At 45.1% G+C, this 72,089-nt stretch overlaps 1 protein-coding gene and 1 pseudogene across 1 annotated transcript; one reads left to right on the top strand and one right to left on the bottom strand.

Annotated features, from left to right (window-relative positions):
• Positions 1–29,498: 29,498 nt before the first annotated feature.
• On the top strand, positions 29,499–34,275 carry LOC127678821 (nucleolin-like; annotated as a pseudogene).
• A 249-nt stretch (positions 34,276–34,524) lies between these two features.
• On the bottom strand, positions 34,525–70,025 carry C1H10orf143 (chromosome 1 C10orf143 homolog). Its single transcript, XM_052196414.1, has 4 exons — positions 69,676–70,025; positions 43,726–43,887; positions 43,564–43,626; positions 34,525–35,073 (listed from the first exon to the last, which is right to left on the bottom strand). The coding sequence occupies exons 1-4, from the start codon at positions 69,742–69,744 to the stop codon at positions 35,044–35,046; spliced, it is 324 nt and encodes a 107-aa protein (XP_052052374.1). The 5' UTR covers positions 69,745–70,025; the 3' UTR covers positions 34,525–35,043.
• Between the last annotated feature and the right edge of the window lie 2,064 nt (positions 70,026–72,089).

Below are 72,089 nucleotides of genomic sequence, written 5' to 3'. Positions count from 1 at the left end.
CTGCAGTGCCGTTGCAGCCCCTCCGGCACCCAGGGGGTCTAGAAGGCATTCAGCAAGCTTCCGGGCTTAGATGTGGCCACGCCCCTTTGTCCTTTGCCATGGCATGTCTCTTTGGCATGACATCTCCCTTTGACCTTTGTCAGGCCATATGAGAGCCACCTGCCACTCCCTAGTAGAACATGAGGGGGTTCAGTATCACCGTTCAGCCCCTTTGCTGTCTGTTCCACTTAGCAAAATGGTTGAGACTAACTGACTTGCTCTCAGCTACAGTTTGGAAGACTGTATTACCACTTAGCCCAGACAGACAGTAGAAGCAAAGCAGCTCTTGCCAGTGGAGGAGAATTTAAGGCCAAACTGCAGTCCCAAGCATCAAAGCCAAGCAGGTGCCTCACTGCTATACTGACAGGCAGAGATGGCCCTTCAGAGCTGTTGCATGGCTGCACACTATGCTGTGTGGAGAAGGGTACTGGGTAGTCATCCCCTCCCAGAGTCTCAGAAGTGCCAGACAGGTAGATGCTGTCCGACCACTGAGCTGGCAGAATGACACACAGGGAGTTAGCTCAGTGTGGCCAAGGTAATGGTGTGCATAGAGGGGCTATCAGGAGGCCTGGAGAAACGGGTTCCATCTGTGTTTCCTGGCAATACGGGTGCCCCAAACCACAGCAACATATGATCCCAACAAAACCACAATGCAGATTGGAAAATGCAGGGGGAAAACTGTCCGTTTGTGCATGCATTACTATAATAACCATGTGGTGTATCCAGTTAACAGGAAACTACTCAGTCATAAAGAGAAATAAAGGACCAATTTGTATTACAACAGGAATGGCTCCTGTAGGCAATGGGCCAGAGAGCAGAAGTCTAGCTCCAGGTACAGTGAGAGATGCTGTCTCAAGGGAATAAACTGGGGAACTATAGAGCAAGGCACGCAGCAGCATCCTCTGGCCTCTATACACAGGCTTGTGCACCTACACACAGAAGTGTGTATTACACACATACACACACACACACACACACACACACACTATAGGACCACATGGGATAGCTCCTTGTGTACAAACTCAGTGCCTGTGATCTAACAGCAAGAGCTCATCTCAGTCTTGCACATGGCAGCAGATATAACTGTGAACATCTGCACACAAACACATGTGTACAGTGTGGATGGCATTGTGGTTAGGTTTTTAAAAACTATTCTTGAGCCATGTGTCAATCACATTGTTCTGAAATGTGGGTATGGGATGAACCTCAAGCTCTTGGATCGTTGGAAGATGGTATACAAGATCTTCTCCTTCCCTTTTCCCTTCCCCTCCCCTCCCCTCCCTCTCCTTCTTCTCCCTTTCCTTCCTTTCCCTTCTGTTCCTTTCCTCTTCTCCATCCTCTTTCTTCTTTTCCTTGTCCTTCAGCAGAGTGCTCAGGTGCCAACTCTGTGGCATTGGGTCAACCTTTCCATGACTGGAGGGGGAGTGTGGTGGCTTGAATGAGAATGTCACCTATGGGCTCATTCATATATTTGAATGCTTGGTCCCCAGTTGGTGGAACTGGTTGGCAAGGATTAGGTGTGAACTTGTTAGAAGAGTGTGTCACTGAACATGGGCTTTAAAGTTTCAAAAGCTCATGCTCTTCCCAGTTAGTTCTCTCCGCCTCGTGCTTGTGGATCCAATGTAAGCTCTCAGCTACTGTTTCAGCACCATGCCTGCCTGCCTGCCTGCCTGCTTCCTGCTTGCCTGCCTGCCTGCCTGCTGCCTGCCTGCCTGCTTCCTGCCTGCCTGCCTGCCTGCCTGCCTGACTGCTTCCTGCCTGCCTGCCTGCCTGCCTGCTGCCTGCTGCCTGCCTGCCTGCTTCCTGCCTGCCTGCCTGCCTGCCTGCTGCCTGCCTGCCTGCTGCCTGCCTGCCATGCCTGCCTGCCTGCCTGCCTGCCTGTTGCCGCACTACCCACTATGATGGTCATGGAATCATCGTGTAAAATTGTAAGCCCTATAAACTCTTCTATAAGTTGTCTTGGCTAGGTGTTTTGTCATAGCAATAGAAAAATAGCCAAGAGAGCATCATGGGAAATTAACGTGTGTGCCAAGCACTTTGAGTTCCAAGGTGTGAGAGTGGGGTGGGTGTCAGACCTCCAGGGTCTCAGCCTTGTTCCTGCCTGTCTCCTACACAGTGGCCTCTGAGGAAAACATGACAGCACCTGGGCAGAGTGCAATGAGAATCTAGCCTCTTGGATGAGAGGAGAGGTTTGGTGGCCTAAGGCCACTCTGAACATACTCTGTCTGGAGCTAGGCTCCTCCCTACTGCTTTTACTGTTGATCTGGAGTTTGGGATAAAAAAAACTCCTTCCTGGTATATTTAGGGCCACACCCAGCCCAGAATAAAGGTAGGACTCCCAAGTTCTCCTTCGGAGGGCCTCCTGAAACCAACAAACTGTTGTACAGACCAACCAAGGACATCAGTGAGGAGAGCTCCCAGAGCAGGGCCAGGCAGGCAAGAACTGGGCCATCTGGGGCTGATAATGAGGATGGTAGTGGTACCGTATCAGCTTTCTGACTGATATGACTGGCATGAGCCACCAGGACTCCTGAGATGGGACTGGGGCTGTCACTCAGAGCAGCTGCTCTGTTGGAGATCCTGAGCACATAAAGAAGCTAGGCATAGTCACTGAAATGTCTAAAGTGAGGAGATGGTGACAGTGGGGCTTCTTGGTCTTTTGGGTAGAGTAGAGGGTTGAGAGCAATGATGCTCAGAGGGAAGGTTCTGGTCCAGAGACACTTGTGCTTCTGCCCTATCAGCCAGCTGCTGCAAACAGCTAGACACCAAGAATCCAGAGTCTTCTCTCCCCATCTGTGGGCCAGCAAAAGTACTAACAATATGCCCCATTCAGTGATATTGAGACATGCTCATAGGAAGGATCCTGAGCCCACCTCAAAAACCAGACATAAAGCACTGAGCTAGAGCACACTTGGACCACAACTCAATTGAGGGGTTGGATTGTAGAAGCCACACAGCCAGCCGCAAGCCTGAGCCGTTTCCTGGAACATAATTACTTTATACTTATCAAAATAAGTGGTTCACTAGAAGGCTCTTATTTTATACCCAATTTCAGATTTTTCCTATTATGTGGTATGTTCTTAGATGAGAGTAGAAGCATTGCTTCAAAAGCAAAAATCCTGTGGACAAACTCTGCTTTACCCTTGGGCGCTTCAATTGTGCACCGCTCCCATGTTTGGGTCATGACCCTAGTCACCCTGAGTCCAAGGGGCAGGAGAGATGGGGCAGGGAGAAGGAGGTACCGAGTGTGGGTTGAGAGCTACTGTGTCCTACCATGTCCCGACATTGGCCCATGCCTCTGTCGCTTGGTTTCTGCTGACTTGATGGTTGGTGTTAAGTGTTCCCCACTCCTTTCCTTGGGAGCAATTGTACTTCCTTGAGGGGATCCATTCAAAGTCTCTTAAACTTGATGACAGCCATCTAGGAACTTGGAAGAGAAGGAGACTGTGGTCTGATAGGAGACCTGCCCTAGAAAGTTGGGCAGCATGGTGATAGGGGAACCTTCAGTGCAAGCAATCCATCCTCAGTTCCTTTCCCTCTGACCTGTCATCCATCTTCATGGGAGGGTTTTGGGAGGGACCACATGGATATCTAAGACACTCATGTGAGAGCCTCGGGGGCAGTTTTCAGAGCAAAACAGGAAAGAATTTAAAAACAGGGCTGTTCCATGGACCAGAATAATGAATCCAACCAAATTGTGAGGTATTGATTTAGCTTTACCTGAGAGGGTTCTAGGGTTCATGGTCCATGAGAGCATGTTTCCAGGTTAAAAATCTCCTATTGGGTATGACAATTTTAGCTGACTTTCCCTGGCTATGTCTAAATCTCTCCTTCAGACCACACTATGTGGCTGTCTGTTATGTGGCAAATGGGGTTAGAGGCACATCATCCGTGCTGTCCAAGCTGTCTAAGCTTTCCAGCTAGACTGACTGTCGTTTTGTATGCTGAGTCCCAGGGCCTGGGCAGCCACAGGAGGTGGGAGTAGCTAGATCTCAAAGCATTCTTAACAGGGAAGTTGCTCTTAAAACTATCTAAGATTGGTGCTAGGCTTGGAATCATCTGTAGATTTAATTTTTTTTATAATAAATTGACCTTCCCCTTTCAGAAAAAAAAAGCTGAGACCTGGAGCAAGAAAATGAGCTATCAAACACGTCATAGCAGTAGCAGCATTGGGAGCAAGCACCCCTGGGACCTTGTCCATACCAGAGACTGCTCTGAACATCTCTCCTATTGACCTACTTAATCCCACATGCACAAAAAAAAAATCCACATTTTATAAAAGGAGAAAGTGAGGTACACAAACAAAAGGCTGAGAAGTTCTCCCAAGGCCTCAGGGGCAGTCATATCATCTGAGCCCAACCCACTACACGGAAAGACTGTCTGCTGGCTCCTTCTGTACTTCTAAGTGGTTTATACTGATTTCTCCACCAGTGCTTCTCAGCAATATGGGGTTCTCACTGAGACCACCTGAGGTGCACCAGAAAAGCAGGGCTTTCTCGTGTGGCTCTGACCTTCAAGGGATACCATCAGGATGACCAGTGGCCTCCCAGGTAGAAATCTTGGAGTCATGGTGGTACTCATGAGAAAAGGTTTTAGCCTGCCTGCACACATATCCCTTGAAACCATGAAGACTCACCCATGAGAGTCTTTAGGTCCTTCATCACACATACCACATGTCTGTGTTTTATTGATTCTGTTACCTTGCTGAGCAAGGTTCCCCAGGACTGCATGATAATAATGTTTTCTAGCCAGGCTGATGATGACTCCCATAAGGGATATTAATATTTGCATAAATTGTTCTTAACTTGCACCTTCTTACAAAATAAACCACAATAAGCATGCCATAGTGTCCCATGGAACATCATTTGCACCATAATGTGCAGAAGCCCATTGAACATTGTGGTGGCTTGCAAATCACTAGGGAGTGCAACTGTTTGAAAGGATTACAAGGATTAGAAGGTGTGGCCTTGTTGGAGTAGGTGTGGCCTTGTCCTTGAAGAAAGTATGTCGTTGAGGGTGGAGCTTTGAGATTTCAAAAGCCAAAGTCATATGCTTGTTCTCTCTCTCTCTCTCTCTCTCTCTCTCTCTCTCTCTCTCTCTCTGTGTGTGTGTCTGTGTGTGTGTGTGTGTGTGTGTCTGCTTATGGATTAGCATGCAGCTCTCAGTTATGCTCCCTGATATGATGATAATAGACTAAGCCTCTGAAACTGTAAGCAAGCCACCAATTGAATGCTTTATTTCATAAGAATTGCCTTGGTCATGGAGTCTTTTCACAGCAATAGAACAATGACTAAGACAAAAGTTGGTACAAGAAAGTATAGTATTGCTATGACAGACCATGCTGCTTGCTGGCAAAATGTGGACTTTGGGGCTCTAGATTAGGAAGGTAGTTGAACACTTTAAATGGAGCTTAATGAGCCATATTAGTAGTAGCATGAAATAAAGTGATTCTGAGAGCAATGTAAATTATGATGTCTCAGCTCAAGAAGTTTCAGAGGAGCCGGGCAGTGGTGGCATATGCCTGTAATCCCAGCACTCTGGGAGGCAGAGGCAAGCAGATTTCTGAGTTCAAGGCCAGCCTGATCTACAGAGTGAGTACCAGGACAGCCAGGGCTATACAGAGAAACCCTGTCTCAAAAAACAAAAACAAAAACAAACAAAAAAAGAGGTTTCAGAGGAAACGCATGTTCGTAAGTGGCCTAGAGAAATGATTTGGCAAATAATGTAGATGCTTTTTACTCTTGTCCTAAAAATCTGCCTGAAGCTGAATTAAAAAGGGTTGGATTAATGGAGTTGGCAGAGAAGATTTCAAGACAGCCTAGTATTGGCTGTGTTACATGATTATTAATGGTGATTATTTGAGAAATCTAGAATGAAAAGATGTAAGCCAGACAAGGAAAAATAAAAAATGTGCAGTGTGAGGAGAACAAGAGATCCAGGAAGTGTAATAAAGTCCAGTGCCCAAGGAGATGAAAAGTCTAAAGCAAAGCTTGATGATCGAAAGAATAAAGGGATGAGCAACCTCAGGGCAGGGCCTCGCCCAGCCAAGTCTCCAACTTGGGAAAAGGAATTAAAGCAAAGCCTAGTCTGTGAAGGAAGCCATCAATAGTAGAAAGTTGGTGCAGATGTAACTGAACGAGGGGGCCAAGTTCCAGCCTCATCAAACAGCAGAACTTAGCAGCTTTGGGCCACGTGGTTCTGGCTCTAGAGTCAAGGATACAAGACAGAGGTTATGGAATCTCCCTCCACAGCTAAGAAAAGCAACTAAGGCCAGGCATGTATCAGCGGGGTCCCTACATAGAAGTTCAGAGAGCCACTGTATGAGACTGAAGGTGAAGCCCGCATTGTATTGGAGATCCCAAGGTGTTAGAGATGCCAAGCGGTGGGATGCCTGCCGGGGAAAGTTGCACACCACCTGTTAAAGCATCCCAAGAAAAAGAAGAAAGTTGCAGTTAACAAAGCTAAAAGGAAGATCTGAAGAGCATACTGACATCACACGTGGAGATGCAGTTTGGAGTTTTTCCAGCTGGTTTGGTCCAGTATTTTCTCATTTATGCTCCATTTCCTCCCTTTTGGAATGGCAATGCAGATTCTATGGCATTTTATGTTGGAGGTATGTGATCAGTTTTTTTTATTTCAATTTTATAGGAGGATACAGTTAAGAGATTGCCTTGAGTCCAATTGCATTTGGATTTTAAAGTGGTCCTGAGACCGTGATAGACTACAGTGACTTTTGCTGTTGGACTAAATGCATTTTGAATTATGATGTAGCTACAAGTCTATGGGGGCTGGGGAGTTAAATGTGGTGGTTTGAATTAGAATGGCCCCCATTGGCCCATATTTTTGAGTGCTTGATTACCAGGGAATGAAACTGTTTGAAAGGATTACAAGGATTAGGAGGTGTGGCCTTCTTGGAGCAGGTGTGGCCTTGTTGGAGGAAGTGTGTCACTCATTAAGCTTTTAGATTTCAAAACCCCATACCAGATCCCTCCCCCACCCCACCCCACTCTCTCTCTCTCTCTCTCTCTCTCTCTCTCTCTCTCTCTCTCTCTCTCTCTCTCTGTCTCTCTCTGTCTTCAGATCAGGATGTAGCTCTCAGCTATTTGTCAAGTACCATGGCTGCCTGCTGGCATGCTCCCTGCCATGATGATAATGGACTAGGCCTCTAAAACTGTAAGCCAGCCCCCAATTGAATGCTTTCTTTCCTAAGAGCTGCCTTAGTCATGTCGCAGCAATACAACAGTGATTAAGACAGACAATGGTTAACTTTGCTTTAACTTCCTGGTCAAGTCTTCAAGGAACAAAGTGTCTTTCTAGAATAGTCTCAGTCAGACAGGATTCATCCAGTTCTGCCTCTGCGGAAGCTGGGCCACAATGGAATGTAACCTTGTTTTTTTGCAGCTGGGTAAAGGAGCCTGATGCTCAAGAATGGAGCTGAGACACAGAATCAAATCTCCTCCAGGTTCTGCCTTGAGTCCGTATTATGGACATTTCACTGAATTCCAAATCAGTGCTTCAAGAAGACTTCCCTGCTTGGGAACTCTCGGCACTGTTGGGGCCGTCAAGTGCACATCCATATCTAAGCAGTTGCTTTATTAAGTGTGCTCTCAACAGCACTAGAAAATGAGAGTCGTGGCATCTGTGTTGGATCTGAGCACAAAGCCCATCAATACACAGCTGCAACTGGGAGGGGGCAAAGTTAATCCTATTACATAATCAAAATGCCGAAGCTTCCAAGAAGACTTCCCAGAAGACCTGCCTGCAGCTGGCAGCCACGCTACAGGACACAGAGCCAGCCAACTTAAGGACAGGGGTCAGCAGACTTGGTGTGTGTAGGGCATAGATAGGTCTTTGCAACAATAACACAGTTCTGTCCTATGGGGAGAGGACAGACACAGGTGCCTTAAGTAAATGCTAGTGGTCATCTCCCAGCAGGGACAGGCCAGACCGGTAGGCTCTTTCTATGTCTGAAACCACTAGTGTTTCATAACTAATTCAAGCCAATAAATCCTCCCCATGCCTTTGCTTCAGCCATGATCACGAACCCTTACCCCATGAGGACAGCTACTGTTTTGCTCTCAGGTCTAGCTTAGGGTGCTAGGCAATTTCCTCCACTGCTCTTGCTGATGTCTAGTTTCTCTGTGTGTCCTCCCTATCCCTATATTTTTCTTATCTGTGTTTCTGTTTGTTTAGCAGCATCACAAAGCATGTGGAACATGAGCTTACCTTCTACAGGGGCCCACACTGGCTAGTTATGGACTTAGCATCCTCACTGAGGGCATAGAGGCAATTGTCAGATGGCTGAGGCAAGCTGGAAACAGGTGGAAAGGCATTATATGGCTTCCTGGGACCAAAGGAAGGCTTTACACTGTCCTCCCTGGTCACTAAGCACCTCAGACCCATGGTGGTTTTGGGTGGGAGCAGCAGGAGAGCCCTTAGAACCCAGCAGGTGTAAGACGAATGGCTCCGGTTCTGGCTTAGCTCCAGGCAAGGCCTTTGCCCAGTCCTGCCAAGGGAATGGGCCTCAAGTGACATTAGCTCAGGGCTTCCAAGTTCCATTCCCTGGCCACAGTGTCACATATAACACCCAGCTTCTTACACTGTGGGTCTTAACCCACACAGGGGTCATGTAACTGAATGTGGAGGTTACAAAGCTTTGGCTGCTGCCAAAACTTTCAGGCAATGACAGAAACCAAATTCAGAACTAAGCATGGGATGAACCTGAGGTATTTCTGGCAGTACTCACCCATATAATATATTTTTGCTGCACATACACTGTGCTCTGCTGTTACAGAGCAGAACGATTTGATCAAAGGAGAACACGATTATTGTCTCCTGTCATCGCTCAGCATGTGGTATCAAGCCAGTTTGCATTTGAATTGTATGTTAGAATATTTGATTTTTAAGATAGACATTTGATTCACTGACTGGAGCTTGATAAAAGAATTAGAATTTTATTAAAAATAATTTTGGCTTGGGATTATAACAGGATTTCCTGATTTCCTTACACATGCCTTTGCTGTTTTCTACTAAGTATTTGTCATAGTTTTGTTTCTGTCACTGAGATAAAATATGCTGAAAAACAAAAAACAACAACCAAAAAAATGCCGGGGGTGGGGGGCTGGGGGGGGTGGGGAGTGGGGGTGGGGGTGGTGGTGGTGGCGCACGCCTGCAATCCCAGCACTCTGGGAGGCAGAGACAGGCAGATTTCTGAGTTCGAGGCCAGCCTGGTCTACAGAGTGAGTTCCAGGACAGCCAGGGCTATACAGAGAAGCCCTGTCTCGAAAAAAAAAAAAAAAAAACAAATCCAAAAAACAAAACAAAATAAAATAAAAACCCAGAAAAACAAACAAGCAAACAAAAAACCAACCTACAGGAGAGAGTTTATTTTAGCACACAACTCCAGGTTATAGTCCATCACTGTGGGGAAGGCAAGACAGTGTGCTTAAACGGCTGGTCCTGAAGGAAATGGGGACACCAGATGTGCTCATTGACACCAGACTCAATAAAGCTGTCTGGACCAAGGGAATAAGGAATGTTCCGTATCTCATCTGAGTACGTTTGTTCAGAAAACGTAATGAGGATGAGGATTCACCAAACAAACTCTACACATTGATAACTTATGTGCCTGTTACCACATTAAAAAATCTACAGATGGTCAATGTGGATGAGAACTAATCTGCTGAATGTCAAATAAAGTTGCAGCACTGCCAAACTGAAAATAAAATAAAATAAACAAACAGCAGGTCCCATCACAGCCATGGTAAAGAGCAGCGAGTGATGAATCTGTGCGTGCAGGCTAAAGCTCAGCTAGATTTCCAAACTCTTTCATGTGCGTGCATGAATGCCTGCATGGAGTGCAGGTTAAATGAGAAAGGACCAAGGAGGAGAGTCAAGGATGCAAGAGGACCTGGTCTCATCTGAGGCCAGTGTCCTCCTTCTTGGTTGTTCACTAGGACATTTAACTTGTGATGGGAGCAGTGTGTTTGGCTCTTTGTCACCATTACAAGGGACAGTCCCAGGGAGTGTTTTTTTTTTTTTTTTATTTGTGAAATGCATTTAAAAATGGTTGCCCCGGTGCCCTGGAATGGCAAGTGTTCCAAGTCTCTAGACTACTCTTCATCATTCCCCTAACACCCACCAAGGATCTGTTCAGATGATGCTACCTCTTAGCTTTGGCTCGGAGCTCTCTGAGGTGTCAGGAGAAGTAGAGCAGGTAATTTGGGCCCTATGCCAGGACCAGAAGAACCTCTACATAAAATGTATGAGGGAATGGGGGCCAGGGGGACAGCAGCATGAAGTCGTTAGAGTTAGGGATTGGGGGCTGGAGAGGTGGCTCAGCAGTTAAGAGCACTTGGTACTCTTTCAGGGGATCTAGGTCAGTCCCCAGAAACAACATTGTCGTTCACAACTATTTAAAACTCCCATTCCAGGGGATCTAGTGACCTCTTCTAGCCTCCTTTAACACCGGGCCCACACATGGTACACAAACATACATACAGGTGAAGTACTCATACACATAAAAGAAATCTTAAAAACAAAGTTGGGGGGTCATAGTTATACTTCAATTGATTCAGCTTTAAATTCTGAGATGGTGGAAATCTTGGTATGGCCTGGCAACAGCAGCCCCTAAACTGTGTGGTTTTTACTTGAATAAAGTAACTGGAATGTTCTACAAAGACTCCCACTACTATGCATTTCTCAGGGACATTTACCTAGCCAGTGAGAGTTCTGGGGGTACCACACACAAAGCCCAACATACACATTGGCTTTCAATGCCTCAGCAGGAGGCCCTGGTATGGGTGCTTCTCAATGCAGAGCTCCAGGCCTTCTGCTCCAGCTGCCTGTCCTGAGGAAGGGAATGCCTCCAGGACACCTACATCTTAGCAGACATGATGGTCTGAATGAGATGTCCTCCATAGTCTTGGGTATTTGAATGCCAGGTCCCCAGCTGATGGTGCTGTAGGGGAGCCTTAGGAGGTGTGGCCTCGCTGGAGGAAGTATGTCACTGGGGGAGGGCTCTGACAGTTTAAAGAGCTCAGTTTACCATTTCTGCTTCTTGCTTGCTGTTTAAGGTGTGAGCTCTCAGCTTCCGGCTTCAGCTGCCTGCTGCCTCCACTCTGCCCTCATGAACTTTAACTCTCAGAAAGCACAAGCCCGAATAAATTCTTTCTCCTATAAGTTGCCTTGGTCCTGTTGTTGTATCATATAAATAGGCAATTGAAAAGCAACTAATACAGGAGCAAGTGTGTCTTACATAGGTATCACACGCCAGGCACTGTCAGCATGAAGACCCAGGCTGCAGAGGGACTTCGGTTAGAGACTTCATTTGCCTCCCAGAGAGAGTGCCACAACCAGCCCTGCTTGGGCAAGGGTGGCCATTGGGTTTGTAGCATCACCTTTCACCCTCCAGAGCATCTCTTGGACAAGCTGAGTGACTATTCCTGGCATCCCTGCCTACTAGTGACAGTGGAGCTGAGGATGATGACAGGGTCTGCTTCAAGTAGCTCTACCTGGCCTGAGAAGGGACCACAGAAGGAAAATCAGGGACAGTGCTCTGGATCAGGTAACCAGTGCACAGGACAGGAGTCCATGCCATCGAGGGCCAATGTAGTGAAGGTGTAAACACTGATGTAAAGTCCTCACTCCAGTGGTACTGGCGTCCACTACAGGTACAGGTCTCACAGCCTGTCATGTAGCCCAGGCTGGCCTTGACTTCAGTGACTCTATCTCTGCCTCTCCTTTCAAATGCTGGGATTACAGGCATGTGCCACCATCCCTGATCTTGATTTTGCATGTGCGTGCATGTGTGTGTGTGTGTGTGTGTGTGTGTGTGTGTGTGTGTGTGCGCGCGTGTGTACGTGCATGCATGTTTTAGTTTGTTATGTTTTGGTTTGTTTAGTTTGTTTTAGGGAGTGTTTGTTTGTTTGAGAAAGGGTCTCTTGTTGACATCGAACTCACTGAGTCCCAGAGACCTGCCTGTCTCTGCCTTCCCAGTGCTGAGAAGTACAAGCACATACCACTACATGAGGACTCTAGGGGTTAAATTCAGATCTTCACATTGCACAGCAAGTACTTTACCAACCAGGCTGGCTTTCCTAGGTCTCTAGTATTAACTTTTAATTACATGTATTGTGACAACCCTCATGAATTGAAACTGGAGGAAAACTTTCGATTGTGTGGAAAATAAATGTTTTATTTTACAGTCCTGTAGGTCGGCATTCTAAGCTAGGTCTTGTCAGATACACATTAAGACATAAGCAAGGATATACTTCCAAGAAAACTACCTTTGCCTCCTCTGGCTACCTCTCTTCCTTGGCTTGTGGCCTCTTCCCCTGTCTGCAGGCTAGTGATGGCCAGTGGAAACCCTTTCATATCACAGTCCTCTGCCCGTCCTCACTCCTCTCTCTTAACATCACCATGAACCAAGATGATGTTTCATCCTAAAGTTGGACTGTTAGCAGCTTTAATTCTGTCTACAACCTTAAGTCCCTCTGCTATATAAGGTAGCATACAGGCCCAGGGATTAGGATGTGGCTAACTTGGGGGCGGGGCGCTTCCTGGCTATCTAGCTATCATCTTGTTATTGCTCTCTCGCTTAATTCCACTTTTATTAGACGATACCTTGTGCATTATCCCAGGCCCATACATTCATTTCCATTCTCTGTGTAGCCCAGCATGTGGGCTGTGCCTCAAAGAACCCCCTCCATGCATGCCCTTGGAGGGAAAGTGCAGCACACAGTGTGAGTGCCAGCTAGGTTGCGGTGGTCCTGTGTCACATCCCCTGTGCACAGTCACGGCACAGCCCCGTGCACAGTCATGGCATGGAAATACTTTTAAGATCTCTGAGCTAGCAGATTTCTGACCATCCAGGTCTTCCTTTCTCAGGCACATCCATATTTATTATTATGCCTTCCTGACAAATGGACTCTTTTGTCTTTATGACGCATTCTTCTTTATCTCCTTCAATGCCTGCGTCTTGAGGTGTGCACTGTCTGATATTCATGTAACCATTCCAAAACCCTGAGTCCAGCCACTTCTGTTCCATCGGTCTCAGTCTTCACAGAACACTTGGAGTCATAATCACAGGCAGCTCTCAAACTTTCAAGGTTTTACTTCTTTTTAAGGTGAAACACATACGGTACAGAATTTGCTTCCTGGGCCATTTGGGGGACAGGGGTTGGGTTGAGGCAGGGTCTCATGGAGCTCAGGTTGGCCCTGACTCACTCTAGAGTGAAGATTATCTTTAGCTCCTGATTCTCCTGCCTACACCTCCTGAGTGATGGGATTGCGTGTGTGAATCACCTCACACAGCCAGCTTCACCATTTCCAATTGCACAGTCCAGCAATTCCAACTCTGTTTACATGGCTGTGCAGGGAATCTCAAGAACAAGTTCATCTTATGGAGCTGAGATTCTACACACACCAGAAACAACCCCTGAGCTCGCTGTGGCCAATGCCCACAGCCCCAGCACTCAGAAGGCAGAGGTTGAGAGGGCTACTGCCAGTTCCAGTTCAGCTGGGACTGTGTAGCAAGGTTCTGGCTGAAAAAGTAACTCGAGACAAAATAACCTCGGATTTCTCCCTTCTCCCAGCCTTGGAAGCCAGGATCCTACTTTCTGCCTGCAGCACTCTAACTGCGGCAGCTGCCTTGGGAAAGTGGTATCATTTGGCACCAGTCCTTCCGTGGATCATCCCACTCAGTAGAACAGCCTCCAGCTTCACCTGCACTGTAGAATGTGTCAGGATCACCTTCCATACAAAGGCTCAACACTGCTCCATTTGTGGTGGTTTAAATGAGACATGCTCCCCTCCCTCATAAATTAACCATAGAACTACTTGGCATTTGCATATTTGGTCCTCAGTTGGTGGTGCTGTTTGGAGAGACTTGGGAGAGTCGATCTTGCTGGAGGAAGGAAGTATGTCACCATACTTTGAACATATATATATATATATATATATATATATATATATATATATATATATAAATTTACTTATTTACTTTACATACTGGTTGCAGCTTCCCCTCCTCTCCTTCCATTCCCCCCTTTCTTCCCCTCCCCTATTTCCCCTCCCTTTACTCTCAGAAAAGGGGAGGCCTCCCATGGATTGCAGTATGACTAGGCACATCTTCTGTTAAGGCTAGACAAGGTCGTCCAGCTAGGGGAAAGGGATCCAAAGGCAGGCAACAGAGTCAGAGACAGCCTCTGTTTCAGTTGTTAGGGGTCCCACATGAAGACCAAGCTGTGTATCTATTACATGTTTAGATGGCCTAGGTCCGTTCCATGCATGCTCTCTGATTGTCAGGTCAGTCTCTGTGAGCCCCTGTGGGGTGTCGATTCTGTGTCGATTCTGTGGGTTTTCGTGTGGTGGGTACCCTTGACCCTTCTGACTTTTTCAGGCCTTCCTCTCATTCTTCCACAAGATTCCCTGAGCCCTGCCTCATATTTGGCTGTGGGTCACTGCTCCTGGGTGAAGCCTCTCAGAGGAGAAGGCCTTGAGACTTTAAATCCTCAAACTACTACAGTTGTCTGTCACAGCTCCGTGCTTGTGTCTTCTTGTGTGAGTTCTCAGTTTCCAGCTTCTCTGCCACGCCTGCTGCTTGCTCTATGCCTCCCTGCCCATGGTGGCCTCTTCAGAAGCCAAGTAAATTCCTGATAGAAGCTGCCTTGGCCTGGGTGTTTGCTCACTGCTTCCTTTGCCTCTCCCCACCTCCCTTCCTTTCCAACCGCCATTTTCATGGTTGTGAGAGAGTTCTTGCCCCACTCCATCTGTTTCTTTTCTGTTGCTGTGATAAAACGGCTTGACCAAGGCAGCTTATAAGTGAAAGCATTTAGTTGGGTTTATGGGTTGTTCAGAGGGTTGGAGTTGGTGGTGATTGAGCAAAGTTAGGGCTCAGGAAGAGCTGCGAGCTCACATCTTGATACACAAGCAGGAGGCAGAGAAAGAGATCACACTGGGAACGGCACAAGCCTTTTGAAGCCTCAAAGCCTGCCCCTAGGCTTTTTTTTTTAGGGATCTTATTGGGTCTACTGTCATTCAAACCACCACACTCCTCCTTTTATTAACACATATTAATTATGTAAAAAAAATGGGTTTATTATTGGCCTGCCTTTTAATCAATTCTGTTAACCTCTGTCATTGAGTTGCTGGGTTTTGACCACTAACATTTAGCATAATTTTTAATATAGTTGAACAGACTGTGCTAATTTATTATTGTCTATTTCCTTCCTTCTTATGGTTTTCATGGTTTGCCATATTTTGGATTATTTTAATACTTGTAATTTTTCCATTTTATTAGTCCATTGTGTTTCAACCATTCCTCTTTCTATGACATTATACTGATGTCTGCTTAGGATTTAAAATATACACAATTATATTTCATATCAGTTAATGATAGTGATTTTATACCTGACTGTGTCCTGCCCATTTTCCGTGCCACAGTCTATGAATCTAATCTGTAATAAACCTCATAATGTTTTTTCAACATAGTCTTCTAAATTTCAAAGACATTAACAGCTCTCTAATTTTCACTCATCTTCCCTGCCCTGACTGCCTCCATTACTTCTTTAACTTGGAAATTCCAACAAGAAAAACACCCCTCCCAAGGGTTTCCCTTGGTGTTTTTTCATAAGTAGCAACACATTGGCTCAGCTTCTCACATCTCAATTTTGCTTCCAAACAAGAAGGATGCTATTTCAGATTTCAGGCATTGAAGTCAGCAGGTGTTCTTTCAGGATTTAAGGACTCTTAAATCCAACTCTTAAGTTCCACTGCCTTGTGGCTGCCACAGTCTTGATGAGAAGTCTATAGTCACTGTCCTTTTTAGCAGAATGGAGTGTGTCTGTTTCTCTGGCTGCTTTCAGGGGTCCCCCACTCTTCACTGCAAATACCTTAAGCACCAGCCTGCATCACAGTTCAGAATGCTTTTCCTTGGCTGAAGTGAGGCATGTATAGTTGAAGGTTAGTCAGAGCTTGGGGAGAGTTTGGTCTCCGTCCAGGATTTGTAGCTCTCATTGCAGTAGGAGCTGACCTGGCTGTGTCCACAGGCTTGCTTCTGATACGCCGACATCTTCTCAATTGTCAAAGGGCTGGGAGGACTTTGGGTAGGAATATGGATTGTGAGAGAGGAAAGACTTTGGAAAAGGTTAAAGAAGACAGAGCCAACTCTATGTGGAGAGTAGAAACAGCTGTGGTCAAACTTGTCCCATGAGGCTGCCAGGGAAGCTGTGGTAACACACACTCATTGGGTGGTTAATCATCCGAGCTAACTCACAGGGCTCAGAAGGTAGGACATCCATCTCGATCCAGGTAGAAGCTTTTGATTTGGTTTGCAGGTGGCCATTTTCCTGCTATGTCCTTGTAAGGTCACCCCTGGTTCTATTTTCTGTCATAACACCTTTTCTGAAAATAATGTTATCATTCATACTGAGTTGGGGCCCTCACCACCAATCTCATTTAACTTCCGAAGACCTCAGCTCAAAATGGCCATGACCTGGTTAATTTAGGATTAGGACTTTTACAGGAAATCTAGAGGGTCATAGGTCAACCCACAGACTACACACAGAAGAGCTGCCCCATGATTTAGGTGAAGTCAGATGGTAGCTCCTCAGGCTTGGTTGCTGGCTGACTGTCACCATATCACCCTTCATGAGCTGCTGAATAGCTGCATGGTTTCTGAATGTCCTGAGACTGTAGGTCTGTCTGTCTGTACTGAAAGTGAAAGGGAGAAGTCCATGTGGCCCCGTAGCAGTCTTTGTGGTTGCCTTTGCGCAGTGTCCCCGCTAGGATATATGAGCAGGACACTGACCTGTTCATGGCCAACACTGCTTTCTTTTCAGCAGGGTCTGCAGACTGGGCCTGGGCCTGAGCTGGAGCTTCAGTATTCCTACTCATGGCCTCCATCCTGCCTTGCTGAAATAAAATCCTCTATGGAGCAGTGTCCCACGTGCAACAGGACTTCTGAAGTGCAGACACAGGGTTGAGGGGAGGCCTGCAAGACGCCGAACTGGAACATTCTAGAAAGTTTGACTTCTATGTTAGTGTGTAGATGGTATCAAAGAGAAGCCCTGTCATCACCAGACCCAGAGGGAGAGTCATGAGTCCAGAGCCATGACCTCTGCACATGGGCAGACGGGTGAGCAGAGAGGCTTCATGACATTCCAGTTCGCCAGTGTGAGAGGTGATTTGGTGGCAGTTACATGCTAAGGGACATTTGATCTGAGCACTGCTTCCTCCCCCAACTGCATCACCCATGGCTCCCCTCACCACTCCATACCTCGCTGCACTCCCATGTTGTAAGGGGATTGGACTGCAGCATACATACACCCCTGGGAGAAATGGCTGACCCTTGGTCCTGCCGCCTCATCATCAAAAGAGGTGCCATTGGTAGGTGTGTACCCTCCTGGAAGAATAGAGAGACAGGTGAACCTCTTGGCATCAGGGAACTGTAGCTCAGCATGTAGCATAGGGTACAGTCACAACAGGAAGATGTGCAATTACAGGGACAAAAATACCCCAAGGAAATCAACACGGGACTTATTAATATAGGACCCATAGGTGACAACTGTCAGACAATCGGTCAACAAGGGTCCTCGTGTCTGCATGATCCCAGCTAACCCATCATGATCTTTATGAAGTGTCCTTCTGGGGGGTCCGGATCTTCAAATACGAGGGGAGACCCTTCCCTTTTATTAGCAGCTAAGCTCTTTATACTTTTACTATATTGCGGCAGGTTAGAAGTCTAAGCTTTATTGTCTTATGTTATTGGAAATCCAGATTCCGGCAGGCTTCTCCCTCAGGTCAAGCTTTGTCTGCGAATATATTCTCATTTTTCCATGTACAGAGACCGTCTGGAGAGGGGCAGGAAAGATTATGACTGTAATATACTTAAATCCAATTTATTTGCCTGGCCAGAAACTTCCACCCTCCGCGATTGCTTTCCTACCCAAGATGTTGCCTTTAATTCTCTCACGACAGGGAGAAACGTGTGTAGGCTGCTTCCAGGAGGTTCGGGTGCCTAGAGCACTGTGGATCTTGCTGTGGCTGGTGAGAGAGGTGGCAGGTGGGTGGCAGGTGGGTCTGCAAGTTTCCATTCAGAACTTTCCACTTGCTCCTGAGGAATAGATCTTTGGTCATACTTGTCTCCTGGAAGAGAAATAGGGTACCTGGGGCTCAGTTCTCTCCTCCAGAAAGACCTTTGCTTGCCTGGTCCCTGTAGTGGTCACTTCCTTGCTTCATTTAATCCAGGAATATCTTTCTCAGTAATCTGCCTGCCCCTGTGTGGTGGTGCCCTGGGCCAGAATAGCATTGGCTTTACATTTTGGGCTTTATAAGGCTGGGCTGACACTGACTCCAGGCCTTGCCTAGGGGTGCAGGCTCACAGCCCTGCTTTGGAGAGAATGATTTTGGAGATCATTTTCTTAATTGGCGTTTGTTCCTTTTAAATGATGGGCTGCAGAGGCAGCAGCAGGATTGATAGAGAAGTGTGGGCAGGGCTGCCTGGAGGGTATCCTCCTGATCCCCATCGTAGCCAAGGAGTGTATGGGGCCAGCCTTGGCCTTGGACTATTCAGCTAATGCATTTAGGGCTGTGACAGCCCTCACATTATTATCTGTGGGCCTCACCTACAGCAACTTCAGGGTAGCCGGCGGTGGTGGTGCACACGCCTTTGATCCCAACATTTGGGAGGCAGAGGCAGGTGGATTTCTGAGTTCAAGGCCAGGCCAGCCTGGCCTACAGAGTGAGTTCCAGGACAGCCAGGACTACACAGAGAAACCCTGTCTCAAAAAACAAACAAACAAACAAAAAGAAGTGGTGGGTTCAGGATAATATAGGGCACACACTCATTAAGTGCTGACTGTGTTCACTCTTCCTTGATATTTTAAGAAGGAGATAAAGAAGAAAGGGCAACTAGCCATGAATAAAGAAGTGGTGGGTTCTGAACCTGGTACAGAGGCACAGAGACCTCTGGGTTGGGTCCCAGATGCAAGGAAACAGAGTCATCGAGATGCTGTGTAATGTGACCAACTCAATTGCCTACATCCAGAGAAACTCTCCATTTCAGAAAAACTGGGACCGGTAACTGACTCTACAGAAGTCAAAAGTTAGCATGAACCTGGCATCACAGTGCTCTGGGTGCCTGAGCCCAAAGAAACTGAACTAAGCAGAGATGAAGAGACCCCAAGCAAGCAGTTGATCACATGAGGTTGGTTTGAGATGATGAAGGTTGAGAAGCTCTCCCCGGGGGGTCTCTGAGCTACAGGCTCTAGCACAGGTATGAGGTTAATCCTGCTCCGGTTGTAAGGCCTGAGGCTCAGTGAGCCAGTGTGGAGGTGAGTTTTTGCCAGAGAGACAGACATCCCAGCTTAGGCAGAGAGCAAAGGTTCCCTTCCCACCACTCTGTACTAATCAGGGCCTTAGCAATCTGGGTGGCGCCTGTCTTCATTGGAAGGTGGACCCACTTAGACTACTGATTCAAATATCTCTTCCAGAAACATTGCTATGCACTCTCATACCCTCACCTCAGAACATTTCCCAAGCTACCTGGACAGCACTTAGCCCAGTTTAGTTGAAAGAAACTATCATGAGCCATCTTGGTCCCTGGCTCTGTCTCCTTCTCTGTTTGCCACAAATGATAGGGATGGATCCCCATTCCTGGAAACCTTTGTCTTCCCCAGGATTTTAGAGATCTCTAAATAAAGATGGCGGGTAACCAGAGATGGCCTGTTGTCTAGGAGTCAAGGGTGCTATGTTTGGAGTCCTGAACTGCACACCATAGCACAAGATTGAGGATGCAAAGTTGCTTTGTCTGGGAAATGCCAGTCTCTTGCTTTTGATCTGTGAGGACCCAGGATAGAGCCCTCATCTCTTGGCATGCTCCCTTTCATGGGGTAACCATAAGAGTAACATCAGGAGATGTTCCTGCCTGGACAGGACAAGTTAGGTTTAGTGTTACTGCCTCAAGAGAACACAGTATGAGACAGCCTAAGTCCCGTGGCTCTAATCTCCAGTCCCTATTGGACTGAAGGACTCTGTCCTAGAGGGTCTGTAGATAAATAGTCCAGAAAGAGACCTAGGAATATGCTATTGAACATGCTAATCTTTTGTTGTTGTTGTTGTTTTTGGTTTTTGGTTTTTTGGATTTGGTTTTTTCAAGACAGGGCTTCTCTGTATACCCCTGGCTGTCCTAGAACTCTGTAGACCAGGCTGGCCTCGAACACAGAAATCTGCCTGCCTCTGCTTCCCAGAGTGCTGGGATTACAGGCATGCACCAGCACTGCCTGGCTGAACATGCTAATCTTGAACAAAGACAGAACAGGCCCATTCCCCAGCCTTGCATGGAAAGTTGGTTTGCCTAGAAAATAGGTTGGGACTATGTGGATCTTTCCAAGGGAAAGTTCCAAGCAAGGCTTCTCTTGCAGAAGAGCCTAGGAAGAGAGTCATTTTGATTTTGGTATTAATCCTTTCTTTAAGGTTGACTAGATATTCACTGGCTATCCCCTGCTCTGCCATACCCTGTGAGATGGTTTGGATGAGAATGTCCTCCAAGGCTCATGTATTTGAATACTTGGTCTCTAGTTGGTAGAACTGTTTGGGAAGGACTAGGGGGTGTGGCCTTGTTGGAGATACATCTCCGGGGACAGGTTTTGAGGTTTCAAAAGACTCTTGCCATTTTGATTTAGTTCTTTCTGCCTCTCGCTCACGGATTGGAATGTGAGCCCTCAGCTACTGCTCCAGCTGCCTGCCACCATGCCTTCACACTGCCATCAAGGACTCTCTCTGGTTATGTAAGCCCAACTGAACTCTTTCTTTTATAAGTTGCTTTGGTCATTGTGTTTTAGTACATCAGTAGAAAAGAAACTAATACATTTGCCTGTCTCTCAATGGCAAGGACCTGGCTCAGCAGACTAGAATGAAGTGAGCAGGGAGGTGGGCCCCAGGCCCAGTGGAGAGGGATAAAACAGCCATGGACTGGTTCTGAAACTATATTGGCCTTCTTATTCAGGGGCAGTCCTGGGCATGAGCTAGCCTGCAATGGGAAGCTTGGGTTGGGCCGAGGCTCCCACCCCTGCACCCCTGCAAACCTTGATGGGGTATATCACATTAGGATCATTGTCCTTCTACCCAAGGTTCCATGAGATTGGCTTTACTTTTATAGGCATCAGGCTGAGTTTCCTCCAAAGATAAACTACAAAGTGGTGAGCTTCTCACTTCTAACACTCTGGATCTGAATCTAAGCATCTTCTACAAATATCTGTTTCAAGGACGCTGACAGTGACCACTGATGTGTCCACTAAAAAGAAGTCAGTGGTCTCTTGGTAGGGCTTGAGAATAAGTCTCAGGCGGTAGCTCTGAACTTAAGCCTGAGCTCAGAATCAGTGCTTAGTAGGGCAGCAGATGGACCAGACAGCAGGATATTTCAAGGGCAGGGATTTCCCCATGCACGACAACACACACTTTGAATTCCAGCATTTGAAAGGCAGAGTGCTATGAGTTTGAGGTTAGTCTGGTTTGTATAACAGATTGTGGGGCTACATGGTGAAACTCTGTCTCAAAAAAGAAAAAGACACTATTTTAGCAGGGATTTTTGTTGATCTGTCTGTTTCATGTTGATGAATGGCAGCAGAGAATCTGTTTGCTAACATCTTCACCCAGTACTATCTATGTGTTTCCAAAATTGGGCACCTTAACAGTAAGGTGTTTAAATCCTGTAGATTCGATCTGAATTTTAACCTAAGAGGTTAACATATTTTGATTTAGAAAACAAACAAACAAACAAACAAAAACTAAGCTGAGAGCAATGCAAATATCTCTCAGTAAGATGCCAGGCACATGGACTACAGTGCATCTGTTCAGTGTAATCATACACGGCTCAGGATAACCCACTACCTCTAGGATAGAAGTGAGGAAAATACAGGACATTGTTTATCATTTTAACAAAACATCCATGCCCTCAATTCCATAGCCATAGATGTACACACACATATCATAGACATATAACACACATGAAATCATATGTGCATACTCATAAATGGACACAAACACAAATGATGCATATAAAGGCAGACATATGCATTATACATGTGTGTACACACACATGCACATACTCAGGTATGCACTCATGCACACATCTGTAGGCTGAGTACTACAGGTATACAGTGGGAAGATGCGGGCTGTTCCTCTCTGGGTGGTGTGGCTAGTGCCTTCAGGCTCTCAGTCGCATTATAGTCATCAATAAGACAGTGTCTTTGTTTGTTGCTGTGAATAGACGCCATGACCATGGCAACTCTTATAAAGGAAAATACTTGACTGGGACTGGCTTACAGTTCAGGTTTAGTCCATTATTGTCATGGCGGGAAGTCTGGCAGTGTGCAGGCAGCCATGGTGCTGGAGAAGGAGCTGAGAATTCTACATCTTGATCCACAGACAGCAGGAAAAGACTAAATCACAACTGGGTATGGTTCGAGCATCTGAGACCTCAAAGCCTTCCCCAAATGACCACTTCCCCCAACAAGGTCACAGCATTTCAACAAGATTGCACTTCCTAATAGTCCTGCTCTCTATTGGCCTATGGGGGGCCATTTTCTTTCAAGCCACCATAGCCAACCAGCATGTGTATGTTATCATTTGGAAGGAAAGAGAATTTTACAAATGCTAAGTGTATTGGCACAGTACAGACATAGCTAAATTACCTGGTTTTAAAAAATGCATTAGACAACAAAACCCCCTGCTAATTTGATTACGTTCACATTCCTAGAAGAGATCATGGGTAGAGTGAGTTCCCAGATAGCCAGAGCTATACAGAGAAACCCTGTCTCAAAAAAACCAAGTCCAAAAAAAAAATAAATAAATAAAATAAAGATCAAAACAATATTGTCTTGACAGTCCAGAAAAAAAATCTAGGAAGGAGAGGGAACAGGCCAGCAAAAGGCTCATATGAGGCCTGGCAAGGTGGTCATAGCTCTTTACTTAGTTGCTTAACACACCACACACACACACAGACACACACTTTATTTATGGAGGGAATGAAGGTTGAGAAGAGCAGATATTTGCACTCCATAGTGTGTATATGGAGGTCAAAGGGCGACTCGCAGGAGTCGGTTCTCTCCTATAGTGTACAATCTGAGAGTGAAGCTCATATCCCAGCCTTGGCTGCAAGTTCCTTTACTTACTGAGCCAGCTCCCCGGCCCCTGGTTTTGAGTGTGTTTGGATTTTCTTTTTCTTTTTTTCTTTTTTTTTTTTTGTTGTTGTTGTTTTTGTTTTGTTTTGTTTTGTTTTGAGACAGGGTTTCTCTGTGTAGCCCTGGCTGTCCTAGAACTCACTCTGTAGACCAGGCTGGCCTCGAACTCAGAAATCCGCCTGCCTCTGCCTCCCAAGTGCTGGGATTAAAGTGTGCCACCACCACCCAGCTGTGTTTAGATGTTCAAATCATCTACTGACTGTGAATTTGTTTTTGAAAATAGTGTCGTTTAGGAGTTGAGATACTTAAAATAGATTATTGACATTTATAATATATTGATAGTTTTAGAAATTCTAAGGAAATTATTAAAATCTTAAAGCTAAATTGAAGGAGTTATCGGATAGGAAATATATCAACCCTAAAACTCCTTCCAAGGGCATCCATAAGCCACCAAAATTAGAACCTTCTAATACTCCCTCTACGAAGACTGGCGTGCCTCCTGTGAGGCAGTGGGCACCCTATCATTTATACTGCTTTTCTTTGAGACTCCTCAGTGCTATACTAAGACAAGAATTAGAAAGTCTCTCCAAACAGTCCTGTTGATGTAGGACTCCATTCTTTCATCCCAAACCCAGCATATACCTAGATCAAGAAAAAGAACAGGATGTTCCCACAGTAGCACCAAACACACCATGACATGGCCTGTGGTAGGCAGGCCCCTGAAGCCCAAAACCTGAACATGGCTTCATTTTCTAGAAGTTGCCATGTTGCCACACATATGTCCTTGAGGTGTTCATAATTCATCTTTGCAGAACAAAGGGGTCTCTCTAACCCAGGGGAGAGCTTGGTGACTTTCTAATTTCTATGTGACCTTGACAGAACCCACAGGTTTTGGCAGTCTGTGGCAATGAGAAAGGCAGAGGGAGGGAAAGGCGGAGGGGAACAATGTGGAGACAGGAGAGATGGAGACGCTGGGGTGGGGGGGGGGGTGGAGCTGAGAAACAGAGTACACCGGCCTGAGACAGTGCCAATGTCTGGCCTGCATGGCACCTTGACAGAGGACATGACTGAGAATTAGCCACAGGGATTACAGCAGGAGGAGGCTTGGTGGAGCGGAGGCTGAGAGAGCAGGTGGGCTGTCCCAGGTGGAGTGACTGAGCTGTCATGGGCTGGGAGCCAGGCCACCCATTACAGGAGGGCAAAATTGCCACCGAGCCTAGAGAAATGGCGCAGTGATCCCCAGAGCTGGAAAGAAGGCTGGAGCCTACAATGACACCTCCATCTGATGCTGGGGATCCCCACTTCCTCCTCCCCCCTCCTCTTTCCTCCCTTTCCCTTCTACCTGAAGATGGAGCTCAGCACAGAGGAAGGGAGGGGCTTCCCTGAGCTCAGCTGCATGCTGGGCTCCTGCTAATTCTGGGCAAAGCCTTGCTTAGGGCTTCAAATTGTACCCAGCTGCAGAGTCACAAATGCAGGGACGTGATTTCTTTGGCTCCTAAAAATCCAATTTGGCTCTGAATAGAAGGACACATCCTTGCTGCCAGACAGACCGCCGGGTCCTAAAGCAGACAAGCAGGTCAGATCTAGCCCTTCTGCCAACAAATCTGCCTCAAAAATCACAGGCTCTTCTGGAGGCGCGCCTTGGTTTCACATTCCAGGGATGTATTCTATGTGCCAATGTTGCCAACAGCAGTGCCTTAGCAGTCCCAGCAAGAGGAGCAGTGGGTAAAAGTGCATGCTTTAGATGCCTCCTGACCCAAGTTCAATCCCCAGATCCTACACAGAAGGAAAGAGAGAACCAACTCCACAAAGTTGTCCTCTGATCTCAACACACTTGCAGTGGCATGCACACATCTATGCACAGGCACACCACACACACACACACACACACACACTTTTTTATTAAATGCCTTAGTGATATGAACCAGCATGTAGAGCTGGAGCGAGGGTTTTGTGTCCCAGAAGGAACTGATTCTCTAGCAGCTCATTCAAAGCTGATTTCAAATCACAAAAGCAGCCAAGAAGATGTCAGGCGGCTGCAGTATGACCAAACCACACAACTGAGCATGCGGCTCAGGAACCCAACTGCGCATGCGACTCAGGAACCATAGCCAGAGACCTACCCAGTCCACTAGGTGTGAAACCAACACAAACATAGTCCTGGGGTGGAGCTGTAGCCCTGCCCCCAAGCCTGTCACCCACCCTTTCCCTATACTGAGGTAGCCAAGAGTTTAGACATAGAGCAGCTACAGATTAGATGCTGGTGGCAATTTTCCTAGGTCTGACCACACCATCTCTGGCAGAACTGGTTACAAGTGAAAGTACTGGGGTGTGTTAAGGGCGTCCCCTCCTCCCTCAAGCCTGGAACCCTTAGATTCACCGCCACTACCACAAAGCTCACCTCTGAGGCCACGCCCCTGGGGACCTGCTTGGGAAGCACCAGCCAGCTGCAGGTCGTCACACAGAAAGCAGTCATCGGTGGATCTCATCACAATTCATTTTAATTACGAGTGACATAAAAAGACCACCTACGGATGAGACAATGCTGCCGTAAGAGCGCCAAGGTTGCTACGGGGAATACTTCATAACTGAAGTGTGTTCTCCCCAAGGAGTTATACCACCATTTGATTTAATTTTTAATTTTTACATTTTAATCAAAAATAGATCAAATGGCGGTGGTCTCTCCGGGGAAGCATACTTCAGATAAGAAACCGGCCATGCTCCTCTTAAATATGTAAAGCTGCCATCTCCCTGTGAGTCACAAGGGCGACGATGCCTCTGCTGCCACCCCACACTGCAGCTGAGCTCGCAGTCTCTGAAGAGTGACCCCCACCCCCTCACCAGGCTGCACCTGTTCTAGTCCCTCACCTGTTTCACACAGATCAATGCACCTGTGCAGAGCGACCTGCTACAAAATGCCTGCTACATGCCCCAGAGAGGACACCTTACCTTACTAACCAGGGGGTAGTACCTAACCTGACTCCCTCTCAGGTGTGTGTGTGCACACCAGCAGGCAGTCACATTGTGTTATCGTGTGCTCTAATCGTTGCAAGGAAAGGTGTGTACTTTTTATCCAGGTGCCCAAACAGAACTGATGTCTTCTATCAACTATGTCACCTAGCTGTCATACCACAGCTCTGAGCTTCACCTAGTCTCCTTCTGATACACATGTGGATTCTGGAGGCTGACTCCCATATCACACAATTGTGATCTTAGGGAGCAAGGCGTGCATCCTTCAGCTTCTTGGGTCTTCCTAGTATCATCAATGAAGCAGGGTTGGGACTGGCAGAAGGCCCCACGGCCGGCACTGTGGTGAGGAGAAAGAAAGTTAGTTCATGGGGGTTGGGGTGGGGGAGATGGTGACAACTGCTAGCATGGACCCTCTCATTCATGTTGTTGCTAAGAAGAAGAAAAGTGGTCCATGCTCTCACCCTCTCATCCTGGCATCGGAGCAGGGCATTGGGAGTATGATAGGGAGGGCTGAGCACTTGATAGGATCTTTTATATACAGATCTGCTATGAGCACCACCACCACCCATGACTCAGTACCAGGAACATCGTATGGTTCTTCCCAGAGACCCGGTGTGCTTCTTTTCTGCAGGCCAGAGGTGCAGAGTGGCTCTGTCAAAGCTACCCAGAGACAAATGAAGTGTTCAGTCTGTCAGCCGGGGTCTTCTAGCTGTCCCTGCTTTCAGCATGGCCTCAGCACCTCCCACCCTACCCTACCGGCTGGGCAGGCAAATGGCATGGAAACAGATGACACTGCTCCCAGATCCAGCACCCTTGGACACCCTAACACCCCTGGTCTTATCTTTGTCTCTAGTTGAGGACTCATGGCCCCTCTCAGTTGCTCTGGCCACAGCAGCCATCAATGCAATGCAAACCCTTAAATCAGATGAAGTTCAAACTCATGAAGGCCTAGGGAAGCAAAAATTTCATAGAGATCTTGACCATTTTCAGTCTCCAAGGGCCATTCCCTAACCTATGGCCCCAGTCCAGCTTTAAAGCTCCTGAGAGGAAGAAACAGCTCTGAAGACATTACCTTAACCTACCCCATTTCTGAGAAGGAATGTGCGAGGCCACAGATGGCCTCTGACTTCTGACTTCCAAGCAATGGATGTCTTAGAAGTAACACTTGAGGCAAGGCGGATCAGACTCCGGCCTGTGCCTGTGGCTTCAGTTTGCAGTGTCAGGCATAGTGTGCCTGGAGTTAAACAGTGGATGTCACATATCTGGTCCCAACCCACAGTTAAATAATCCAGTGAGAAGGTCTGGAGAATATTGGGAAATTTAAAAAATTAACAGAATCATCAACTTTAGTTTTTGAAAGTGATCATGTTGGAAGTGGGGAGATGGCTCAGTGTGCTGTGTCTTACTTTGGGTTTATTGCTGCAAAGAGACATCATGACCACAGCAACACTGGCAGTGGCTTACAGTTTCAGATTTGGACCATTGTCATCATGGCAGGAAGCATGGCAGCGTGCAGGCAGACATGGTGCTGGAGAAGGAGCTGAGAGTTCTACATCTTGATCTGAGGGCAGCAGGAGGAGACTGCTTCACACTGGCCAGACTTCAGCTTATAAAACCTGAAAGCCCTCCTCCACAGTGACACACTTCCTCCAATAAGGCTACACCTCCTAATAGTGCCACTCCCTATGAGCCAAGCATTCACACATGAATCTATGGGGGCCATTACTATTCAGACTACCACCCTGAGCAAGCGTGAAAACCTGAGTTCCCATCTCCAGCTTCCATGTAAAAGTTGAGTTGGCAGCACCTGCCTGTAACCTAAGTAAGTGTGTAGGGAGTGAGGACAGATGGATCTCAGGGGCTCTCTGTCCAGCCAGGCTAGCTAATATAACAAGCTCCAGGTTCAGTGGTCTCCTGAGGAATGACATCTGAGCTTGACTTCCAGTCACTACAGGCAAGCAGGTACACACACATACACATAAAAGAAGTGGAAACAATTGTGTTTTAGGTGACGAAGTTTGAATGGTGTTAACATGCCCTTCTCTGTTAAAGATTTAACATGCTCAAAGTTTCTAGGGTGAATGTTTTCAAGTTGTTGGTTTAGAAATTGCCATCAATTTACTTTCAGACATGCTTAAAGGTGTTGCATACTTTCATATTTTTACCCTAATGTAAAACCCAACAGTGGCAAATTAAAGGGACGAATGAGAACTTATCTAATGACACACACACACAAATGCCCAGCGTTTTCTTGGGTGGAAGGAAATGTCTCTCTCCTCTTCTTGACCAGAGAAACAATGAAGCACTGGGAAGAGATAATCCCATTTCACGCTCCTCCTGGGGTGGCTGGAAAGCCTGCTTAGTGAGATCTGTGCAGGTTCTGCCATTGGCTAACAGGCTGTGCTTAGCACCTGTGGGGCTGACAAGGGGCCTGGCAGGGAGAGCAAGCTGTGTAAGGACAGCTGGCCTGGACAGCCCCAGCAGGCTGCATGCCCCACCCCCAGGGGCTTCCAGAGCTAAAGAAGCATCTATCAGTACACCTCTTTGCTGAATCCACATATCCACTGGCAGCAGGACACACCGGGGCTGCATAGCACAGGGCTGGCCAAGTGAGACCTGGTTAAGAATGACCATTCTGCTGCCTTAAATCTTAAAAGGATGACATTGGCACCTTCTGCCTCAGGTGCTGGCTGTAGCTGGCATTTAGTTGTATGTGCCCCAGTGTCTCACTGTCCTCAGCTGAGCTTGCCATAGGAGTCACCTGAGCTTCCCTAGGCTCTTCTGCACTGCCCGCTCACCGTACATGCTCTTGTCATAACCTGCCATCATTGTGAAACTCACAAAGGCCAGTAGAAATCACAGTGACTCTAAGAAAATGGCTCCTCCCGAATGGTGGGAAACAGTGAAGGTGATGGAGATGATGAAGAGGTAGTCATTCCTCAGAAAACAGGCAAGAGCAAAAACAAAAACAAACCAAAAATAGTAAGAAAGGTAATCATTTCACAAACAAGAAAGGTTAAAGTTGCTACACATACAAAAGCATTGGTAGCAACCCCTGTTTAAAAAAGGAAAGCAAAAAAAAAAAAAAAAAAAAAAAAGGAAAGCAGTTGCCGGGCGATGGTGGCCCACGCCTTTGATCCCAGCACTTGGGAGGCAGAGGCAGGCGGATTTCTGAGTTCGAGGCCAGCCTGGTCTACAGAGTGAGTTCCAGGACAGCCATGGCTACACAGAGAAACCCTGTCTAAAACAAAACAAAACAAAACAAAAGGAAAGCTGTCACTCCATCTGAGGATAAGTATAGTGAGGATGCGGAAGGAGGAAGACGGTGATGAGGATGAGGATGGGGATGATGGTGATGAAGATGAGGAGGAGGATTCATTTGAGCTGCCACTTGTGAAAGCAGTGAAACCAGAGAAAGCAGCAGTTGCTGCTCCTGCCTCAGAGGATGTAGGATGAGGGAGATGAGGAGGAGGAGGAGGAGGAGGAAGATGACTCTGAAGAAGATGCTACAGAGATCATACCAGATCAAATGGGAGCAAGCTCCTGTAAAAGTTGTTCCTATGAAAGCCAAGAGTGTAGCCATGAGGAAGATGAAGATGATGATGAAGAGAAGGAGAAAGAAGAGGAGCCTGTTATAGCAGCGCCTGGAAAACAAAAGAGGGAAATGACGAAATAGAAAGAAGCTCCTGATGTCAAGAAACAGAAAGTGGAAGGCTCAGAACAACCCCTTTCATGGGGAACCTTAACCCCAGCAAATCTGCTGCTGCTGATTTGGGCTGTTAAAAACTGCCCAAAGACTTTTTACTAAAACTGATCTTGTCAGAAGTGGTACAAACAGGAAATTTTGTTACAGGATATTTGATGGTTGTACATGGAAAACATAATTGTTAGCAAAATCTACAAGCTTAGATAGGTATTGTATTTGTCAGATGCAGTTGGATGTGTCCTGAAGAATTACAGTTTGGGTGTGTGTCTCTAAAATCCTCCATAAATAAGAATGTTAGAGAATGGAAAGTTCCTGCCTATTGTAAAGCAAGTTGCTTAGGAAAGGTCTTGTGTTCTTTGACCTGAGCCACAGTCAGCTGGGTGGCCTTGAACCACCTCACCATGAAGGTGAAATGGTCTGGCCCCTGCTGACTTGGCTTGTGACCCTCAGCCCCATTGGGACAGTGACATGGTTCAGAGAAATGGGAATTTCTGGTTTTGTTGGAGATTCAGTTGTGTCATGCAATTTTTTTCGGAAAGCTGAAGCAGACATGTGAGAGGATGTTTTGCTGCGAACAGACATGGGTGTTTTTCTGGAAGCTGCCTGGTGAAAGGGCATGTGATGTTTTCACTGGAGCAGACACTTAAAAGTACATGTGATGTTTGGAAAGAGTATAAATAGAACCCAACAGATAGTGGATGATGCTCTTGCATTGGTTCACCTTGTAACTCTTTCCTGGTCTTTGGTGGTCTTCACTGACTCTAGTCGTCACTGATAAAACTCTTGCATTGGTTCACCTTGCTTTCTTTGCATGTCTTGACTTTGTAAAGAGAAAAGTGCCGGAGATTTTTTTTTAGTACTCTTCAAGTTTCTTGCTACTTCCTTGGACTCATGTTGATTTGGCGGAGCCTCAAAGTTCTTCTGGACTGAGCTGCTACTACGGATTCCTGTTTGGTGTTTTGGACTGGTCTGCCAATATCCTGTCAACAAAGACAGGAACCGCCCCCAAAAAGCTACTTCTAAATGGGTCTACATCCCATTTCCTATCAACCTTTCTTTTCTCCTACCTCTGGTTAGATGGGCTAGAAGGGAAGTTGAAGGGTTTAAAAACTCTTATTAAAGTAGATTTTGAAAAATGCAAGCCTACAGTTCAGCCTGCCAAGTGTTTAGGGGAGGAACTAGAGACTAGCAATTAGACCTTTGATAGAGGTCTCTCTTTTGGCTAGGAAGAGCCTTTATGGAAGGAATTCTCAGGAATACAGTGGGATTTTTCTCTTCGGGCTTGCAGGAACAACAGAGAAGCATCTGGCAGGACACAGGTAAAACAGTATTCTAGGAAAGAGAGCTAAGGTGCCCTTATGGGTTTGAAGGAGCTTAAAAGAAAGGCAGACTAGGTGGAATAACACAGAGAGAGATTTCTCAAGAACTAGCAGTTTAGTTGCAGATTAAGGCTTGTAAATACATATTTCATATATACTTCAGAAAATAAAGTTACCTCCCTGAGCTAGTAGGTTTTTGCCTCAGTTTATATACCTCCCATATCTTTATTGGTATAAATATTAGATAATTAAGACAGTTACAAACTTTGGGTATGTGAATTTTAAGTCTGCTAAAAACCTAGAAAAGGCCTTGGAATTCACTGTTTTGACAAGTGTTTGGCAATATAATTAAAGTAGGAAAAAAACCAAAACAAAAAAAGAAGAAGAAGAAAAAAGAAAGAGACAGTAAGAAAGTAGTATTTGCAAGAACACTTTTTGTCAAAAATCATCTTTCAGCATCACTGAGGATGAAGTGCTGAAGATGCCACAGAGATCAGATTGGTCAGCAAGGGCGGACAGGTAAAGGGATCTATCATTCATGACTTTAAGGCAGAAGTCAATGCAGAGAAACAGTCTGAGAAAAGCAGGGGGCACAGCTTGATGGGCAGAGAAAAGACAAGACAAGAGAGAGCTGGAAAAGCACTTAGAGTGGGGACACAAACACTGTGGTTTAAAGTAACTTTCCTACAGTACAACAGAAGAAACTCTTCAGGAAGTATTTGAGAAAGCAACTTTTATCAAAGTGCTCCAGAATCCAAGTGCAAATCTAAAGGGCATGCGTTTATAAAATTTGCCTCATTTGAAGATGCTAAAGCTTTAAACTTTGTAGGAAAATGGAGATTGAGGGCAGAACAATCAGGCTGAAGTTACAAGGACCCAGGAGATCGCTTAATACAAGAAGTCAGCCATCCAAAACTCTGTCAAAGGTCTGTCTGAAGAAACCCCTGAAGAGACCTTAAAAGAATGAGGGCGCCATTCATGCAGAATAGTCACTGCTCAGGAGACTTGGTTCCAGAGGGTTTGGTTTTGTAGAATTCAACCATGGGAAAGATGGCAACATTGCCAATAAGGCCATGGAAGATGGAAAAATTGATGGAAAGAAAGTTACCTTGGACTGGACCAAGCATACAGGTGAAAGTGGCTGAGGTGGGGGCAGAGGAGGAAGAGGCAGACTTGGTGGCAGAGGCCAGGGAGGCTTTGGAGGTGGCAGAGGCTTCCAAGGTACCAGACAACAGAAATCACGCCACAAAAATGGAAGACAACGTTTAAAATGTTTCTTCTATTCTTGCTTTCCCCTATTCATTTGAAAGAAAGAGCTCTGGGGTGTTTCCTATTTTCTGTTCAATGACAGAGGCTTCTGAGGATATTCTAAGACAGTAAGAACAGAACTGTGTAGTCTAACTTGGAATCTATATTGATAATATCTCAGGAGAGATACCCTGTTGGTTTTGACTGGATATTCATAAAAATTTTTGTGATTTGTTCAAGACAGGGTTGACCACCCAGTCATATACCTTTTAAAAGATGAGTAATAGAGCTAACCCTTACCTGTATGTTCTAAATTTATAGTTTCATCACATGTAGCAAACCATCAAACCATCTTTTTCCTACAAGAAAATGATAATGATTCTGATGATATGAATGACACCAGGTGACATTTTGTTAGAACCAAAGAACTGCTTCAGGCCACTGAAACCCATGATCTCCTACGGGTGGGCTTGTTATCCCGTTCTTCTGCCTTGAGTTGTTTTATACTCATACTGAGACCGGTTTAGACGAGATGTTACCCAAATGTTCCTTGTCCCTACCCTCACAGCTGCATGGTCTATAGGAGAGAGGCTGGGTCCAAGGACCAGTGGTCACAGTCATGAAGAGAGAGAATTACAGAGCTGGGAAAGTGGGGTCCAGGTGAGGGCGAGGATGGCGAAGGTGGCAGGGTAAGCTGGAAGATGCAATGCCATGCTATGCTGCTCTCCGAGGCTAGCACGGCCACAGGTGGATTCCTGTTGTCAGCGGTGAAGGCAGAAAGTCTGGGATATCAGAGCCCCACATGTGCTGTCCAGTGCCACCTCCTCAGTGTTCTTGCTCCATACGGTCTAGAATTCCAGGCATCTCAGATGAAACAATTGGTTCCACAAGCTGGCCCACCTCATCCACCCTCTGGCTCTTTTCCCTTGGTAATCTCCCCTGACTTGGCTTCACAGAAGAAAAGGGACATGCAGCAGGGGAAATGGCTGTCACAGGAAACCCCCCAGGCCCTCTGAATGTGCTGCTTTCAATGCTGATGGACAATTCCATGTGTCACTGCCATCCAATACAGATGAGGAGAAAAAGTCTTAAAGAATGTCTTGGGCAGGAAAGGGTTCAGTGGGTGAGGGTGCTTGCTGCCAAGCCTGACACCTGAGTTTGATCTCTAGGTCCCACATGGTAGTAAGAGAACTGCTCTAGCAAGTTGTCTTCTGACTTCCATATATATTCTGGACACACACACACACACACACACACACACACAGTGAATAAAATTTTTTAAAAGTTTTAAGGTCACTCATGACACTTCCAGTAGACAGAAGACAGAATCAAGAGTCTGCTGTGATCCAGCATGGAGCAGTGATGTTTCTCATGGGCTAGATGATGGTCAGAGGGACTGCTGGGTTCACAGTCCGGGTGAACTGTGTACTTCTGCAAACACAAAAACACCTAGCATAAAAATACAGACCTCTCTTTCAATGCATTTGGGGATAGAGTTTATAGATGAAAATAAATAGGAGTTTAGGAAGTTTCTATTTGTTTATAAAAATTAATGTCATTTTTGAGAAAAACAAACAAATGAAGACCAGCCTTCCTCCAATATTTGAAGGCCAAGAACTACAACCTGTCTCTCAGTGTTGTCTGTTTTAGGCATGGGCTGTCATGTCTCAGCCAGCTGCAGTGCTGGCTTCTTCCCTGGTTTAACAGCTATGTCCTATGATGTTGGAGCATCTCCTCACAAACAGCATCACACTAGTTCTGGCAACCTGGTTCCCCCTGTCCCCGTTCTGCAGTGTGGGCCTCACCATGACTACATATCAGGGTTAGTATACATGAGGTTCTTCTATGTATTCCTGGCAGGGAACATAAGCCCTGTAAATAACATAATGGACACATGGAAGACATGGCCGGGGCCCTCCTCCAAGCTTCCAGTTAAAGAACATGAAATCAGTTCTATAATCCAGTCATCTCTATAGGACCTCCACTCAGGAAGCTTCCTGATGTGGGGAAAGCAAGGTCAGTCTCCAGAGTTACACAACACACCAAAGCCAGACAGCTGTCCACAATTTCCATTTTAATATAAATAGGGTTCTGTTTCTGATAACTTCAGTTGGAGAATTACATAGCTTGATTGGACATCAGCATTTAGTAAAATTCACTTCAAGATTATAGAGCATTTAAAATACAAAAATAAGTCTTTTAATTAAAAAGAGTATATGAGAAGCCCAGTAATGTCCAGAAACAACCCAAAGTCCATAGGCAGGGAAGTGTCTGGCTGAGCCTAATGATTACATGAGCTATGAGGCTCCAGACAGTTTGATACAGAGTTTGCTGACTTCTATGTAATTTCCTGCCCAGCAGAAGACATTAGAAAAGAGGCTGAGGTGAGCCATCCCACTCAGGATGTTCCTGGCCTTCTGCAGGACAGTGGGATTACCTGAGAGGCAGACAACCTCCGAGGGAGCCCTAGCCATCATTTAGACAGGTGGGCAGCCAGGCAAGCTGTAAGGGATGTGCACTGGCCATCATGTGAGGATTCAAACTCAACTGGAATCTTCGTTCATCCCGTTTGCATCTTCTAATGGTTGCCGGTATGGTTAAAATGGCCCTGCAATGGTGAAAGAATACACTGTGAGCATTAATTCACTCTATATTCATTAACAGGCTTCAGTTAGACATTCACCAACACAGAGAACACCATAATAACTGGGCTAGCTTGGGTGTGATGACACATGCCTATAATCCCAGCACATGTGAAGCTATGACAAGAACACGGCCAGCCTGTGCTACAGAAGCCTTCACAATGAGACCCTATCTCAAAAATAAAATAATAGTAATAATTAATATATTGACAGGGGAGAGAGAAACACACACACACACACACACACAGTATATAGGCTAGCAGTTGTGTACCACCTCTGGAGTACTGGGATTACAGAAGTGATACCAGGCCTGGCTTGTACTTGTAAATAATGGCTTCAAAGTCATAACTTATATATCTATTAATGCTCATTACACTGTAACTAAGGGACTTGAAGTATTCCTAATGCCACATAGAACAGCTTAAACAAATGTTACATTCTCTATTACTTGGAGAAAAAGAATGAAAATATCATTCAGCTAGTCATAAAATAAAAATTTAAAACATGCTCTCAGAATACTGAAATAGGATTCAAAACAACAGCAGCGTGGCTTGATACTCATGTGGCTATCTGGAAGTCCCCAGGATCATAATGGTTCCCACTGGGGCACCTCACCATCCTTCTGAAGCAGGCCTCTCATGGCTCTACTGAAATAAATGGGAGAACCAGTAAGATTGAGGATGACAGCTGGCCAGGCACTGCACTAATGTGCAACAAGAGGTCTCATCAAAGAAACTTTTGGCCACAGGCAAAAGACGACTGGTATCCCTGCCTACGAGGCCTACCCTAAAACACTAACTGACCCAGGGGCTAAGACCCAGAAGTGTTGGGTGCCCAGGAAATGAGGCGATAACCATCCAGCCAAGGGTCTCATGCAGTCTCCAGAAAGCAGGTGCTGCCAGGGGTGAGGGGTGGGGGTGGGGGGACGACTCAGTTCAGGCCTTGCCTGGAGAAGACCTGGCAGGTGGCCATGTATCCATTTTATGCCAGTGACTCTGTGGCTCACCTGTATTGTGGTATTTGGTCAGTCCAATTTGTGTTCCCTGCAGATTGCATGTGCAAATCCAAGAGTTATTTGGATTTGTGAATGAAAGATATAATATATGTCAGTTAATTTTGATACGTCTTGGGTAGCTCAAAGGCTGGGCACTTGTATTTCTTTCTGTGGCTAGTAAACACTCCCCTCTGGTATTCTGGAGTTAACATCTTTAAAAATCTATATTTCATCTTTGTTATCCCAGACCAAATGGAGGAAGTGGCTATTAGAGCCATTTACCTAAATTTTTATATGGCTGGTCTGTCCTATGCCCCTCTTGTGGTGATTCTCTTCTTCCTCTCTTCTCTCTCCCAAGCTTGGGAAACCTAAAAGTTGCACCTCTGTCTGCCTGCCCAGCCATTGGCTGTTAGCGTCTTTATTTATCAATCGGAGTCAACCGGGGTCAGGGTCCCTCAGTGTCTTACATGTTGACACTCATGTAAGCAGTTTTGGGGACCAAAATTAACAATATAACACAAGCAGCAATAGGCCAAACCCACTTCATTTCCCCCTTTTTGTCCAATGAAAAAGGCTTTCTCTCAGACATAAATTGAGCACAACCATACAATTATGTAAATTATAAAGTATGATATATAATTAACATCTAGTTTATCATTTTTGTCAATTAGATAAAGTATTTTATTATCTATCTTAACTTAAAAAGCTCATAATTTTATATTTGAATTAGGTTTCGATTTTAGCTTCCATTACCATCTGAAAACCATTCTTTTGAATCTATATCATCTCTCTCAAAGCTAAACAACTTGAGTTTCATTATTAGACTAACTAGTTTTCAATCCTGTCAGAAATTTGAGAACTAAACAAATATAACCTAAATATATACAAAGCACAAAAAGATATCTTCTAAAACTTAAAAAAACACCAGAAGCATGTCTGATAGGGATGGTCTGCTCGCTAGGTAAGGGAAAAGACTGAGGCTTGCTGTATCTTGACAGTACGTCTCACCACCAACAAAGAGAAAGCCTGCCTTCTGTTGCTAAGACTTACATAGGGAACGTAAGGCAATGGTGGGAAACATCACAAAAGTCCAGTGTCTTCTCACTAAGCAAGATGATATTTATTTAGTTTGTATGTATGTGTGTGCAAACCAGAACATATATGTGGAAGTCAGAGGACAAGTTTTGGGGAACTTGGGGACGGATTCAGGTCCTCAGGACCAACAGCAAACACCTTTCCCTGCTGAACCATCTCACGGGCCTCAGGTTCTTACTTGATTCTATGATTGGGATGGAAATGAACTCATATCTGGTGGTTTCCAGCTGTGCTCACTGCTTCCTAGTCTTTCTTCAGGACCGAACCTATCAATCTCAATCAAGAATTCTATTTCCAACAAAACTATCTTTCAAAAGTGATTTAGAAATTAAGACATTCTTAGACAAACAAACATAGAAAGCCCCCTGCAGTGGGCCTGCTGAAATCCTGAAATCTACAAAGGACAGTTGACAGTAACCATTGGTGTGAGTAGCAAAACACTGGTGATGCTTCTTTTCTGGACTATTAGTGAATAATACTCCATGGTTTTGTGTATCTGTCTGCTCCACCCTCTGACTGAGTAGTTTACCTGCAGGCATTCCTGGATATTTTACATAGACGGCTATATAACCTGGAAACAATAACTTAATGTTTTCTGGTTTTCCTTGTCACTGCTTTTACTCAGTGCTCCTTTGTTCCTGTCTGCTGTACCAGCTGGAAGCTCTAGAGCTCTAGAACACGAAGAGAAACAGCCACAGCAAGTGTCCTGGTCTTCCTCTCGGCAATGGAGACACTTCCAGGAAGTTCAAGCAGGATAAACTCTGCTGGGGGGGGGGGGGTGCTTAATTAAATCACCAATTTCTTTTCCTTTCCTTTCCTTTCCTTTCCTTTCCTTTCCTTTTCCTTTCCTTTCCTTTCCTTTCCTTTCCTTTCCTTTCCTTCCCCTCCCTCCCTCCTCCCCCCCCCTTCTTTCTTTCCCCAGAGTCCTGGTCTCCAGTTTACCACAATCCTCTTGGCTCAGTCTCCTGAGCACTATGGAGTAGAGCACTAGGGAGTAGAGAGTGAAGATGGGAGCCACAGCTTATGAATTATTATGAGCAGGGCCTGGTGCTAACAGTGAAACACAATGACTGCTTGTGTTCATTTTTCTAACGTTAAACCAACCAACATAATGTTCTTTTTTTTTTTTTTTTTTTTTGATTTGGTGTTCTCTGTATATCCTGGAACTCACTCTGTAGACAAGGGTGGCCTCGAACTCAGAAATCCCGCCTGCCTCTGCCTCCCAGAGTGTTGGGATTACAGGCGTGTGCCACCACCTCCCAGCTATAATGTTCTTTTATATTGGGTATTATAAGCTGAAAAACAAAAACAAAACTACCAGGAATGGTAGGTTTTTGACAACTTTCTTGGTTTCTGACACTGTTAGTGGCCTGTTGGCCTGTGTATGTTCCCTTCTAGAAACAGTTTTGATAACTATGTGTTCCAGGAGATAGGAAGCTGAGCCCTCCAGTCAGAAGCCTAAGGAAGCAGCCACTTGCCCACAAGCTAGAGACCCCTGGACGTAACAAAGGTGTCACTCCAAGGTGCTAGTAAGAAGTCCTTCAAAGAAAATCCATCACTTCTCTTTAAAAGGCTATAGCTAGTCAATGGTAGAGCTTGATCCCTCTCTCTCCACACCAGAGGCACACTGGCCAACTGCTTATCTATAAAGGCCTTATGAGATAAAATTGGTGAACTCCACTGATCCACCTACGACACTGGCCTTTCTATTCTAGGGATTTGAGGGTGAAGGGCTGACAGAATAAGCTGTTCCTGAAACAAGCTGTGCTACCCTTCCCCAAACTCCCTACTTTGAGAACCAGCATCTCATTTCTGTCCCGTCGCCCAACCTGATCTTCAGACTGACACACCAAGTGTGGCCCCATTTCTTGGTGGCATGGAAAAGAGCAGGTATAACTGTCATCTAGACAGTCCTGCTCCACATACACTCAGAGATAACACAGAGGTAGGAGGCAACTACCAGCACCCTGCAGATCTGTGAGGAAAGTAAACCCAAGTGTTTTAGGGGTCACTCATGTGCAGGAAAAGAAGTAGAGAGGGCATTAGAGAGATGCCTGCATGGTGAAAAGCACTGACTGCTCTTCCAGGAGACCCAGGTGGGTTTCAAGCACCCCCAAAGTGGTTCATACTGTCTGTAACTCTGGCTTCAGAGCTCTGGTACCCTCTTATGGCCCTGGTAGGCACTGCATGCATGTGGTATACAGATACTACCAAGCAAAACATTTATACACATAAGATACATTTTAAAAAAATCTAAAGAAGTACAAAAAAGGTCTCTATTCAAAACAGAAATGTCAAACACTGGCTCTTGCTGTCCCTTTAGGTGATCCAAGTCAGCTGCAGGTTTACACTAAACAGCACTCTAACTCTGCACATACACACATATACACACGTGCGTACAAGTGCACACATACATAAACATGCCAAACCCATGTATTAAAACATATATATACCATATCAACGCATTACACACATATACCACACCCACCCATGTATTCCACAGACACACATACTACACACACATACATATATACCACACACCCATGCATTACTCATACACATACACACACACACACACACACACATATATATATATATATAACCAGACCCAGGCTTTCCACATATACCACACATGCATTCTACACACAAACACATAACATAAATACACACCAAATTTATACACATTTATATCATACTCACAATACATGTACATATCCCATATATGAGCATGTACAAACATCATACACATATAACACGTTTGACAACGCACTTCTATATAACTCATGAACAGTAGTATAGAGGTTTATCATTTACACCTAAATGAGAAAGAAGGGGAAAGGTTGAGGGGAGGGAGGAAAAGAGGGAGGGAGGAGAGTAGTTTTGTGATAACATTATAACCCCGGCCCCTCTCAGATCCTCTTCTGTTTATTCTGTAGCCCCCTGGCAGCATCATTACGCCTAACTTAATTGCTCTGAACTGACAAGGAGCAGCAGCGTTCCCATCCCAAGCTGACTACAGAGAAGTCAGCTGTTCAGTGACAGTCAGCACCGGGGCATGTGTGGAATGAAAGGGAATCTGCTGGTAACAGTCCTTACCCATTGTGTCTGAAGTGTAAGACAAGACAGTGTAAACCAGGAAAAGCAATGGCCGACAACTGTGGGGACGGACTCTTAAGTGCCCCAGAACCACACTGTTCCCCTCCGCATTCAAATCCTCAGGAGCAGGTGATGGGGGCTGAGAGGAGATGGTCTGAGTGATGACATGTAACACAAACCGAACTGGGACAATTATAGGGAAAAGTGTCAACAATTGCTCTTGTCTATAATCTCAGCACTCAGAGGCTGAGGCAGGAGGATTACAACTAATCTAGGTCAGTCCAGGCTACATGATAAGGTCAAGGGCAGCCTATGCTATGCAATGAGACTTTGTCAATCAAAGAAGCAAGCAAACAAAGGAACCCACATCAGCAGTTACTGAAATAGAAGCCACTGTATGAATGACTTGGATCAGGTGGAAAGATTCAGTGCAAATGTGGACAGTGAGACTAAGGATACATTGGGAAAAGGTCCATGCCTGGAGACAGGATTCAGTGATTAAAACCGGACAGGGGCTAGGAAATGGCGGCATACACCTTTGATCCCAGCGCTTGGGAGGCAGGGGTAGGTGGATCTCTGTGAGTCTGAGGCCAACCTAGTCTACAGAGTTAGTTCCAGAACAGTCAAGAGTATATCAAGAAACCCTGTCCCAGAAATAAAAAACCATGACAGAAGACTAAAAGATAGCTTGACAGAAAAAACACCTGCATGTGTACATGCATGAGGATTTCTATTGTGATCCCAGGAATCCATGAAAAAGACAAGCCATCATGGAAGTCCACTGGTAATTCTAGTACATGGAAGCAGAGATGGGGGATCCCTGGGGCAAACTGACCAGCTGGACTAGCCAGAATTAGTGGGCTCCAGTTTCAGGGAGCGGCCTGGCCTAAATAAGTGGAAAATGATCATAGAAAGCACTCAATGTCCAGTTTGAGCTTCCACACATGTTCAAATACATATTTATGCCCATATTCACGAAAACACGTGACACACAAATAAATATATACACATGCAAATAAACAGATAAAAGGCAGCTGAAGAGCAAGGAGCTCAGGTCCTATAGGGACAACTCTGCTCTGCCCAGGATTAAGAGCAAGAAGAATTAGTTGGATCAGCACACTACAAAAGCACAAAGAGGCCCGGGTCACACAGTGGATTTAGGGCAAAGCCACCAAACAAGCTGAGACGTACACGTGAGACTGCTGTTAGGGATTCCATGTGAACTAAACTGACATGGCCTCTGCCTCCATCAGAGATAGGGAGCCATCCTGAGTCAGGCTGGGAATGCGCAGGCAGGGATGCGCTCCTGTGCGTGCGGCCAAGTGCCTAGGAATGAGCCTGAGTTTAATAAAGTCCTCTGAAGTTTGCAGTTGCTGCCCACCAGTGATTTGCTCTTAAGTACTGCTCCCTGGGATCCTGCATCTCTAAAAATACTATTTGCTTTTTATTTAACACTGAACCTTTTGATGTTTTAGAATATAAGAATAGTAAGTGTCTTATTATTTTAAAAGCTTAGGAGGGCAACTAGCCGTATTATGAGAGAAAGAAGATATAGGCAGAGCAGTCTGTTCAAATAGCAGGAGGTGTGACTTTCCAAATTCACATTTCATTCTTTATTTACATAAGACTTTTAGAAACAGTGGGTGTAAATATTAAACCGCCTGAGCCTGAGTCAAATTTTATTGAGAGTAACTACAAATAAAAGGAAACTGATTTTTTAAAGTCAGTTTCTGAAATTTAGATGAAAAGAATATTGAGCATTAACCAAAAAAAATGATATTTACATATCAATGTAGGTTTTCTGCTCATAGATTCATTTCCTATGAAACTAAAGGAGGCAAGCCTGGGGAATTAGAAAGGAACAGAAAACCCTAAGCAAACAGGTACTGTTGTTCAAACAGAATATTAGCCAAAATGATCCAATCAGGTGCTTGAGCTAATTTTTTTTCTCCTTTAAGCCATTCATTCCAGAACACAAGCTCTAAGAGTGTTAGGAATGCATACGAATTCCAAATGTGCCTCTGACAGGCAGGAGGAGTTGAAAGCTATATCCCCTGGAAATGAGGTTGGGGGCAAGAAAGAGAACGATCCAGTGGCAACCAGAGATGTGATTTAACCACAGCCGGGGACAATTCTCAAGAAAAGTATGACCTATCTGCATCCTAGGGTATATTTGGCAGCCATGGGAACCAACCTAAATATACTAAATTCAAATCACTGCATCTTGATCAGAACTACAGCACACCTGCACGGCAGTGCTCTGCCGACACAACAGAGTAGCCAAGCGCACCTCCTGGAGGAAGCATAGCACTCAAGCTTGCTTCTGCACGCTCCTCCGATGTCTTCAGCTACTCAGATTCCGTGAACGGCAGCTACCAGGGTGCCAGGGCTGTCTAGTGCAAAACTCAGTGCCTGTCACTGTGAAACCCAGCAGCCAGTCAACCGAAGACACTTGTAAGTTACAGACTCAATCTTTTGCTCATCAGGAACAGCAATTCACTTCTCTGACGATCTTTAGGGGGCAATCTCTGACACTCAGACACAAGCTCACTCACCTGGTTTCTATGTGGAATTTAAATACAGTTCTATTTTATTGCAATATTGAGATTTCAAATTTAAAATAAAAAACCCAAGAATTACAGAGGTTATCAAAAACATATTAACTTGTTCTTAGAGTAAGTTCAATATTAATAACAAAGGCATTATTATGCTAATATACTTTATGATATTCCACCCTACAGCAGAAGCTGAGAACTGACTGGCGGTCTTTGACCTCCCTTTACTTTGAACTGATGGTGGGAACACTATGCTTCCTTCAGAAATCTACAGCTTATGCAAAGTTTATGGAAACACACTAGAAAAGTTTAAGCAGAAGAGGGAACACCCAGTGCTGATTGCCATTGGGATAATTTAAATAAGGGCATGTCTCTTCTCCAAGACGACCCTCAAGGTCTGTATTTCAGCCTAGCAGAGGGTCAACTTCTTTTCCTCAAGGTTGCTTTCTGGTCATCAGCACCTTCATACATGTATACATGCACGAATATTGCTTTTTAGTAGGAATTTTTAAAATATTTATAATTTCTATTTCTGAATATGAACCCGCAACATTTTTTAACCTCAACAGAATACTAAGACTAGCTCAAACCAACCTTTAATATTATTTACATCTCCCATTCCTTATGTATGTAACTGCAGGTTTTATTGACTGCTTTACAGATCTAATGTTTAAGAACTCTATCACTTATGTCTGTCTCAGTGAGGTCACACTTACAGATTCCCCCGCGATACACCTCTGGCAAGGCTGGGCTGAACTCCTTCCACCGTTCTGCAGAACCTAATAAACCAATCACAGGTATATGTGCATCAGCCCGGGGAGAGTCACGGTTTTACTAAATAAATTCTCACAGTAGGTTTGCTGGCAAGAGGGACATACCATGGAGCGCAGCCTCTCTGGGCTATACTCTGGCTGTGGCGCAGGAAGGCCTCGTGGCCTTGGCTCCTGGTCCTCTGTGCTCCAGGACAGCATGGCACAGGTGGTTAGCATGTGGCCGCTGCACTCATGTCCACTTGCTTCTGATCTCCTGCACGCCCGTTTCTGAAAAACAAGATTTCACTTTAGATGACCTCGGGCTACATAGAGCATGAACTGAATTTACTTTCTGAAAACTTGAGCTCCAAAACCAGACCCCTGTGAAGGTGGAAAACTTTATAGACCATGTATGGAGATGCCTTTCAGGACTAGCAGCCATCACTTACCTTAACCTTGTTAGTTCAAGCGCTGTCTGTAGTTACTGGCCTTGATAGATTTAAAATAGTCATTTTAAACAATTTTGGCTGAAATTCTGGTAATAAACTATTGTGACTGGTTTATTGAAAATGTACCAACCCTATAAATTCTCTTCAAGAAACTACTTCTAGGCTTCAACACATCTTGCTTAGCATCGAGCTGCATTCATTCTTAACGCAGTACACATGGCTCACTTGTGAATAATTCCCTTACTGGCAGGGAAGAACAAATTACTTTTATTGATCTCGGAGTCTGCACACACAGCCCATAACCAGGTAATTTTGGGGAAAGGTAACATTTGGTTTTTGCATTCACATGAAGTAAAGAAGGTTAATTCAAAGGTAGTCAGTCCTTCAACACTTCAAAAGAAAGTACCATGTCCTGACACCCTAAGGTGCATTCCTAGAGCCATCATGCTCTGGGCAATAGTCAGGAGGACCCTGTAAACACTCACCAACCTACCTTCAGCCCAGGGTCAGCATGCCCCTCCTGTAGCTACCCACAAAGGCCTATTTCTGGACACCTCCCAAGTCAGAAAACATTTCCTACTATGGTCTGGGCCCGCTGCTCTCCAATATCTATACTCAGTTGTAAAACACTGTCCTTTCCAAGAATGAGTTTCCCCAACTGTGTTTATTATCTACAGTGTTATTTATTTAATAATTCCCACTGGCTTTTAAATTTTATTTATCCATTGAAAGTTTCAAATATATAGTGAGTTTTAGTCATTACTATCTATATATTAGTTATTTTTGCTATGATAAAATAATAAAATATTTTCTATACTTCTATTTTTGCTCTGATAAAACACCATGACTAAGGCAACTCAGAGAAAAAAGCGTTTGTCTGAGCTTACAATTCCAGAGGTTTAGAGGTCATAGTGGTGCAGCAAAGGGATGGTGGTGGGAACAGGAAGCTGAAAGGGCAAATTCGTTTTTTTGGGTTTTGGTTTGTTTTTTCAAGGCAGAGTCTAGTCTCAAACTCACAGAGATCACCTTGCCTCTGCCTCTCAAATGCTGGGACTAAAGGTGTGCGCCACCATACCCAGCTTTTATATTCTTCACCACAAGCATGAAACTTGGAATGCTGTGTCTTCAAACTCTCAAAGCCTGAGCCCAGTGACACCATCCTCCAAGGTCACACCTTCCAGTCCTTCCAAGAGTTCCACCAGCTGGGAACCAGGTATTCAAACTTATAAGCTTACTGGGAATATTTCTCATTAGAATCACCATATTTCAATTCAAAGCCACCATGGGGTTGTAGCCACATGATAATGCAAAACATATTTAATGCAACGTCAAAAGTCCCCATAGCCTTTCAGTTCAACACTGTTTAAAAGTCCAATGTCTCTTTTGAGACTCAAAGCAATCTCTTGACCATAATTCCCTGTAAAATTAAAAAGCAAATTACAGACTTCCAGTATACAATGACACAGGCTCAGCAGTTAAGAGCACTGACTGCCTCTTCAGAAGGTCCTGAGTTCAATTTCCAGCAACCACATGGTGGCTCACAACCATCGGTAATGAGATCTGACGCCCTCTTCTGGTGTGTCTGAAGACAGCTACAGTGTATTTACATATAATAAATAAATAAATCTTTTAAAAAAACAAAACAAAACAAAAGGGAGGAGTGTGGACACAGTGAGGAACTCCTGGACGAAAGCAGGAAGGAAACCCAGCATCATAAAATTCAAATGCTGTGGCTCTGGGTATGATGTCACAGGGCTTGGACGGCTTAGACCCACCAGCTCAGCTGTCTGCAGCACCATCTCTCACCCCACACCCCTTCTTTTTAAGATTTATTTATTTGTTTGTTTGTTTGTTTTATGTATATAAGTATGGTATAGCTATATAGATGATTGTGAGCCATCATGTGGTTGCTGGGATTTGAGCTGAGGACATGTAACCACAACACCCCACTGAGAGGACCATGACAGACAGTCACTGTAAAGTCACACCTGGAGTCTTTCCCCATGCAGAGTATCACTAACATCTCAAACTCAGTCAATGGGAAGCATCTACCTCCTAAATCCCACCCTATTCCTCAAGGTTTATATAGTCCCTGTCCATACTGAATAAAGCAGACACGTCATTTCACCAAAGATCATTGTGAGTGGTTATTTCCCAAGTCACACTTGGGGAAGAGTTTTCTCTCCCAAAGCATTCATTGCTGGATCTTGGACCCACCTGGCTGTTGCCTTCCTGGTAGCTGATGAGAGACCTAGTACCCAGGCTACCCACACCACCTCTCTTCTTTCTAGGAGCTGTAACACTCCCGGCATTCCTAGCCAGACCAGAGCCCTGTGTATATTTGTCTCCGGCTCCACCTCACCCTCGTGTATATTTGTCTCCGGCTCCACCTCACCCTCGTTGGTCTGGTTTGGCACTGAGGCCTCTGACGCCTGAGGGAAGCTGGTGGGACAGTGGATGACAGCCCATATGTTAAGAGTTGTATAGCTTGGCCTTGTGGGAATCCTAAAAGCAGGAGTCTTTTGCTCCTTCTGCGTGCTTTTGGGAGCCTTTTCCTCCTACTGGGTTGCCTCCTCCAGCCTTAATAAAATGGAGGTGCCTAGTCTCACTGACACTTGCTATGCCACGTTTTGTTGATATGCACAGGAGGCCTGCCCTTTCCTGAAGAGAAAGGGAAGAGAAGTAGTTGGTGGGGAGAGGGAAGGAGAGGAGGGGAAGAGGGAGGGGAAACTCAGGATGCACTATATGAGAGATGAATAAATAAAAAATTAAATTTTTTTTCCAAAGAAAAACCTAAGCTAAAACAGGAAACAAGGATGTACATGCTTTGAGGTCTTCTTTCAATTTTAATTTATCTCGTTTATGTGACCATACATGTGTGTCTGTGTGAGTGTATGTCCACCACATGCATGCAGGTGCCAGGAGAGCCCCTGAAGCTACGGTCACAGGGACTGAAGCTCCTGAGGCTGGGGTGGAGGCAGGCTCTATCAAACCTGGCGTAGAGAGTTTAACAGTTTTGGGGGTGCGTTGTTTGTTTGTTTTTTAAATAAAGTCTTATGTGGCTAGCCTTGAACTTGCTGTGTAGCCAGGGATCCCTTTGAACTGAATTCCTGCTCCTGCCTCAGCAGTGCTGAGAATACAGGTAAGTTCCCATCCCAGCTTAAAACACTCAAGGCACAACGTACGTGAGAACTAATTCTGAAAGTCTCCTATTCTTAGACAGAATGAGCTGAGACTACAAAAACGAGAATTCTCTCTGAGTTAACTCAAAAATTCTGCATAATCCCAGCAAAAGTACCAACAAGCTATAAATATTTCCTGAGTAACACAAATAGACAGTAAAGGGCAAAGGGAAGAAGTACACAGCCCGCAGGAAGAAAGGCACAGACAGAGGCACCGGCACCGGGAGGAAACCACTCTGGACATTAAAACACACCATGATTGCATCATGGTATCAGGTGGGGACTTGTGCCAAAATAAATAAATAAATAAATAAATAAATAAATAAATAAATAAATAAATAAATAAATGGAGGGGGCTTTTCCAAAATTCATTTATTTTATTTTATGAAAATGACTGTTTTGCCTACATGTATGTATATGTACTATTTGTGTCCCTAGTGCCTGTAGAGTTTGGAAGGGGTCTTCAGGTTCCCTGGAACTAGAGTTACGGAGCTTGTGAGCTGCCATGTGGGTGATGGGAACTGAATCTGGGTCCTCTACAAAAACAAATACCTCAACCACTGAGCTACCTCTCCAGCCACCTCCTTCTTCTTAAGGACAAGGTTTTGTTATGCATCCTAAGCTGGCCTTAACTCATAGCAATCCTCCTGCCTTATCCTCTCATATCTGGTTGACTTTTAAAGACAGTATAAGTTATTTGGATAACTGGGCAGCTATTTGGAAAAAAGGAAACAAAAAACAAAGAAACAAACAGAACAACTAACCAAAGCTTTATCTGATACCTATTTACTATTTATTCATTCATTCATTTATTAATTAATTATTTGAGACAGTCTCACTATGTACCTCTGGCAATCCTGGAACTCATTATATAAAGCAGGCTAGCCCTCAACTTGCATAGATCTACCTTACAAATGCTAAGATTAAAAGTATGTAACTACCATACCTGGCTTTGACATCATATTTAAAAATAAACCAATGGAGCTAGAGAGATAGATCATTGAATAAGAGCACTAGCTGCTCTTCTAGAGGACCCAAGTCAATTCCCAGCACCCAGAAGGCAACTCACAACCATCTGCAGCTCCAGGGGACCCTATACCTTCTTCTGACCTCTGTACCAGATATGCACATGGTGCCTATTCAGACATGCAGGCAAAATGTCAATATATATTACATATATAAATTTTAAAAAATTAAAAATCAAATGGATCAGAGATCTAAATATAAAAGATGTCAAGTGTGAAGAATTGTACAGTCACTAGGGAAAAAGAAAAAAAAAGTCAGAGTGGCTTGCTTTGTAAAGTACTGGGAAAGATTTTCTACTGTAACTCAAACCAGAAGGCAACAGAAGCAGTCCTGATCCGTCTACCTAGATATACATGAAAGGCTCTTTAGAACAAAGTGACACAAGCATACAGGAAGGTCACAAAGCCCTGTAGGGCCAGCAGTGGGAGGCTGAGGCAGGAGGACCAGAGGCGGTTCACCTGAGAGCACACATGAGCTGCATGTGCATGCTGAAAGACCTGCCTCAAACACGTAGAACAATCGCTGGAGCCATGGCTCAGCCACTAAGAGAACCGTCTGCTCCTCCAGAGGACCTGGGTTCCCATCTATAACTTCAGTTCCAGTGGACTCAACGCCCTCTTCTGACTTCTGTAGATACTGCATACATTGGTGCACAGACATACACACAGGCAAAAACACCCATACACATAAAATGAAAATTAATAAAGCTTAAGAGGAAAACTAAAACAAATATTTCAATAAGCTTAAGATATTAAAAAAAACAATAAGAAACTATTTGAAGCATATGCTACAGAAGGCTAATGACTTTACTTGGGAAACTCAAAGGCCAAGAGAATCAAGCTCTGTGTGTGTGTGTGTGTGTGTGTGTGTGTGTGTGTGTGTGTGTAGTGGTGCATACTTATAGTCCCAGATATTGGGAGGTAGAGACAGGAGGATCAGGAGTCAAGGCCGGCAAAGGAAAGGAAAAAGGAAAGGAAAAAGGAAAGGAAAAAGGAAAGGAAAAAGGAAAGGAAAAAGGAAAGGAAAAGAAAAGAGAAAAGAAAAGGAAAAAATGAGTGCCACCACCCCTATAAACAGACAAACCATTTACAAGCAAGCAATTAAGAAGCCATCAAGGGCTGCACCTTTAATCCCAGCACTTGGGAGGCAGAGGCAGAGGCAGGTGGATTTCTGAGTTCAAGGCCAGCCTGGTCTACAGAGTGAGTTCCAGGACAGCCAGGGCTATACAGAGAAACCCTGTCTCAAGGGGAAAAAAAAAAAGAAGCCGTCAATGACAGCGTGCTCAAATGATTTATTTGTCAAGCTGATTAGATGATGAAAGGCCTGGGCATTAGTGGGCACGTCTTTAGAGGTGTATGTGATGGTGTTCCCAGAAGTCAGTTGAGGGGGTAAGCTGGGCCTTGAAGGTGGAGAGCCCCATTCTAAGGCTAGGATCCTGGACTAAAGAAAAGAAAAAAGGAAAAAAGTGGCTGAACACCAGGATTAATCTCTCTGCTTCCTGTGAACACAGCAATAAGAACAGTTACTAATACATTGGTATTTAGAAAAATATAAATAAAGCTAATATGTCATCATCAGCCTGGCAAAACTTTTCAAATGTGACACAGCCTATGGAAAACAAACATCTACAGAGCTGGCAAGAAAGAAGTCCATATGGTGAAGTTAGGAGAAACCCGCAGTTCTGCCTCCAGCGATCTCTACAAGGACACAGTACCAATACTGAAGCAACACCTGCATGGCACCTGCATGCAGCTCCTCACTGCAGCTCTGCCTAAACTGCAGAACACCTATAACAGTCTTCAGAGCCCGGCAACAGGGGAGGGCCTCTGAGTAACTTGGGTGTGGACAGGCCTGGGCCCTATGCTGAGCAGACAGGAGGAGGAACCTGTGACCCACACTGTTATCACAGCAGTGAGAACATTGATTAGGGACCTGCCAGGGCTAGATGCTATCTCAAAACAAGCAGCAGCAAAATCCCAAACCACAACAACAACAAAGAAGGAGGAACATTTATACAGAAGAATCTATAGTGATTTCTAGAATAGACTGCTAAATGCAGGAGAAAAGAATACGCAGGGGCTGAAGAGATGGCTCAGTGGTTAAGTGGCTGCTTGCACTTCCAGAGGTCCTCAGTTCAATTCCCAGCAACCACATAGTGATTCACAACCATCTGTAATAGGATCTGGTGCCCTCTTCTGGTGTGTCTGAAGACAGCTACAGTGTACTCATATAAATGAAACAAATAAATCTTAAAAAAAAAAGAAAGAAAGAAAGAAAGAAAAGAAAAAAGAATACACAGAGCTACCTCTCCTGTAAAGAGATCACAAGTAAAATACCTTAGATTGGGATAATGCTCATATGGAGGGCTTGCTGTGTGAGGTCAGAGCTGGACCCTAAGCATTATGAAAAGAAAAACAGGACATACGCACTTACCCATTTGTGTAAAAAGAAGCAAAGTTAAACAGCTTAAATAGGACAAGCCTGCCACAGGACACGCACAGTTTTCCAGCTAACGGACTCGAAGGGCTAACTGGACCCTGATCTAAAACCAACTGATTCATAAAGGCATCACTTGAGGCAGTGGGAGGGAGTATGCAAATTATCTCACTAGTGGTGAATAGGCAAGGAAATACATTGAAATGACCAAAGCTAGCAATATCATGGTAAAATAGTAGCTACCCAGAGAGAACGGGAACATTGGAACTAACTACTGCTGCCTATTTCTCATGGGTATGACATTAGAGATAACAAATATTTAGATGAGTATGCATGTATGTATACAGTATGATACTGGAGGTAGCAGACACACAGATGAGTGTGCATGCCTGTATACAGTAGGAGTAGGACGGTGGAGGTAGCAGACACACAGACGAGTACGCATGTGGATGCACCTGTAGTTGTTTACAGATTGTTTACAGTCTAGGAACAATTCAGAGAGCAACTGCCGGAAGAAGGCATCTTCTGTCCTTTCTCCATAGAGGTTGCAGGAGTTAAGCTTGGTGACAAGACTCTTGGCCCACTGAGCCTTCCCATCAGCCTGATCCTGGAACAGTCTGTGAACCAAAATACATAGGAAGTCCTTGTGAAATGATGAGGGACTGTCAACAGGGCGCAGGTACCCACCTGAAAAACTCCTACATGGCGGGCGCAATCTGAGCTATAAAGTCAAGGATAGCATTGGGTTACAATTCAGAGAGTACTAAACACCTACACCCCTGCTTATACTAAAAATAACCAGATAAATGCAAGGGGGAGACAAACTTAATAAAGGCCAAAGGTACAAGAGAAACACAAAATTAAAAATAAGTAAATACCACAATGATAATTAGGCAGGATTTGTCAATAGATGCTAGAAACTGGGTTATGGGCGTGGGGGCAGATCTCAGTAAGTAGCCCAGTAGGACTGGCTCCAACAATGACCCTTCCGCTTCATCTCTTAGAGTGTGGGAGTGCATGTGTGTGCCACAAGGCCTAGCTGGAACGGTAAGTTTTAAAAAGCCCTCTTTTCTGTAAGTTTCCTCAGTCACGGAATTTTATCACCGCAAGGGTTGCTGTCAACTCTTAGGCTAACATTACTATTCCCCACACCATCTGCACACGCTTTCATTTCCCCTGTCAGAAACACAGCGGCAACAGCTTCTCCTTTGCTCTTCTCTCAGTAATTGGATTCACTAGAAAGGGAAGCAGAAGCATAAACACAAACTAGAATTTATGTTTCACCAGTGAAATTCAAGATGCTTCTAGAACTATTCACAACATCTGTATGCAGTGGCACACCTGTTACAGGAAGGCCTGTAGACATGTGATTACCCCATGGTGATGAGCTCTCTCTATAGGTGGCTTAGGTGGTGGTCTGGGTCCTTAGTCCTTGATGCACGGTATTACCCTGATATCATGGTAGTCTCTGAGGGTGGGGGTGGGGGTTGAGGACATTATATACATGGTGACCCTCAGTCATCAAGGCAGATTAGATGACTTTCATTTCTGCTGTTTATGGATAGCAGATCACAAGTGATAATGATACACACGGTTATCTGGCCTGTAGTCCAGTTATGAAGGCCTGCCCTGGGCCTCAGGAAACTGATGGAGCAGAGGTGCTGGGACTGCCTATGCTGAAAGCTTTCTTCTCTCTGCTCCCTGCCAGGGAAGATCCGTTGGCCTTCATGAAGGCAGATGGTGATTTACTGTCAAACTAAAAAGACACTTCACTATATAAACAAAATTAAAATCCCAAGTGGACACAAAGACCCCATTACTTAACAGTAAATGAGGCAGGTCAGGTGAGCAGCAGCCTCACGCCAGCATGGCTGGAACGGGCTAAGCTGAGCAGGTGATCCTGCTACATCGGTGATGGGACAAAGTTGGGACAGGTTTCAGAATGTCTGGCTGCCCTCCCTGAGGATGAAGGAGGTCACCTCTTTGTTGATGTGGATGCTTCCTTTATTGGAAGTGATGGACCCAAATGACCTTAATGAATGAAGAGTCCAGAGGGAGGAGGGGGTTAAGACTTAGTAATTTGCCAGAAATGAGATTCAAAGGCATAGCTTCTTTGCTGACAAGATGAGCTCTTCCAGAAACTAGACAGGACATGCATGACCCTGACACTCCTGGAAACACACAAGGGACTGAGGATCCAGGAGACCAAACAGCAGCTCAGCTGTGGGGATGGCTCTGGGTTCTAAGGCACCTTCCCAAGTCCATCTTCCTACTACTCTAAACTCTAGAGCAGAGGCTCTCAATCGGTGGGTCGTGTGACTCCTTTCACACGGGTCACCAAAGGCCATCCTGCATGTCAAATACTTACATTATGATTCCTAATAGTAGCAAAATTACACTTAGGAAGTAGCAACGAAAATAATTGTATGGCTGGGGTCGCCACAATATGAGGAACTGTACTACAGGGTCACGGCACTATTGAGAACCACTGCTAATAAGAGTGGAGTAGATATAAACTGAGAACTGACCTTTGACTTCTCCCACAGGAAAGCACTGCCCAGTCTCCACTGTCGGCAGAGCGAAGAGATGGCCTACCAACCCAGCCCCAAGTGAAGCCCTTATAGTGTGCGTGTTAACATGACTCAGCATAAGTGATCTGTGCGCAGTATAAATCAGAAAACCAAGCCAGGCATGGTGATGCACACCTTTAATCCTGGCATCTCAGAGGCAGAGGCAGGCAGGCCTCTGTGAGTTCAAGGCCAGTTTGGTCTACATAACTGAGGCAGTCTCAAAAATAAAAATAATTAAAATTAAAATTAGAAAATTAGAAAACCGGGAGGAGTCACTAGAGATCAGTAAAGCACAGATGCCAAGTCCACAAGAAAACATATTTTATATAAAAATGAACACAAAAGAAATAACCTAATTTTCCAGGCATAGGGGTGTACACATGTAATCCCAGCACTTGGAAAGAGAAGGCAGGAAGATTGCAAGTCTGAGACAAACCTGAGCTACACAGTGACATGTTATGAAAATAATAATGATAATAAAAACAGTAGCAACACTGGTCTAATCCTTCATTATGGAGGTATTTTGAGAAGCTTTACTGAGGACCTTATCCTGAAGTTGGAACCCACTCTGCACAAACATCACTGCTCACATCCTGCTACAGGGAACGCAGCTGAAGGTTTCCCCAGCTTCACTCCATCTATAATAAAGACGGTTCTTTGTGCTGCAAGTTGGATGGCCATCAGTCTGCACAGGGAGCAGGGACTGCTGGGGAACCGAGATTAATAAGGCCCCACAGATTGCCATTTAGAGCGAAAGCATGGCTTCCATCAAGCAAAGACTCCTTCACGATGACATTTTCATTTGGAAAATGACCTTGCACTCTTGAGAGGTTTGCTTCCTCCAGCACATTGAATCTGGCTGAATGTCAAGCAGAAAGGGGCTGGAGGTTAGGCCTCTTACTCTCACACTTGGCCTCTACCTTACAAGGACTTAAGGGCTCTTGCCAAATAGACTGTGACATCTTAATGCTGCAGCCTCACTCAGCCATGAGTGTTATTCAAAGGACTCTCAACTGAATAGGCAAGATCTTCCAGTACTTCCCAAGCAATCCCAGCTTGCCAAAGAGATGGTGAGTTACAGCATCAGTAAGCCACAGTCAAAAGAACAGGCCAACTAACACTAGGATACATGGTTACTTGGAGGATGCAATGGAGAAGAGTAAGAGAAAAAGTCATTCCTTCACTTCTAATAAAAAGGTGTGGGGAGGGGGCTGGAGAGATGGCCCAGCAATTAAGAGCACTTGCTGTTCTTCAGAAGACCCACATCACCTCACAACTGCAGCTCCAAAGGATCCAAAGTCTCTGACCTCCCAGGTACCTACACACACATGCACATACCCACATGTATACACACACACCCCTAACACATAATAAATATTTTTTTTTCAAAAAGAGGATAGGTAGAAACAGGAGGATCACCATAAGTTTGAGGCCAGCCTGGGCCACACAGGGTGACTCAAAACACCAAAACATAGAAAGGACAGACACAGGCCTTCCCTCAGTGGTCAATGTGCTCCCTCCCTCCTTGCAGGGACAGAGACTATACTGAGGAGAGGTCCTCCTTTCTTGCAATGACTATTCCCATGCTTGGCAGCCACCTCTGAGCTTGCCTAAATTATTCTGCCTCTAGCTGCATGGATAATGAGGTGACTATCACCAAGGGCAACATTGGAGTACTCATTAAAGTGCTGTTATAAATTTGGATCTTTGGGGCCTGGCTTGCTGGCAAAGGCCTGAGCCACTGAGAGCTTGGCCTGCAGTCAGGGCCTAGTGGCCTGGGCCAACAGCTGTGCAGCACTGGAGGGAGATCCTGTCACCCTGCCACTGCGGCCCTAGTGCTGAGAGGCCATCAGAAGCAAATGAAGGGCCGAAGGAGTCAGGACGAATCAGGCCCAGCTCAGCCCTCCTCTGTCACACTTGCAATAAAAAAGCTGAACTTGGGGATAGGAGCAGGAAGGACATTGTACCCCATGGACTTGCTGGTGATTGGATTTAAGCTTTTCTAAGTTTACCTAGTGCACAAGAAGCCTAAATCACTTTGGATTAGGACATTAAAGATCACTATCCCAGTGTCAGAGACAGAACACTCTACCACTGAGTACATCTCCAGCCCCAACTCTAAAGATCTTAAGGAAAGCAATGATGCACAGGTACAGACAGCAAGCAGACCCTAATAAACACCCCTGTAGTTAAAGAAAAGGAGACTTCATTCCATCCTCACACATTGAGGAGGATAAGGAGTCCACTTGTGTCTTGAAAAGAGAAAACGAAGCCCAAAGGCCTTGGGTGACTTGGCTGCAGGCTGTCTGAATCGACAGACCCAGGCTGTCCCTGTGCTTTTAACCTAGCTGGAGACAGAACGGAAAAATACAACTGATGGAGCCCTAAAAAACGAAACACCATATGGGGGAGATGGCAAAGCCTAAGAGAACCTTAACATACAATTATCCCTGTCAAGAGAGTACACTCGTGGTCTAAGGGCAAGCCTGCAGTCGATGGGAGAACACGACAGCTGGGAAATAAGCAGCCATGCTATCACATGACATTAACACCATTGCAGTCGAGTGAGGCTTGACAACAGAGTCAAGAAAATTCTTGGGGTGAACATCTTTAGGAGAAAAGGGTTCTAAGAGGATTCACTCTCAAATATGAAAAGATAGACTGAGGACTGGGTACCTGTCAGACACAGAAACCAACCCAATATCAATCAGACCCTACATGTAGCCGGGTGGTAGGGACATACGCCTTTAATCCCAGCACTTGGGAGGCAGAGGCAGGCGGATTTTTGAGACCAGCCTGGTCTACAGAGTTCCGGGACAGCCAGGGCTACACAGAGAAACCCTGTCTCGTAAAACAACAACAACAACAAAAAAAACAAAAACAAAACAAACAAACAAACAAAAAAGAGTTAATAGTAAAGCCAGGTGTCTGTAACATGCACTGAAAACCCCAGCAATCAGAAGGCTGAGGAGGAAGATCCTGAGTTCAAGTCCGGCCTGGGCTACATAGACTTTCCATCAGAAGTTAAAAGCACTTGCTGTGAGTATTATTCAAAAGACTCTAGTTCTAGAGTACTCTTCAAAGGAAGTGTGGCTTTGCTAGAGTAGGTGTGGCCTTGTTGCAGGTGAGTCAATGTTCACAGGGCTGAGCTTTTCAATTTCAAGGGCCCAAGCCAGGTTTAATCGCTGATCTATCTATCCACCAGGATGAAAGTGAACTAAATGAGCTGCCGAGAGGCAGGGTGTGGCAGGGAGTGCCTTTAATCTCAGCACTCAGGAGGCAGAGGCAGGGGAATCTCTGTGAGTTCAGAAGCCACCCTAGTCTACAATGCAAGTACCAGGATGGCCAGAGCTGCACAGAGAAACCTTGTCTCAAAAAACAACAAATAAAAAAATTAAAAAAGAGCGCTGCCAGGGTCATGGTGTCTCTTCACAGCAATAGAACATTGACTAAGACGCCAGGTTTGGGTCCCAGCACCTACATAGAGGCTCACAACTACCTGTTAACTCCAGTTTCAGGGGATCCAATGCCTTCTTCTGATCTCAGCATTTATCAGGCATGTACATGGTACATAGACATACGTGTGGGTAAAATAATCATGAATATAAAATAAAAATTGTTTTTTAGTGAAGTTATTTTTTTAAGGCAAAAGACTTAAAAAGGATGTTGGGGGGGGGAACAAGGACATGAATATCCACTCTCTCTAAATTCTTACTCCTAACACTCCTATATCCATATGCTCTCAAACTTCAGCAGAAAAATGTCTTTGTGCAGTGGATTCCAGTTAACTCATATCTGGTCAAAGCTCAGCCACACAAGGGACACACCCTTTCACCAAGGCTTAAGGGTCACTATGAGAAAAGGCAGAATGGTTGTAAGAGCCAAAGGTCCAGAAAGAGTAGGGAGAAGCCATGTCTTCTGGACATGACAGGTCCACTGTACTCAGGAATTCACAGAACTGCTACACAAGGTCCAGCCAGTCAATGCTTTAGTATGGGGTGGATGGGGGTCTGTGCATCCCTAATGCTACCTGCGGACATGCGATGCCTTCTGGAAGGGAGTCAGCTTATTGGGACCACAGCCTTAAAAAAAAGAGAGAGAGAAAGAAAAAAGAAAAAGACTCATGCTCATCTACCACCACAGTCTTGAGAACTCTAAGAAGCAATCTACTGTCCAGATAAGAAAGCACATAGCCATCAATGATAGTCTTTCCTTTGTATTTGGTTTGGTTTTTTGAGTCAGTGCTGACTGACCTGAACTCACTTTGTAGCCTTGAATTCACAGTGATCCTTCTGCCTTGGTCTCCCAACTGCTGGAATCACAGGCTACTTTTTTTCTTTTTCACTGGTGTGTATTACTTGTACAAGATACTGCATTTCACTATGGCACAACTGAATTCTAGTTTTTCCTAACTAGTTGATGTTTGGAAAATATCAGCAACTTGACACATCCACCTAGGCCTCCTCCGTTTCTTTTGTGTTAAACTCATGTGCCCTCCCAAGTCATGCAAACAAATGGTGTTCCCAGAGCACCTATGACATACCTCTCTGGGTGCTGAGTACCTGATAAAGAAGCTAAGCCACACCCCTTCCAGGGTGGCTGCTGAACACAGCGCCCAGGCAGGAGGTCCCCTAGCAGAGGCAAGCTGTCTTCCTGGGGGCCCTTAGCTCCCCTCCACTTTTTTGTACATCTATAGCAAAAATCTGCCCCCAGCTGATAAGTACTGACACTCTGTAGAGAACACTGTTCTCTGTAGGAGAACATGTAACTTAGGTCAGTTAAGTGTTAACTTAGGTCACAACCAAAGATGAACCACTGACCCATTTCTTGTACCACGGAGAAGCATGGCCAAACAAAACTAAACCAAGTAAGGCATGGTACTCAGCTCAGCAGATTCTTTCTAAGAGAAAAAAGCAGGGTGATGGCTCAGTAGCTTGTTTCTTGAGGAGTGGGCTATAATGACTGAGAAAGAAAATCTTAATAACCACCAAAGGGCAAAGCACAGGGTTTTGTTGGAGGGGCTCTGCCTCATCAGCGAGTGCTCATTAGACTTCCACTGGGGATGGCGCTCAGCAGATGAGCTATCAAATCTGCATCCTACAGAGTGAAACGGGCAGATTCAGCTCTCCATCTTCGCACTTTTAAGTTAGACCCCTTAGGGTTTCTCGGATGGTGTTAAAGCCATCAATACATTTAAGTGGTTTTGCTGACAAGGACTACTGCCTTTATTGGATAATTTCCCAAGAGTTAGCAAAGGTAGGTCCTGAACTTACCCTCACATTGAATGAATGGATAAAAAACAACAACCAAAAAAACCTGTCCCACCCTCTTGCCCACCTACTCCCCCTGCCCACACTTTTTAAACCAGTCGGTAATAGTAAGAATTGATAAACGTGGCAGACTGAAGCCTTCCAGATCATTCACATCCAAGTCTGAGAACCTGCATTACAAATACTCCAGGTTGGTTATCTGTCCTCTCAAGATCCTTAAACCTGGTATCTCGACCAAGAGCCTGGGCAGCCTAGGGATGTGGATGAAAGGAGAGGCCCGTCTGCTCTCCACACTGCTGCCCTTGCCCACAAAAGAATTCAGAGAGGCTGCCTTGGCCAGATTGGGGAGCAAGTCAGGCTCCTGGTGCTTTTAGCTAGCTGTGAAGTACCTGCAGCTGAACTTCTTCTTCTTTTTTTTTTTTAGATTTATTTATTATTATATCTAAGTACACTGTAGCTGTCTTCAGACATGGATCTCTTTATGGATGGTTGGGAGCCACCATGTGGTTGCTGGGATTTGAACTCAGGACCTTCGGAAGAGCAGTCAGTGCTCTTAACCACTGAGTCATCTCTCCAGCCCGCAGCTGAACTTCCTTCTCAGACGATCTTGAAAATATTCCCACTCAAAAAGGGTAGAAAACATTTAAAATTAGCAGTCTCCAACCTTTTGTGCCTTTAGCAGAAGAGGTCATTTCTCACATCTCCGTTACATGTGCATTAAAGATGGCTTTAACATACACCTGAGAAGAGAGGCAGTCAGAATGCTACAGATTCAGAGCAAGGCAGGCAGGGGCTGCTCTGGTCATGAACAAGGCAGGCGTTTCACTGGTGGTCTTGGCGATCAGATGGTGACAGAAGTTCCAGATGCTGTTGACAGCAGCATGTAGCCCAAAACTCACAGCACCATCCCTGTCCCCAGCATCCTTTATATCTGCTCCTTCAGCCTTCATGGGTACATAGAGCAGACTCAGACCTACACTTTATCTTTCATCTTTGCATTTCAATCTACACATTGGCTTCTTCATCCACCAGGACCCCATGGCTCAAGGCTCAAGGGTTCTGAAGAAGCAAGCTCTAGGACCGAGATCTCTTAAATTTTATTTATTTATTTATTTTTATTTCATATATATGGGTGTTTTTGCCTGCATATGTGTCTGTGGGCCACTTGCTTACCCCTGGTGGCCACGGAGGCCAGAAGGGGGCATTAGATATTTTAGAACTGGAGTTACAGTCATGAACTGACACATGGGTGCTGGGAATCTTCTGAAAGAGCAGAAAGTGCTCCTAACCACTGCACACCATCTCTCTCCAGCCCAGCTCAAACTTTTAAAAAATCCTTCAGACTAAACTTTATTAGGTACAACTGTGCTGTGTAGTCATTTCCTATAAATTGAAATATTATCTCCTAGAGAGAAGCGCTTTTTTAGAAACCTAAGAAAACAGGAAGCTCAATTTTATAAGACTTGGGACGCTCACAAGGTCCTTCCCTGAGTTTATATAAGCAGCAAACAGTTGCTAGGAACAGGAGACTCTGTTCGGGGAGCTCCAGGAATACAGCTTTCATGAGTCACTACTGGGCTGGAATGGGCTTTATCTAATATAGATGTCACCCATGTTTCTTGTCCTAATCACTGTTATATTGTCATGAAAAGACACCATGACCAAGACAACTCTCATTTTAAAAAAGTATTAATTGGGGGCATATTCACAGTTTCAGACGGTTAGTCTAATACCTGAAAGCTATATCCTGATCTACAGCTGAGATAGCAAGAGAGACACTGAGCTTGGCAGGGGCTTTTAAAACCTCAAAGCCCACCCCCAGTGACAAACTTCCTTCAACAAGGCCACACCTCCTAATCCTTCTAATTCTTTCAAATAGTGCCACTCCCAGGTGTTGAGATATATGAACCTGGGGGGACCACTCCTATTCAAACCACCACATCTCTAATTGGCAATGTAAGACTAATAAAAAATTACTAGGTATAATGATTTGTAATGGTTTGGATATTAAGTGTTCCTCAGAGTCTCATGAGCTGAAGGCTTGATCCAATGCAGCAGTATGGGATGGGATCCCAGGAGTGATGGGTGTTTACCACTGTAGCAGTGGCGGGACCTGGAAGAATGGAGCCCATAAATGAGGCGACTAAAGTCTCGTGCAATAGCCAACTTTATCCAGAGCATCAGACAAGTTATACTCTGAGGGTTAAAAATAACATAAGTTTTCATGAGTTCCAGTGGTGTAGTATCACAAAGGCAATCTACAAGTGGCAAAAACATGTTTCTCCACAGAAGCATAAAAGGATTAATAGCTGCAAGCAATAATGAGTAATCTGAAGTAAACTCACTATTTGCTATACCTGGAAGGAGCCTGAAAACACATTCCAAGTATAAGTCCACATTTTGAAGAAATTGAAGTCATAAGACTCTTGTCTTGTTTTCTTAGAGTTTTCTCAAAAGCACTAAGAATTCTCCTCACACAACTATTACTTGGACCATGTTCCAAGAGATGGGCAGTGAGGGTATTAACCTCACTAATGGAACCACAGCCTGATGAGCTGACAGGAGGCATGGCCGGACAGTAGTCATGGGGTGTGCCTTTAAAGCCTACATCTATCTGGTCCTCAGCCTCCTCCTCTCTATCCATAGAGAACACTCAGAGTTCCTATAACTGCATATGCTCAAAATGTTAGACATGAGTTATGTGTGTGTACATGATTCAAATCAAAGGTTATAATTCCTGAGATGAAAGTGCCCTAGATGCAATTAGTGGCAAATTAGACACTTTCAAAGAAAAGGTTGGTGAGCTTAATAAAAAGCGATAAAAGTTCAGAAACTAAACACAAAAGATAACTTTCACTGGGTATAGAATTCTAAATAGAATTTTTTTCTGTCACTGATGAAACTACTGTTCTGCAGGACCATTTCCAACGTGAAGTCACAACCCCTATGTTTGTGTCTCAGTACACAGTGTGTCTTTTTGTCTCTGGCTACTTCTACATTTTTCTGTCAGTACCTTTGAACAATCTTCTCACTCGCTGTTTCTGCTACTGTTTTCTTCATGATATCCATGCTTGGAATTATTGAGATTTGCTGACCTCTAGGGTTATAGATGCCATCAAATTTAAGACACCTGCCTGGTGGTATGGACCTATAATCCTAGCTACTCAGGAGGCTAATGCAGGAGTATTACAAGTTCAAAGCCTGGTTTGGCTACAGAACAGATTAAAGGTCAGTCTGGGTAAAGTAGTGAGACCCTGTCTCAAAAAGAAACAGGCAATGTAGCTTAGCAATAGAACTTTTGCTTATCACATGTGAGACCCTGTTATCACACATATGGTCCCTAGCAACTGTCCTCTAGAAGTTTTCAAAGTAATCTAGGGATGCAAGTCAGTGTAGACTTCTTATCTAACATGTACAAGACCTTGTTTGATTTCCTAATACAGACAAAAAAAATTCAGGAGGAAATATTAAAATAGATTATAGACATAGTATGTTTCTGCTTAGTATTAGAGTAGCAAATATACAATCACCCATGCAAGGATGTGAGGATCCAATCACTAACATACACATGCAAAACAATCCCTGACCCTCAACATTCCAGAAGGAACTATGGACTAAATGAAGAATTCAACTATGATGGAACTTTATGAATAAATCTATGGTCTCTTGGTTCTTGCCATGGAAACCTCTTTAAAGTATAGTTGCTTAAACAGAAGTCTATGAACTGACATCTTCAACAAGCAGATCTCTTTTAATCCAGACAGCTAAACAAGGTCTGATTGGATTAAGATCAGGGTGAGTAAAATAGGAACAGCACAGAGAGTGTAAGTCGGGGTAAAATGCAGGACTACAACAGAGGAGAACAGACAGAAAAGATAAGATAAGGAAGCTTCTTCACCTTGAAGCGATTTGCTGAAACCTACAATGGGAGTGTAAACTGAAGATAAACACTAGGTCGCAAGCAACCGGCAAAACCGCAACTAACTAGCCAGTGAGGAAATTAGCACACAATCAAACAAAAATGGCCCATTAAACAAAGATGAGAACTGGAAAAATAAGCAAAGGATGGTTAAATAGAAAACAAATAGTAGCCAGGCAGTGGTGGTGCACGCCTGTAATCCCAGCACTCTGGGAGGCAGAGGCAGGCAGATTTCTGAGTTTGAGGCCAGCCTGGTCTACAGAGTGAGTTCCAGGACAGCCAGGGCTACACAGAGAAACCCTGTCTCGAAAAAACCAAATCCAAAAAAAAAAAAAGAAAGAAAAGAAAAGAAAGAAAACAAATAGTAAACCACATGCCTGTAATCCCAGCTCAGCAAAAACAGAGAGGTGGCCATTAGAAACCCAAGGTCATCCTTGACTACATCCTGAATTCAAGGTCAGCCTAAGCTATATGAGATCCTGCCTCAAAAAGCAAGCCACCACAACAAAAATCGCTTGGGAGGCAAAACCAGGAAGAGCTAGCTCTACAAGTTTGAGGCTGGCCTGTTCTCCATAGTGAATTCCAAGCCAACCAGGCTACATGGAAAGACTATGAATATATATAATGATTTTAACTGTATCAACAGTCATGGGACAAGACAACCACAGTCAGATTCAATTAGGAAAAAACAAATTATAATATGCAAGAAACTCTCTTTAACCAATTGTGGCAACACACACCTGTAATCCCAGCACTCCTGAGGCATAGGCAGGTGGATCTCTGTGAATTCAAGGCCACACTGGCCAATGTAATGAGTTCCAGGTCAGCCAGGGCTATAGACTGTCTCAAAAAAATAAAAACAACCATAAACAAAAAGCCAAAACCAGCAAAGCACACATTCCCAAAAGCCAACCACATCTGAGGCCATGGAAAACGCCATTTTCATAAATCTGAAAGGATTCAAGCCATACCATGTCCTCAGACTCCAGTGGAATTAAATTGAAACCACAAATTCAAGGTCAACCTGTGTCAAACTAAAATTTTATAAAGGGGTATAGGGGAGAATGACCTAGGATGTCACTCAGCTGTAGAATACTTTACCTAGCATACTAAGGCCCTGAGCTCAATCCTCAGCACAGCAGAACTCTGACTGACATTGAAGGGAGTTGGGACTTTTCAGAATCCATAGTTGAGGCAGCAAGCAGACCAGAGCCCGGGCATGCTGGACAAGCTTGAAGCAAGGTTGTGGTTGAGCCATTCCACAAACAGACTGGCCATAAAAGATAAGGGACATGCCTGGGAAAACTCCTATGGGTCATACATTATCTGGACTGGAGTCTCCTGTCTCCTGTCCCTTAGATGCAGCTTAAAATGACCTTCCTGCTAACAAAAATAAACCGCCCTCCCACATTGCTGACGGCCCGATCTGCACCTATGCCAAAAAAACCCACCCTGCGCACCAGAATCCCCCGCCAATGTTTGAATCAGCAAATCATGTGTAACCGCGCCAAACCCCCCTGGCAACCCCCCTGACTTTTCCTATATAAACCCCTAACTTTTGAGCCTCTGGGTCGACTCCTCTGTCTCCTGTGTGAGATACGTGTTGATCCAGAGCTCTGATAATAAACTACCTAATGCATTTGCATCAAGTCGGTCTCTCGTGTTTCCTTGGGTGTACGCTATCCCGAGAATGAAGTGGGGGTCTCCCCAAAAGGAGGTCCTACAACATGTCTGCAGGAATTAAAAGGCTGGTCCTAAAAATTTATATGGGAATTCAAGGGGCCCAGAATAGCAGACATAGTCTACAAAAAGAACAATCTGAAAATAAAATTGCAATTTACAGATCTCAACACTAACTTAAGCAAAGGATCTGCAAAACACAATTTTAATTTCAGAAGGAAAAAAAATGGTTTATTCTGAGTGACTCCAGGACCTCTGAAGGATGTGTCCATCCATCATGAAAGCAGAGACAGTCATAACTCAAGGCATTTACTAAACACGCTAGTGTATCAGGTAGGCATGTTACAGTCAGGTAAAGAATCCTCTAAAGGTTTGAGGGCTCATGGAAGCTAATGGTCTCCTAAATTAATGTATTCCAAAGGCATTTAGTCTGATAGTAAAAGAGTGTCACATCAGATATAGAGGTAGGTGATAAATGGCTCTAAGTTACTAAGGACAGCTGAAAAGAATCTTAGTTCTCCTCAGTCATGGAAGTTCAATCAATCAATCTGGAGAAGCTTTAGCTTCTCCGTGGGCATGGTCTTTTCAGGGACCTCCCTTTCACACAGTACTACTGAAGCCTGTACTGTACTAGCATGAAGATGAATACACTCATCAATTGAAAGTCCACCAAAAACTCTCCCATTTACAAAGAACTGATTTTCAACAGGGATGCAAAGGTGATTCCTGGGAGGAAAATCAGCAGTTCTACAAAGGGTCTTGAATTTAATACCGAATGCAAAACAACCCAGTTGTTTTGAGCCTGCTCTGTGCTGTGCTGATGGATATGGAACACAGACCCAAATGAAAGAGTCAAAACTAACTTTCTTACAAGAAAACACAAAGGTTCAAGGTGGAAGAGGATTTCTGCAAACCATGAGTCTGGTAAGAAACTTCTGTAAGCATATATGAAAGGGGGAGGAGAGTGTGGAAAGATGGACCAGTGGTTAAGAGCATCTGCCGCTCTTGCAGAGGACCAAAGTTTGAGCAGAGAATGTCCTTAAAAAGACAGACAAATGACCAGGAAGTACATGAAGACAGCTGGTCACTGCCCAGGAAATGAATATTAAAAGCAATGAGATCACACTTCACACCAAGCTAGGAGGCTCTCCTCAAAGACTAGGTTGAGGAGGACATGGGAGCTAGTCCCCAATTGGAGGGATGTACAGTGCTACAGCCATTTGGTGTTGGAATCTGGAAGCTCTTTAGATGACTAAGCAAATATTTACCATAGCACCCAGAAACCTCAATCTCGTCCTGCACCCAGAAGGAAGGAAAACAAAGGCATACACACTTGTACATAGCGTTTGTGGAGGCCACAAAACCCAACTATGCCCTCCTTATGTGAGTGGTTGGTTATATGCTTATAATACTTTAATCATGATATTTAAAACTAAATTTAAAAAAAAGGCAAAAGTGAGAAGCAGAAGACCATGAAGTCAACACATTCTTAGAGTCTGTTTCTAAAGAACAAATGGAAAAATTACAAGAGGAAACAGTCATTTCTCCCTAGAACTCAAGAGCTAGAAAAACATGTACTGGCTCACCAGGGCATCACAGGTTTGGCTCCACCCAGCTGTCTTGCCCAGAACTGAGCTGCCTTGAGAGGAGTCATGGATGGAAGACTGGGTGGCAAGCACATTCATTCATACGCTGTGGGCAAGCAACACGACTCATAAACCCACGTAGTGCTGCCTGTCGCAGAGCAGCTCTTCAAGGGAGCTGTTTTTAAAAGAACTCTGCAAAGCTGCTGTCATTCCTGAAACTCTTCCTCTCCTGACAGGAATTGTTAAATCTTTCAGAGTCGCACACATAGAACTTGACACGGCCTCTGCAACACTACTCCTTAGTAAACTTCAGTCCAGAGAAGGAAGAGATACCCCTAGTGCCTTGTCCCCCTACTGCTCCATTTCCTCCCCATCAAGGCCATGCCATGTCTGGTCCAAGTAAAGACCTCCTTCCTTTCCATGGAGCCAGTCTCTCTCCTAAACTTGTCTTTCCTGCCTCAACAGGTGAACAGCCAGACCAGTTTAATCCCTGTGACTGAGTGTGGTGGTTTAAATGAGAATGGCCCCCATAAACTCACATTTTGATTGAGTTGGTGAAACTGTTTGGGAAGGATTAGGAGGTGTGGCCTTTGGAGGTGTACCACTGGAGGAAGGCTTTGAAGTTTCAAAAGCCCATACTGTTTTCCAGTATGTCTCTCTGCTTGGTGGTTGTCATCTCATCATGTATGCTCTCCTCTACTGCTCTAGTGCCATGCCTGCCTGCTATCATGCTCCCTATAGCAGTCGTGGGCTTACCCTTTAAACCTGTAAGCAAGCCCCCAATCAAATGCTTTCTAAGTTGCTTTGTTCATGGTGTCTCTTCACAACAACAGGAAAGTAACTATGATGCTGTGCAAATTGTAGGTACAGGGTTTCTGTAGATGAAACCTAACCTAACCTAGGGTGCACCTAACTAAGGCTGTCACATCACTAATGCCCATGCAGGGCGTGGAATCTACAGCAGGTACCCTAGGAAAAAGAGGCACACTGTGGATATCCATTTGTCACACTTGTTACCATGGTAGCTATTCTCAGTGCTAGAAACTTCTGTTATCAAGGCTAGGCTACTGAGCACTAAGAGAAGTTTTATCTAACTGGCTCTGCCTAAGAACCACTTGCCAAATGCTGATTCTGGCCAAAGTGTTTTCTCAGCTCTGCTGGTGGAGACTGTCTTAGTTAGGGTTACCATTGCTATGATAAAATACCATGACCAAAGCAAGTTGAGGAGGAAAGGATTTATTCAGCTTACATTTCTACATCACAGTTCATCATCAAGGGAAGTCAGGACAGGGACTCAAACAGGGCAGGAACCTAGAGGCAGAAGCCAAAGCAGAAGCCATGGAGGGAAGGGGTGCTGCTTACTGGCTTGCTCCCAATGGCTTGCTCAGTCTTCATTCTTATAAAGTCCAGCACCACCAGCACAGGAATGACGCTCTTCTCCATCAACCACTAAGAAAATGCCCTACAGGCGGCCTGGTCTTATGGAGGCATTTTCTCTACTGAGATTCTCTCCCTCCTTTCAAATGACTTTAGCTTGTGTCAAGTTGACTTAATACTAACCAGCACAGCTGTACACAAAGTGCAGAGGTACACGGTGCACAGAGCTATGGGCTGTGGGCAGAAGCTGGAAACTATTCTCAGCTCTACAGGAACCAAACAAATACATTTTTGCATGTGGGCACTAAGGGTGAGTGAGGGAGAGGACAGAAAACCTTTGAACAAGAAGCTACTTGACTAAAGTCACTCTGGATTATTAAATCAAAGGCTAAAAAGCAGCCAGGGGACGACCTTGGGTGTCATTTCTCAGGCACCATCCATCTCATTTTTTGAGACAAAGTCTCTCCCTGGCCAATGTATAGCTAACCAAGTAAACTAAGCTGACTGATCTACTAGCCCCACAAGAATTTCACTGGCTAGCTATCTCCCCAGCCCCACCTTTTCCTCTTTTGGGTGCTGCTGGCGATTGAACCCAGGGCCTTGTGCATACTAAGTAGCAGCTTTACCACTGAGTCTACCATAGCCATTTTCTTATTGTAAAAACAAAATGAAACAAAACAAAAACCTCAAAGCTGTCTGCTGGTAGAATGGTGGCTATGTCTGTCATACCAGCCCTAGGGAGACTAAGATAGGAACATTGAGAGTTCAAAAACAGCCTGGGCTACAAAGGAAGTTCCACACCACTATGGGATACATAGATCCTATCTCAAAACAAACAAACAAACAAACAAACAACACAAAACAGTACAGCCTTGAAGCAGCAAGGAACCGTAAATGCTGCATACCTGTAGTCCCAGCTCTGGGAGGGGGGAGCAGGTTCAGGAAAGGTCATTCTGGACTATGTAACAGAATTTGAGGCCAGCCTCAACTATAAAAGACTCTGTCTCAAAAAAACTACTAAGGTAGCAAATGAAGATGAAACCAAATAGGAATTGGTCAATGTGCAAGGAGAAAAAGAGACTGCCTACTCCAAATCTGTTCCATGAACAAGTCTCAACACAAAACCATAAACTTATTTACAACATGGTTAAAGTTTAAGTAAGGAAATCAATCCTTAGATTTTACCAATGAAGACTCAGGAACCAGATGCTGGCACAAAAAGTCTCCTTGTTCAGAGAGGCAGAGAAAACATTCAGCTGACCTTCCTCCTTAGTCTGTCCAGAAGCCATCTGTCCCAGAAGCCATACCCCTTCTCCCACACCTTCATCAAAGACCCCCTTATACTGCGTGTCCTTCTCTTCGACTTGCTGTGTATCTCTCTGTCCATCTCCCTGACTCCCTCTCACTCTCTATGATGTTTTAATAACTTCTATGTTCACTTCCTGTCATCAGGTTGCTGGCTCTGCCTCTTGACTATGGCTGACTTTATTTAATCCTGTTTACAATATTCAAGTTGAAAGCTCTTGGATTAAAGGTGTGTGCTAGGGCTGTTTTCCCAGTAAATAACACAACCTGGGAGTATAGAGTGTGATCAAATATCCTGCAAAAATTGAGGGTTTTTTGTTTTGTTTTGTTTTGTTTTGTTTTGCCAGTAATATTTTGTAACTCAACTGTGCAGGTACCTAATGAGAACTCTAGAGGTTGTTGCAATGTCAGATACCTTGCAGGCTCAGCTTCTGGGCAGCACCTGGCACAGTTGGCTTGTTCTACCCAGAGACTTCCACCACCCCTTCAAGGAATGCCCTTGCCTTCTCCCAAGGTTTAGGGCAGCAAGTTAGGTGCCAGAGATAGACAGAGCACCTGAGCTTTTATACTGCTCTTCCATTTACAGGTTTGGCAGAAATGGAGATAGTCTTCAGAAACCAGTCCCTTAATCGACTATCAGACTATTCAAACAATGGATACCAAAGAAATGGTAATTTCTCCAGGAATCTCACACCAGAAGAAAGAAACCCTCCCAGCAGAAGGGGAAACTTCACAGGGACAGAGATTTCACCCAGTTCTAACCTGTCAGACCACTTTGCAAGATGACACCGAAGCCTAGACAATGCTGGACCAAGGTTGAACAGACCACACTTTTGACACGGCCTGCTTAGATACTCTTGGATCTCTATTTCAATTTTATTCTCACTTCAGGACTCCTTAAGTCAGACTCGGAGTGATTCTTTGTCCCTCTTCCGACTAACTGTATTAAATATTTTTCTGCTTTCCACTTTTAACTTCGCTCTTTCAATTTGTTTATGAGGATAGGTGGCCAGAGCGGACTTGCGGCACAAGTTGTTATCCAGAAATTCCGTAACACTCAGGGTACTACAGCTTAAAGGAGCACACGGCTCCTCATCATTGCGCAAGCGCAGCGGGAGGGGCGGGACTGTCCTCTGCCTGGCCCCGCCCTTAGCCCCGCCTCGGCAGCAGGCTTCCGCTGCTCAGCCGTCCGGCCGTCCGGAAGGGCCACGCCTCATGTGCCCGCGAGCGAGCTAGGGAGCCGCCTCCCTCTGCCCACGCCCTGCCCGGAGCTTACCGCGTCCCCTGCCGCTGGCAGCTCCTCCGTCCTCCGCCGTCTCCATCGGCCCGGCGCCAGGCTGTCCATGCGGCTTCGCGTTCCGCCTCTCAGGCCACTCGGAGGCGGGACCACCCGACCACGTGTCTGGAGAAGCCAATGAGGAGGCGTGGGGCGTAGCCTGAAATACCCAGCGCCTCACAGAGGGGCTACAGGCAGGAGTAGCCGAAACCCGAGTCTCCTACGGCCTGGGGTGCGGAGAGTTCTTCCACCAGCCGCAGGTCGAAGCCTCACAAACCGTGACTGTCTTGTCGCTTCTCGGTTCACAAAGTCAGTCCCAAAGGTCGTTTGTTTCGGATTTACCAAGCTTCTGCAACCCTTGGTCCGCGGGAGGTACGCCCTCCTACCTTGTGATTGGTTACTGAGTCCTGATAGATGGATCCGCGGACCAATCGGCACGCCTAAGGCTGAGCTGGGCGTTGTCTTTGGGAGTTGCAGTGTGACAGCTATTAATTTTTGCTCTATGGAACGAGAGAACTCGAATTCAACCTAACCTAAAGAGCAAAGCCCCGCCGTGGTTTTGCTGGCAGGTCGTGTTCAAGTACAGGAACACCACCTGGGGCAGGAACAGCCACAGGCGTCGGGGGGTGGGAGTAGCTCTCGGCCTGGCTTTGAGGAAAGCTACATACACCCTTGACTTCTCCGAAGTTAGGCGAGAGGTTCCTGCGGCAGCTTGTGCAGACTCTCCCTCCCTCCTGGGCACACCGTAAAGTTCTGAACTGTTCTGTACCAAAGCTCCCAGACCCCCCACCCCCACCCCGTGTTTTATTGATGAATTAAAATAGAGCCAGTTCTTTGGCAGTGATGTCTAACGGTGGGCATGTGAACTGGTTTAAACCAGTGGGAGGTTGGACTGGTTTAAACCAGAAGGTTGCTTGGAGCAGAGACCATAAAATCCCCCTTTTCAGTTCTAGTGCAGTGTTAGCTTCCTGGGACGGTGGCAGCCTTCACATCACGGGGACAGCTTGTGGCAATGCCTGTGGAAAGTGAATTTTAACAAATTCTTCTGAACCACGTGACAGCTGGCTACACTCTACATTCTCTCTTGAAAGGCTCTGAGCTTACCACTCACTGGAAACCACTGTGGTGAAGTGCTTGAAGCTGTCCTTAAGTTGCTGCTGCAGGATCTCCAAGTGGCTCTTCTACCTTAGTTCCTGTAAGAGATAACATTGTCTACCGATAGAAGACTAAAGAACTGTAGCTGAGCAAGGTAGCATATGCCTTTAATCTCAGAATTTGAGAGGCAAAGGCAGGAAGATCTCTTGAGTTTGAGGCCAGTATGGTCTATATACAGAGTTCCAGGGCTGCATCTCTACTTCAAAACATTTAAAAAATAAAAAGTAAAGTACTGTATTTTAAGGCCAAGTGCTCACTAGATGGGTTGTCACAATCCCGTGTCACACACCCTTCCTACCTAGTGTATCTTTGGAATTATGAATTTATTGAATTTTTTTAAAAAAGACTGGGTAAGCCGGGCAGTGGTGGCGCACGCCTTTAATCCCAGCACTTGGGAGGCAGAGGCAGGTGGATTTCTGAGTTCAAGGCCAGCCTGGTCTACAGAGTGAGTTCCAGGACAGCCAGGGCTATACAGAGAAACCCTGTCTCGAAAAACCAAAAAAAAAAAAAAAAAAAAAAAAAAAAGACTGGGTAGTGTGTCTTGGTGTTGGAGTGCCTGCCTAATATGTTAATCAGCGTTGTCTAGAGGAATGAAACAGAAGGGATTTTAAAAACAGGAAGGTAGATGGAGGAAGGAGGATTAGGAGTTAATAGGTCATCTTCATAGTGAGGTGGAGGTTAGTCTGGGTTACTGGAAACTGTCTTTAAAACAAAACAGGTTTATTGGTGTACACCTTTTTTTTTTTTTTTTTTTTTTTGGTTTGGGGCCTTAAAAAAAAAGATAATGCCAGTCAGTGGTGAAGCACACCTTTAATCTCAGAACCTGGGGACAGAAGCAGATGGATCTCTGAGTTCAAGGACAGTCTGATCTATAGAGTGAATTCCTAGACAGATAGGACTACATAGAGAGCCAGAAGAAGAGAAAGAGGAAGGAGGAAAGGAAGGAAGGAAGAGAGGTTGGTCTCTCATCTTTGTTGATGTTCACTTTTCTGAGAGAGGCACAGCCAAGAACTTCTGGTGTCCTTCCGGGTTCCTCCTGCTGACTTGTGCAGAAGCTGAGGTCTGACTGTCTGTTAGGTAGTGCCTCTGTCACTGAGTCCTGTTTGCTGTACTGACTCTACCAAACTGGATTACTAGTATATCCATAAGGTGTTTGAGAGTGGGTTGAAGAAGGAAGGAAGAAGGAAAGGAAGGAAGGAAGAGAGAGAAAGAAAGAAAAAATGAAAGAAAAAAGAAAAGAGCTGGGCAGTGGTGGCACA

This window comes from Apodemus sylvaticus, chromosome 1, assembly GCF_947179515.1.
Source record: "Apodemus sylvaticus chromosome 1, mApoSyl1.1, whole genome shotgun sequence".
Taxonomy (NCBI): domain Eukaryota; kingdom Metazoa; phylum Chordata; class Mammalia; order Rodentia; family Muridae; genus Apodemus; species Apodemus sylvaticus.
The sequence above is the reverse complement of the archived record's forward strand: the minus strand, read 5'-3'. Positions and strand labels throughout refer to the sequence as shown.

What these genes read in the sequence shown, in the direction of transcription:
- C1H10orf143 (XM_052196414.1), bottom strand. Translation starts at nt 69,744, where the DNA reads ATGGACAGCCTGGCGCCGGGCCGATGGAGACGGCGGAGGACGGAGGAG. An exon ending in CAGAGAGGCTGCGCTCCATG is followed by an intron (nt 43,627 to 43,725) that starts GTATGTCCCTCT and finishes TTGGTTTATTAG; the next exon opens with GTTCTGCAGAACGGTGGAAG. An exon ending in GGTGTATCGCGGGGGAATCT is followed by an intron (nt 35,074 to 43,563) that starts GTAAGTGTGACC and finishes TCACCATTGCAG; the next exon opens with GGCCATTTTAACCATACCGG.